At 38.3% G+C, this 72,089-nt stretch overlaps 4 protein-coding genes across 4 annotated transcripts; 3 read left to right on the top strand and 1 right to left on the bottom strand.

The window, feature by feature from the left end:
- Positions 1–34,219: 34,219 nt before the first annotated feature.
- On the bottom strand, positions 34,220–38,491 carry LOC102779796 (alcohol dehydrogenase class-3-like). The gene is made up of 10 exons (XM_006804549.2): positions 38,410–38,491; positions 38,249–38,298; positions 37,938–38,039; positions 37,649–37,799; positions 37,470–37,557; positions 37,161–37,380; positions 36,166–36,426; positions 35,831–35,963; positions 35,096–35,234; positions 34,220–34,605 (listed from the first exon to the last, which is right to left on the bottom strand). The coding sequence occupies exons 2-10, from the start codon at positions 38,264–38,266 to the stop codon at positions 34,572–34,574; spliced, it is 1,146 nt and encodes a 381-aa protein (XP_006804612.1). The 5' UTR covers positions 38,267–38,298; positions 38,410–38,491; the 3' UTR covers positions 34,220–34,571.
- A 7-nt stretch (positions 38,492–38,498) lies between these two features.
- On the top strand, positions 38,499–44,253 carry gar1 (GAR1 homolog, ribonucleoprotein). Its single transcript, XM_006804548.3, has 7 exons — positions 38,499–38,598; positions 38,899–39,096; positions 42,319–42,473; positions 42,581–42,640; positions 42,719–42,845; positions 43,612–43,713; positions 43,820–44,253. Exons 2-7 carry the CDS (start codon positions 38,913–38,915, stop codon positions 43,828–43,830), a joined length of 639 nt encoding a protein of 212 aa, XP_006804611.2. The 5' UTR covers positions 38,499–38,598; positions 38,899–38,912; the 3' UTR covers positions 43,831–44,253.
- Positions 44,254–46,758: 2,505 nt separating this feature from the next.
- LOC102779218 (alcohol dehydrogenase class-3) lies at positions 46,759–51,532 on the top strand. Its single transcript, XM_006804547.2, has 9 exons — positions 46,759–46,820; positions 47,331–47,432; positions 49,047–49,188; positions 49,286–49,373; positions 49,555–49,774; positions 50,197–50,457; positions 50,554–50,689; positions 51,066–51,204; positions 51,334–51,532. Exons 1-9 carry the CDS (start codon positions 46,803–46,805, stop codon positions 51,356–51,358), a joined length of 1,131 nt encoding a protein of 376 aa, XP_006804610.1. The 5' UTR covers positions 46,759–46,802; the 3' UTR covers positions 51,359–51,532.
- Positions 51,533–53,401: 1,869 nt separating this feature from the next.
- eif4ea (eukaryotic translation initiation factor 4ea) lies at positions 53,402–57,376 on the top strand. The gene is made up of 7 exons (XM_006804546.3): positions 53,402–53,497; positions 54,291–54,394; positions 54,678–54,773; positions 55,448–55,511; positions 55,960–56,073; positions 56,337–56,476; positions 56,737–57,376. Exons 1-7 carry the CDS (start codon positions 53,402–53,404, stop codon positions 56,849–56,851), a joined length of 729 nt encoding a protein of 242 aa, XP_006804609.3. The 3' UTR covers positions 56,852–57,376.
- Positions 57,377–72,089: the final 14,713 nt, after the last annotated feature.

Below are 72,089 nucleotides of genomic sequence, written 5' to 3'. Positions count from 1 at the left end.
CCTACAAACGTCACTGCTGTTTAGTTTTCTGTCTTCATTTATGTTGGAAGTGATATCAGAGCTGTACGTTTTAATTTGTTTCCAAAACCCCACAGTCAGGAGATGCTATATTGTATTTAGATAGAAGCTAGCGAGCTAACTTCCTGTTAACTTCCTGCTAACTTCTAACTCTGTTAAATGTCATAAATTCCGTTTTCATGGATGCCTGGATGTTAAACTCAATTGTTACACCTGGTAGAGCAGAACGCTGATCATTTTATTAAAGATGAAAGACTTTAGACAGCTTTTCAACTCTCTGTAATGCCATAGTGATCGTTTGGTATATGGACCTGCAGCGGAGTTTAGGCCCAGACACGGCTAGTGACGTCAGACTTAACGACCGGATACCCACATGTGTGGACAAACAAGAAAAAGAAAGACAGTGTATATACCTCTTGTCAACACAACACACAAACAATGTTGTCCATGTATTGTAATCACTGTGATCCATCTGGGTCATTTATTCTATCCATAAAACACTATGCGTATTTTTTTCCAGTGTGTTCATGAAAACCATAATCTTTATCTTTACCCTGGAAGATACTGATTTTAACCCACACACATATTTCTGATTTTTCTTTCAACAAAAAAAATCACATTTAAAATAAAAAAACAAATACCACTTAGACCAGGGATGGCCAACTACAGGCCTCGAGAGCTGGTGTCCTGCAGGTTTTAGATCTCACCCTGGGTCAACACACCTGAATCAAATGATTAGTTCATTACCAGGCCTCTGGAGAACTTCAAGAAATGTTGAGGTAATTTAGCCATTATATCAGCTGTGATGAATCAAGGACACATCTAAAACCTCCAGGACACCGGCTCTCGAGGCCTGGAGTTGGCCACCCCTGACTTAGACTGATGTGGCTGAGCAGTATTTCATGTCAGTTGAACTATACAAGAAATCTATATATCTTGCAACTGAGATAATTTCAACATCTATTTGGCATTGTTAATTTTTATGGTTGCAATGTTTTAAAAACTCAGATAATGTTGTGAGACCGTCACAGAGTTTAATATTGGATGATTGTCAAAAATGCAAACACCACAAACGAGTTAGGAAACAGCTTCCTTTGCTGAGTTCCTTGTAGAGATAGGAAACGAGAATCCGTCTTGTTCCCAGTATTCCTGTTCCTTGGAATTGTTAGTCAGCTTGTCTATCAGTCTCACTTATCAGTTCCAGTTGCACTTCAGCTAATTTCAGTTTGTGTATCAGAAGAGGAAAATATTAGAGCAGTCTACATCATGGATATGAACACTACTTTTATTTTTATTGCACAAAAGGACAAGACCACTGCATTCAGGACTTCAACTTCATTTTGCAGCTAACACAACTTTGGCTATTTAGAAGCATGTTACCAGTAAGCTTGCCAGACAGCTGCTAACGATAAGTTAGCCACAGTTAACGCTAATACTAATGCTAAACTAGCGAAGAACCCAAAGTGATGTTAAAGCTGATTGAATGCTGACCCCAGCCCAACAGCCAGACACTGAACTTTAACAGGTAATAGACTGATGAGGAGTCAGGCTGCTGCCTCCGTTTTTACTTGTTCATGTTTCTACAGTAGAATCACTTTCAAAGAGTCTTTGTGCTGGTTTTCATCTTTGCTTTGCACTCTCGTCTTTGTGTTCATACCTAAATGCTAAGAGAAAGATCATATGTGTGTCCTCATTAGGATAAGGATTTGTTTTGGTATGTGGGCTCCAGCTATTTTACAGAGTAACATTAAGGCAATTTAACAAGCAGTATAAAGAATGACTTTTTCCTAGGAGTAATTGAATAATGTACTGCATTACTTTTAAGAAAAATGTTCTATGTAATATGTGTAATAATTACTTTTTTTTGCAACAACTCCAACACTGATCACAACAAACAGGGAAAATACCTCCGACATACAAAAACATTTGATCTACAGCATGCAATTAACTTGCACAAATATAATGTCTTTGATATGCTTTTTAGTGGTAGTGGTCTCTCTCAAAGCGGAGCCAATGATAATGAACTGAATCATAATATCAATAATCAGAATCACTAGATTCCTTTTAATTCCCATCCCTAGTTCCTTGTGACTAAATGGAGAACCAAGCATTTTGTTTTGTAGTGTTTACTTATTTGTGACGTTTTTTGTGAGGGTTTTTCTGTCTTAGCTAAAAGGCTTATAAGTTTTCCTGCTTTGTCTAACACTTACAAGAACCAGTACACTATCTGTTCTTTTTACCAACAATCATCTTCAGAGGTGTGCTGGGGGGAACTTCTGTCCTAGCCACCTTCCAGACCTGTTGTGTGCTCAGTGGTGTGAGTGTCAGGGCTTTTGCTATCTTGCAGATGCCAGGCCTTCCTAAGAGGGCTTCTTGGGGCAATCCCAGTTACAAGCTCTGGTGTTAACCTGCTGGAGGACTCTTATCAGCTACATGTCATGTTCACATTTTCCCTGCAGGTCCACCAACCCTCTCACTGTCATCTCAACACTTCCCTAAGCTCCACCCTTGAAGGCCACTTTTATCTGGAGCTCTAAAGTGGCAAACATATTTGTCCAGAGCTTTCCCACAGTCTAGGCTTTTTGAAAATGGACAAAGCAGCAGCACAGTAAAACAGAACAAGAGTCAGTATGTCCACACGGAGCCCCCTGTTTTTACAGAGTCCATTTCAGATTAAATAATTATACTATGGTTGTAGTTACATCATCTAAATTGTCACTCCTTTCATTAATTTTATTATGATAAAAGAAACGGCTTGCAAACATTTTACACTTGCGTAAGATCTGTTATAGTGAACAGGCTGTTAGCTTGTTTTAAATGCAGTTATATTTTAGTAGCAATTATATCTTAAATGTATCATATTTTTCAACAAATAACATCTTTTTGGGTGTGAAAATATCATTTTGATATGTGTACTGTAAAAAAATGTTTCACAAAAGTCCTTTTTTAGTGCCACACCAGAAACAAGTTCATGATTCAGCAACGCAGATTAGTGTCCAGGGACTTTCCTGATTATACTTGATGGACATTGACAAAGTGGGATTCTAACTCCCCTGTTGACAGCCACAAACCATGATCCCCACCTACAGCAGCCTACTGAATTTGTTCATTATAGGGAACAATGAAAAAGAAGAACAGGTACAAGAAAACAAAACAAAGCATGAAAGAAAAAACAGTTTAAAGTTTTATTGCTCGTGTGCACTTCAACTTTCTGAAACTTTCATTTTTGTTGATGGGGGAGTTGGCTTAGTTTGACTTCATTTGGCTTTGACTTCTGTCAAGCCTTTTATGTTCTTACTGTGGATTTTGGGTCACTGTCAGGGAGACTGGAAGAGAATGTGAAGGAAATTCAAATGTGGCTCTGCGAAAGGTAGAGGAGAATACTGATTGGCCGGTTTACCATTTGGGGAAACACAGCTGTGTCCTGAGCACTGGAGTTCAACCCAGCCTCTGGTGCCTAAGGAAACAATGTGAGTATATACTTTTTTATCCATGTTAAGACCATAATTCATAAGTAACTGGTTGTTTTTCTTCCCACTTGCTAAATTTTAATTTTGCACTGTAATTTTGTATAGTACTACAGGGATACTTTGGTATTGATATAAAAATATTTAGAGTGATTTTAGTGCAATAGTGTCCTTCTCTATTTGTCAATATTTAATGTAATTGGATAAAGCCTTTAGTTGGCCATTGATTGGGCACCCATCGCTGCCTTAAGTTGGCACATTTTCCCCCCTTGGGGATTAAAATCTGTCAACGGACCCCACTGCTCCACATGCACACTCATACGCTTCACATACACTGCAGTAGCATCTCAAATCTCTAGTTCTTAGAGTGCTCTGTATGATAGTGACTGGGCAAGCTTGGGGCTTGATTAGTGCAGTTAGCCCTTCTAAGGCTCTGGCTGTTTACAGTGGATTACAGGGAGGGAGGCAGGGGTTAAGTCTACCCAGGCACAATGCCCCCCCACCTGCCTCCACCCCACACCCCTACGGGAGCCACTGCAGCAGGGCTGGCAGCTCGTCTGGGCTCCGCATCGCAAGGCCAGGCTGACAGGTAGTGGGATTTGGCAGAGCACTTTGCATGAGAGCCAACAAGAAAAACTGAACATGGCGGATTAGCTCGGGATTATGTTGTCAGAGTTAGCCTTGATGGACAAACTGCAGAGGAATAAATTGCAATCTGTTTGAGGAGAGCGCTGCCACGCAAACAGGAGAGGCGTGGGCTTGTTTCACAGCCTGTCCAAAATGACAGGGAGGGAAGAAAATCATTAATAATTTATAAACAAAGTCCACTGCCATTACTGACATCTTCCAACTCTGGCTGGATGAGACGTCTGGTTGTCTAACCTCTAACATCAGGAGCTGGTTCATGTTAAATCTTAAAACCAAAAGTGACACGGGCACGTATGAAGATAACAAAAGGTCATACCGAGACAGGCTTCTAAGATGAACTGGCTACCACTGTGATTTGAATACTATCATTGTTTCTGATAAGGCAGTATGTGAGCAGCAGGCAGGGAGATGCACATTTACCCAATGCAGTCTGCAAGTTTAATATTCATTAGCTTACTATGACAGGTTCTGCCACCTGCCGTCTTAGAACAAAGTTTTGTCCAAGTAGCTTTCACGAAACCAGAAAAAGCTACTTGAAGCAAGCCCATTATTTACTTTCTCATCAGTTAATTATAAATGCATTTAGATCAATTTGATGGGTGGGTTCGGCATGCAGTCAAATATGGTCAAAGGCGACTTTTAGAGTGTTGTTTCTGAACTGGACAGTTCTGCCAATTGTTGCTTTATTATTTTATTTATTAATTGCATTCAGCGTTCCTTGGAGAAAAGAAATTTTAAGCATTTGTGAGATTTTCATGTCATATAAGACTTACAATGACACTAAATAGCAGCGCCATCTGGAAATTAAATTGTGTCTTGTTTCACATAATACCGGTAAACGTAACAAGATATAAAAAAAGAAGGAAAAGTGACTTTTTAATTGTTAGTGTTTCATGAGAAGACAAGACCAAACTTTGCAGTTGAGGAGGTAATGAGATGATAAATGAGAAACTATCGAAATATGAATTTTTTAAAAGTCCAAAATTTCCACTAAAAGAGTAATCGCACAACGATGGCTTTATTTAATTTCTTTTTGTTTTCATCTCACACTGGAGAAGCTCTTTGCTGGGGAATTGAATTAGCTCAATTTGACGCTGTGCAGCACCCTTTTTGTGATGAGGACTGACTGGCATGGTAAAATGTATTAATGAGCTTTATTGTATTCCACTCTTCCCTACATCATTAGGAATGCATGTCTGTATGTTAAACATATGAATATGCATCGGCATAGAGCATTTGCTCTCAGAGTTAGCAGTGAGCCAGTGTTGTGCCTTGAATAATAATCTAGCCGGGAAAGGAAATTTCTTTGCCTTTGCTTCCTAATTGAAAAAAAAGATAATATCAACAATTTTTTATTTTTTATTCTTAATGTCAAATTACATTTTGATTAAGCAAACTGATAACTGTGTATGTACTAATGTTTGCTCATATGATAAAAGTACATTTTACGTTTCATGTCGAGATTTAGCTTCATTCGTTTAACCAAACTGTATATTTGTGATCACGCTGTATCGTGCATTAGCAAACAAGTAGAGTGAATTACAATCTTTCACTGTGTTAATGGGAAATATAGCAAGTAACAATGTAACAAGTTAAACAGCGACATGTATTAGAGATGTTTCATTCCTGTCTGTTTTACTAAAAACATCCAGTCCAGCTTTCCTACACACACAGTCAGCCTGAGGGTGAATCTAAGGTCAGCAGAGATCACTGGATAAAGGTTAACAAATTACCACTATGCCTCTCACACACTTGATTGATGTCGAGGGGGGGGGGGGGGGGGGAGATGTGTGTATAGAAGTTAGGTCAAGATAAGGTAAGTTTAAAGCAATGCCATAAAATGTGCTTTACAGAATACTTGAGGCAAAAATAAACAAAAACAAGTAAAACTGAAAAAAGGCCAAACTTTTATCAAAACTGCATATATATATATATATATATATATATATATATATATATACATATAACTGTATATTTGTTATCACGCGATATCGTGCAATACGTTAGCAAACAAGTAGAGTGAATTACAATCTTTCACTGTGTTCATGGGAAATATAGCAAGTAACAATGTAACAAGTTAAACAGCGATATGTATTAGAGATGTTTCATTCCTGTCTGTTTTACTAAAAACATCCAGTCCAGCTTTCCTGAGCAGTGGTATGTGCTCACTCGACTAATCGATGGCAAATCATAACTCGCACATGGAAAGAGGCAGATTTCTTTGGTCAAAACTGTATTTGATTGATCCACTTGGAATGCTTTTATATCTACTCTGTGTTCCAATTTCTTTTCCAACTGTGCTCTCATCATATTTGACCCATATATGATGTGTGGACATCTGTACACATCAGGCAGCATGTCATAGGAATGGATGACATGAAGCAGTAAAGTGAGGGAGGAGCCAAAGTTACTAATTTACTGACAGGACAATTAGAAAGGACTAATCTCCTATCTGAGCGAACTATTCCAGATAGGATGGGCATGCAGCAGGGTGACGAACTCTCCAGGGATCTGAAGGTGGGGGTCTGTTACCCAGCGGGGCACCACGGGAGTGTTTGTGTTGACTGATCTATCAGGGTAAAGGTGAAATTCGGATGCATCAGACTTTCTGCTGTCACAACTGAGCTGTTGTTTTGCTTATTGTGCTCATTGTGACTCAAGCAATTAGACAAGATTTTGCTCCAAAAATAGCAACAGTCCTGAAAATCAGTCCAGATTTAAAATCCAGGAAGTTAAGACCCAGACATCGAAATAGTTTCCAAGATCGTCATAAACCATTTCCAAAAGGAGACTAAAACAAAAGTAGCAAGTTAATCACACAGTATATGCTGCTCATCTTTTCCCAATCCCCATTGTAAATACATAGATTAGCTACATCTGCACATGCAGTTTCTGACCTGCGCTGACTTTATTCCTTGAACATTACAGATTTCATTTTCCTTTTCTTTCCTTTTTTTTTCTTCCCTTTGATTTTCAAACATTATTATCTTTGCTCTCAAGTGCAAGAAGGGTAAACAGTAGCGGTGGAGAGTCATATGTCTCTTTAAATAAACCGTATTGTCTGATGATGTTTTAATGGGCAAACCTCGATCCCCTGGGCAGTGACCCTTCTGACTGTGTTTCTGCTATGTACTCTGCACAGGGTGCTGAGATGTAATTACTGTGTACATACCAGGCTTTTCTCTGGTTACTACACTGCAAAAAATATCCAACTCCTTTACTATTGCATTTTCACTTGTTTCAGGAAATTCCATTAAACCTTTAGACGCTTCATAACAACTTCTGGAATAAATCCAGAAAGATTCAAATTGGAGATAATATGAAAAACCCCTACTCACTCGCAGGTCGGTTTCTTCATTTTCTCCCATACATCATATTTTAGTTACTCACAACTGAAGTTTTGATCACATCATTTATCATAACCATAACTGGATCCAAGAAAGCAGTGTTAGGATTCCTCCACTGTGTAATGCACTCAACAGATGTTAAAATAAATCAAAAGTAGCGTGGTAGGAATAATAACAAACAAGATTATAGATAGATATATATAGATAGCCATGGAATATGAGCTTTGCAGTGTTGTGAAAGAACTTCCATCCAAATGGTACAAAAAGAGCTTGTGTAGTTTTGCAGTGTTTGTGTGATATATAGGATGTGTTCCAGTAGGCATGCCACAATAGCAAAACACATGCACCAGATGCTGTTGTGGAAAACTTTTTAAGCATCTTCAAACCCATTAGTTTGGATTTGTTTTGTTTATTTATTGAATTATGTCATTATTATCTGGCTATCTGCATTTAATGTGCGTCACTTTTTAATTTTTATTGTGAAGCACTATATGAAAGATGCTATTTAGTGTGAATAAACAAATATATGACCTACTTTATACCTACTCCATATGTCCAAGTTTGTTGTGCATCATGTCCAATCACTCTGGGACAATTCGGATTTTGACGTTAAATAGTTGAATCATATTTTTCAAGGAAATTCTTTTTTGTAGTGTCTGCCTTTACAAAATGTTCCTCCCACCTTTACCCCCTGAAGTCCCTTTCCAGTCAAAACAGACAGGGTGTCCACAGAACAGGCAACACATAATTTTGGCTGCTATTTTAGTGATGTTTTCTTGGGAAGAAGCAGAAACATGTGCAAGACTGAGGGCATGACAAAGAGGATGGGAAACTTGAATGAAGGAATGAGCAAGAGAGCAAACAATGAGACAAAGTACCTCAACTCATATGTGAACTATTCCCACATTTTCCTTTTTCAACTAGAACTAATGAATTTTTGCAGACACAGGAAATGCTTTGGGAATAGGTAAAATTTCATCAAACACCGGATGTGTGCTTTTGATTAGTCATTCAGACCAAAGCTAACTTTCATAAGACAATATTATAAGAGTGCTCGAGAAAATAGCTAATGAGCAGCTAAGCTAACTTTATCTTGTTCCAAAGCATACAGTCATCTAATTTTTTCAGCACTGAGACCTAATTGGATTGTGAAGAAGTGAATCAGACAAAGAACATTTGTCTTTCACAATTATCAGGAATTCATATCTTGCGCAAATTTGCTGGCTTGCATTAACATTCGATTAAATTAAGTATTGATGAGTAGCAGAAACCATTGTCACTCCAGTCTTCCAACCCTTAACACTCAAGAGATTATTCGAAATTTTCATATTACAGAAAACTTCAAAAATCCAATGAATTCAGGTCATCTTGTTACTTTTATCGGTAATTCACCAGCTTTTTTGGCCTCTTGCCTCCCAGCGCCTGTCTTCTATTAGAGCTCAGTGACCACCTATTGACTCAGTGTACAGAGGAAGCAATACAGTGACGTGGTGGACAGTCTAGCATAATTCACGAGCCGACACTGAGGAAGCAGCCTGATGAAGACGTAAAGTAATATCCCAGCAGCACATGAGGTCAGCGATCCCCCTTTTACAAGCAGCGGGGAAAGAGGTTCGAGCATCGGTCACGAGACAGGGCTGGGTCCTTTTGTTTCAACAAGAGTTCATCAGTTCAGATAATATAACAGGGTGAGGTGGCTGCTGCAGGCCATTTCTAATGTAATTAGATAATATCACATGCATGCACTAAAATCTGCAGACACAAACAATGTTCGAAAGAGAGTTACGTCATTCAATCCATGTGAACTATTTTCCTTTTTTTTAATTATAACATAAAAGCAAAATTGCTCCATTTTGAAAGGAAAAGAGTTGCTAATCTGAGATTGGATGTTTCATTTATTTATTATTTTTTTACCTTTTTCTGATTCTTTTTTTTTATTTTTTGCAAATAGCACTATAAGAAAAATACCAGCATGTCTCTCTTTTTAAATTATTTAATGATTATATATCTGTTGTCACCGTGATATTTTGTCTAGGTGCAAAATAAAGAAAAAAACACAGTATAAATAACGCTGTCTAGTCTGTACTGACATTGTCCACGCCAGGCCACCAGTTAACCTCAGATGGATGGAAATCGCCCACATATAAGGTGATGTGAGGTGAATCACCATAACTTTGGTATTAGTCCCGTAATGCAAGCTGACGGTGGGGATTTCAGAAGCAGAGGAGGCAAGGCCAGAGGGTGGGCCTGGGGTCCAAAGGGTTTGTGATCATGGGTCTTCTGTGAATCATGCAGCCTAGCGTGCGATCGGCACACTGCCCTCCTCTTGACTCCCTCATAAGCTCTGTTACAATAACACACTTGCCTTCACTCTGGTCCTACCCCCTCCTCCCACCGCCACTAATACTCCACTTCCCTGAAAAACACGAGTGGAAGAAAAAAAAGAAACAGCCACGTACCTAAAGTTTCAAGATAAAAGCTTGATGGTATTTATTTCGGCCGCTGGCTGCCCTCTGAATTCCATACTGTTGTTAGCATAACTGTGATGACAAAGATAATCTTTGTTATTATTATTATTATTCCCCACTTTAATTAATTTCACCCTGGGGCTGAGGATGGTAATGAAGAGCAGACATTGACTGCTTCAGCACCACTTGACTTCCTTAACACTGAAAGCCCAACCAAGTATAAGTCAAGGTTAACAGTGCCACCTACAGTAGAGAGAAAAGTCCATCATGTGCTCTGAAGGAACAACCGTGGACAGATATGAAGTATCAGCTATCCTGTACTGAAAGGATTTTACCCATTTTAATTTAGGCTGGATTCAGGGAAAGTGGGCCTCTTTATTGCAAATAAATTGTTTAAACATGTTTAAAGGTTTTAGACCCTTAAACTGTGACAGGCCTCCCCTTTAGACATGAGTTGTAGGCTGAGAGGGACAAGTTGACAGCCTGTGGCTGTATATGTAGTAGTTTAAGTTAATTATACTAAATTTCAGTCAATTCTACTAATTTATACTATAAGTAACTACTTGTCAGTAGTTTAAAACATTTTAATAAAAAAAAACCTCTAACAAAAAGTATATTTGATGTTGAACCCTGAAAACTGGGAACTAAATACACACACAAAAAGATGTTGTGACTTGAGGCTAAATAAATAAAGCTAAACTGAACACACAGAGCTGTATGATGAGCTTTAATGTTGATTTAGAATGTAACATATACAATATGTAATTGTAACATGTATGTAAGTTCACAGAATGAATCATTCATAATCAACGAATAAGATTTGCATTCTGTCCGTCTCTCACAGCTTTACCCTAATTTTTTGACCAATATTGAATAAAAAATGCTTAATGCCAAAAATGCTACAACTGACACAGAGATTAATCTGAAACAAGTGCTGAGAACAACAAGAAAAGCATGACATTATGCATTCTTGTTTTTGATTATGGTCAGTGATGGCTTTGGTTTTTATTAGCTTTTTTATGTTTACTGTAGTTGTTCAATTTGTAGTTTGTAAAAGAATTGTGTTTTTAATCATCTGAACTGCCTGCACTTTCATGTCATCAAGCAAATATAAAATTGCTTCTCTTTAAATTTCCCTACAGTCGCGATAACGTTGCAAAGATCTAAAAAAGACTGTGGTCCAAGTGTCTCATAAGACAAATTCATCTTGATAGAGAAACCCACTCTAAGTCATTGCCTACTTTGTTACAATTAATTATTTCACAGCTGACTAATTTAGTTCATCAGTTTAAGGGACTACCCGCAGGAATCCAGAGATTTAACCATTTGCCTTGGCAAGAGAAAGACAAAAAAGAGGCAGAAGACGAACCATTGATGTTTATCCTCAGCCTTATCACTGCTGGCGATAGGCTTGTAAATATTATCCTATTCTCTTTAATCCACTGCACGACGTCGTGCTCACCCACTTACCGGAAGCTCCGACATTTACCTCGGGATTTGCCAGGGCTTGGGTTAGAGTGGCTGTGAGTGGGAAAGTGCTAATCTACAAGGCCGATTCCGGATTAGTCTGGTGAGCCAGGTGACCTGAGGCCCTGAGATCTTATTGGTCACAGGAGATGCAAGCCTGTGGTCCATGGTCGGGGGGTGAACGGCTAAAGGAAAACTAAGAAAATGAGAAAGGGATCTCACTGACTCTAAAGTCTCTTTTTTTCCCCCTTTTCTCTCACTCTTCTTTTCTCTCTCCTTGTCTCTCTTCTGCACTCTTTCTTGCTTACTCTGTCTCTCAAGGAGCCTTGATGAGAATTCCACTAATCAGCTGAGGATTAACAGGGACTCAGACAACACTACAACTAATTCCCCCTTCACCGCCACTGGGGCAGCATGAGGCCTCACAGAACACTGCTGTACATCAGCACACTAGCACAGAATAAATCATTATGCATGAATATGAATTTTTCTGCTAGGCTCAGATATAATAGATATTCACCTGTTGATTTCAACATTGCTTTAAACACAAGCCTGGATTATGTTCAGCCACATCATTTTAGAAGAAAAAAACTGTTGAATTGTCAGTGCGTTTAATAATACATTAATTAGCTGTTAAAATAACTAAACAATATAGAAAGTTATGTTTTATTGCTTAATAAACAACATTATATTTTTTGTCATTTATTTTTGTTTCATTTTTGGGAAAATGCATTTCACATTTCTGGCCATTTTTTTATCCACATAGCATTTTAAAAATTTGAAATGAGGATAATTAACTGCAATTTTAGAAGTAGTAGTTCCTTCCTTAAATCTGTGCAGCTGCGCTTTTGTTGAGCACAAATATGATGAAATATTCAATAAAAATTTAACAAAGGAAAGTAAAAAAAGAAAAACGTTACTACATATATGACTCATCTTGTCTAAAATACCAAAATTGGCAATAATGTGTTGTATAAACATAGCACAGCTCGATGTTTTAACCGTAATGTTTTCTGATATCGTTCATATTTGGTGGTGGGGGTCTCTCTAAGACAAGTGTGTGAGCCTGCATGACTGCTTTGAGGGTAATCCTGTAGGCTTGGATAGGAACACGATGGTCAGCTTGGGTTTTTCAAAGTGACACTGGCATCAGGAGCTCATTCATTTTAATGTCAAGACTCATTCACTTGCTAGGTCATGCAGGCCCACCCACAAAGCAATTCTCATTACAAAAAAAATGAAAATCAAAAGTGTAAAGTTTCACACCATAGATATGGTACATATTTTATCACGATATTTTGAATTTGCTTAATTTTAGTAATGCAAACTGCAATTTGACCAGTCCAGAGTCCATGATAATAAATTAGAGGTAATTCGGTTGCATTTTCAGTCTGGTTAAGTACATTTTTGCAGCAGTTCCATGCTATCGCAGAGACAGGTTGGCTTCTCAGCCTCCCACAGTTTTGCAGTAATGAGGGAGCTGTCTTACCCAAACAAACAGGCTCTCTGGAGATGTACCTCAACTACCTCCTTAATCCAGGAAGTCTCCTTATCTCCCCACAAATGGCCCCGTAGTGAGCCACAGCACACTACAGTGTCATTCATCAGTTAAACCCCAGAGCGATGAGCAGGTACGATTGCTTGATGTTCGGAAAGTGAAAAGTGACAGTTCTGAATATGATAGCATAAATCGGGGCTTCACCAGTAGTTTTGTCAATATCGCCTCAGTTTATTTGTCACTATATTGAATCCTTACCGAATGATGTGCTGTTATACTTCACTGGCAGACTATTAACGATCATCATCAGTCTACCTGGTGTGATGGTGCTGTTGTGTTCTTTCTTTTCAAAACATCACATCTTGGGCAATGAAATTCATTTCAGGTTTTGCAGGTCTAATTCAGTTTAGTTAAAAAAAAAATTAAATGAATAATAAATTAAATCAGTACATCCCTTTGTTCAGATTTTCTTAATGTTAAATGAAGAAAAATACAACAACTGTTGGACTGGATTGATTTGTTGAACATATCAAGAAAAGCAGTATTTTTTAATAAAGGGCCTGTAGATACTAGAACATCATGAGCTTTACTGAAACACACAATATAGCTTCGCCTCACTCACTCTCATGCAATTATTTTCTTTGCTGGTTTTGAAAATAAATTAAACAAACAAACAAAAAAGGAAAAGAAAGGAAAGAAAGATCAGATTTCTGTAAGACTGCACAGAATATAACTTCTATCTTGATATATATGATCAGAGACTTGAAAATATGTTGAGACTAAAAAATATGTTGAGACTTAAAATGGTCTACAGCCCTTAAAAAGTTAAATGTTCAAATTTTGCAAAGTTTATGACATCTGATAGAAATACACTGAAAGGGCTTGTAAAAAGAAAAAGGAGGGCCTGGAGGTGTTGACACGGAGGAAAAGGGGGCACAAAAACAGAGGAGGGAGGACTGGAAGCAGAGTAAAGTAATTTGTGGAGGAGTGGTGATACTTGGCGCCACTCATTAGACAGCTTCATAAAGAGTTAAAAGCTTTGCTTCTTGGACTGAATACACTCCCACACCAAGCTTAATGGACCATGTCAGAAACAGAGCTCTCAAATAACAAAAAAAAAGGAACTTAAAAATGTATATCTATACATAAATATGCAGTATTTTAAGAAGCATTAAGAATTTAAGAAAACAATAACATAGGGAACTAAACTGACAAATTACAATTGATTGCAAATAAATATGGATGAATATGGCATGATGGTTTGGTAAGATTATAATTTCATATATTTATTCAGAAATGACACAAAATTAAAAAAAAAAAAATTAGTTACAATTTTTTAAGTTAAACTGCTTTTCTGTTACCAATAACAACACAGTTAAACAATTAAATGCTGAAAATAAGTAAAATATAAATAGACTAAAAATATAAAATTGGTTATGATTTTGTTAATTTTAATTCACTATAATGTCCCCAGGTTTGCTCTTTGTAATTTAGATGATTAAAAATTTTTGTTTTCTTTTAACAGCTGTCAAATTTACCTAGAAAGTTAAATCAATGTAATACGAGACTGACTGTTAGTACTGTAAGTAAGTATTAGGTTTAAGTCTAATCAGTCTTTTTGCTCTTGGTTTGCTAACAAGACTTTAAGCTTGCTTTGTTATTTTGTCATGTATTTACTATATCTGCTGTATAATTTGTAAATCTTCTCATTTAATAAATTGTGCGGTTCTCTCTTATGGTTGAATTGTTGTCTGTGTTAATATGTGTATGCGCTAAATAGCCGAGCAGTTTCCCATTAATATCAATTACTCTGAGGCAGGTTTTGAGCTAGTTGCCACTTGCCAGTTGCCAGAGCTTTCATCCAGCAGTGTTGATCGTTAATACTGATGTGTACATTTTTCCAACTAAAGCTCTTATAAAGAGCTAAGACCATAAGACGGTGTTTGCGAGTTTAGCGACTACGCCAACAAGGCAACAAGGAGCTGGAGAGAATTGGAAACCGAGTACGCAGCCGGTTCAGAAAGCTGAAAACAGCTGTGTTTTTACAACCGCTGAAATACAACGCTGGAAAGGATTTTTTTTTTTTTCTCAGCTACCCATACTGCACCTGCCATTTCCATCACAGCCATGTGGTCACAAAGGGAGCAGTATATCTGTCAACAGGATCAAGTCCTCAATAGACCCCGCAAGCCACTCAATCCTTCAAGACACCCCCTCCACAGGCCTCAACAAAGCCTCAAAACCCCTCAACCTGGCCATGTTGGCCAAATTCATTCAGGATATCCTCCAGTTTTCTACAAGGAAGATACCTCCATCACCTGTCGAACTTGTCCAAACTACCTGGGGAGCTGTTTATTACCATTCCAGAGACCAGGTCGGAAGTTAGCAACCTGTTTCTGAGCTTACTTTGCACAATTTTGCACACCGAAAATGTCTGTATTAGCAACATTATTTAGTGTCGGAAGTACAAGGACATGGGAAAATAAAAACTCACTAACCCTCATAAAGACACCTGTCATCGTGGCTCAGCTCTGAACTCTCCATAAGCATTAAATAGTATGGGTCCTGAGTTATCCCCACATCTAACCCAAGCGGTAGTGTGGGGTAGGCACCCTCTAAGGTAAAGCCCAAAAGACGAAGAAAACGGGGATACTGGTTCAACCTGCCGGGGATTAGGAAGGGGTCACGGTGGATTGGCTGGGTGTTCCTCTCCCACCGAGGAGGGAAAACAAATATTAATCACCTCTAGCACTTCACACACAAAGGGCCCCAAGGCACAAGGGCAGGAGGGCTAGCTGAGAAGAAGACACAGGCCCCGACAACTAATGAAACTCCCTCCTTAGTGGCTTTGCCATGGTGGGTCTTGATCTCAAGACACCGTGGAGTGTAGAGTATGTGTGTTTGCAATGTTTGGAGGCAAATGTAGTTGTCCTTCTACATGCATGTGATTACTGTTATTACTGAGTTATTAACATAAAGGTAATAACTCAGTATTAAGTGCATGTTTGCATCTATGACCTGTATATGTTTTACATATTCCGTGTACTTAGAAAAGTAACAGAGTGATCAAGACAGAGAAGGGAAATGAGCGTGTGTGATAACATAGATAGCAGAAAATGTGTGTTTGTTTACTCTGTTCCTACTTGGCAACACGTTCCTCTTCCTCCCACACCTCCCAAAACTCCCCCGTCCTTCGTCCACAAGGCATCTCACAAGTGGTAACGACGAACCCCACCTGGCATACTGGTGATGGTGCCATCTGGTTGTGGCCAAAGCTCGCCATCGGGCCCACAGTCAGTACCCACAAGCCAGTGTGGTGTTGTTTAATGAGCGCATATGAGCAAACATTTGACTGCCAGGTGGCGTTGCAGCCACGCCATGCAGACCAGGCGCGGTTCTGCCATTGCCGTTCAAACCCGGGGGCATCAAAGAGGGGCCTTGGATTTCTAAAGTAACTAAGACATAATCCACCCCCTTATTGGTCCCATTCATATTGAAATACATGATCAGAGGAGCTGCAGAGGCCTTAATCTTGCCAATGAGCGGTCCGGCACAGCTGCAGGGATAAAGTCAGAGTATGAGACTGCCAGTATATTAGAAAAACTCAGGCCTCGCTGATTGGATTAGGGGAGACGAAGAAGGGGGGGGTGTCTCGGGGGTGAGGAAATGTCATCTTCCAGCGTTATGTGTGGCGTGGTGGTCTCAGTGTTGGCGACCGAGGATCAGGAGGTGGGGCAGACACACTTTGTCCCAGGGTTCAGTGACCCACAAAATAGAAATTGAAGGGGGTGAGATGAAGAATAACGACAAAATGGAAAGCAAAGGCAAAGGCTGAGTGTGTGTAGTCAGGCCTTGATAGCACAACCCAGCCACCCAGCGTGAGCTCGTCTGGTATTAAGTTGTAGCATGGCAGTTTTGAGGAGGAAAAGAAAAAGAGAGTCAGAAAGAGGGAGAGGACTAAACCGGGCATTAGCTGTCGACTTAAAGGTTTGTTCTGGTTCCTCTGGTAGGAAGAGCCGCCCCGTTTAAGTGTGATTGAGCATGGCTTAGATGGGGATCAATGGTTATCCTCTTGACTGTTTTGTTTTGAGGTTTCTTTTCTGTATTTACTGTGAGGAAAAGGAGAAGCCATTTTGTTTCACAGAGCACGAGCCAAATATTTCCATAGTTGTATGTCTGGCACTGGCATTGTGATTTATTCATTTAAACTGGCAAATACTTCTCAAACACACGCTTCACTATTCATTACTGTTGCACACTTAACTCCTCCTTGATTATCAACCTAAACATTGACTATAAAAACTGTGGACACTCATTTTTTTCCTGGTGGTATTTTGAGAGTGCTTGTATATCACTTGAGGATTCTGCTCCAGTTTATTTCTTGTTATTTGGTGAGAGTGGGCATTTGACCCTTGCCCTGTTCTGCAATCTCCTATGTAGAGATGGCTTTAATGTTTATCTAAAATAACACGCTGTATAGGCTCAGGTTTCTTTGCTTTTCTCTCTCTCACTCTCTTTTTTTCAGGTGCTAAAATCTCCTGAAATCTTTGATACAAACTTACAAAAGTGGTCATTCTTACCCTATTTTCTAAAATATAAAATATTAATTTGTTAATTATTCTCTCTTAAGCTTTTGGCTTGGTAAGCCTGCACAGGTTTTTATGTTCTTCTGTATTAAGCACATTTATTTATCTGGTAATAAAATATGCTATTGACATCGTCATTGCCATTAAGCAACATATTTACCGTGCCTTTTTCAGACTTCACAATTTAAATTCTAAGACCTGCCTGCAAGCTATAATGTTTGTCATTTAAATGTAAAGGATATAACATTATCAATATACATTCAGGGTTTAAAGCGCATTTAAAGCACACTTTGTATACATGTAATATACAAAATATAAGCTATAAGACAAACATACACAAAGACTCTACAGGATATATGCAAAAAAAAAAAAATCTTATGTAATATTTATTTTCTGCCAGGACATTTATTGCTGTGGGTGATTAGACTGATTCAGCATCATTATCTCCTTCAGACACACAGTTGGGAGCAAAAGCATAGAGTAACACGGCCTATATGCACTGGGCTGACGATGGATTTTTGGCTCATGGTACACCTGCCCAAGATATTTACACTGGATTGACACTTAGCCTGCACTTAGGAAAGTATTGCAGAGAATTGCATGACTCTATTTCACATAAATTATTATTCTAATTTGAAGATTTGAACAATTTCACGATATGATCGAATAATAATGTTTCCTAACCCGATTGCAAAATAGTGCCAAATACATTTCTACAGAGAGAGAGATTTCAGGTTTAGGTCTTTTAATAAATAAAAATAAAATAAAATGTTGCACTACTTTATACATAAGGGGGTCTCAATGCTTTCTGAACCCCTCTGAAATTGAATTCATATAAATCAAAGTGTACTTGCGCAAATCATTTCTTATTAGCGGACCATATATTATTTAAAATCCACCAGCAATTATTATTGGATATATGTGTGCCTCGACAGACATATATATGCACAAACATGCGCATGTGCATAACCAGACACACAGGTGGGACATCTAATCTCAGTCATTCTTTGAGTTTGTAGACAGCAGACTTTCGTGGAATCCCTTTGCAAATTTAACCAGCCACACTGGAAAAACTTTACCACTTCGTGTTTTCACTGTGAGAATACTACGCCAAGCACATTTCTCCATAACATGTTAAAGATAAACTTTATATCCAGGACAACATTTTAATCTGAGAGACGTATACACAAATAGCAGCTTTCAATTAAGGTTCGTTGTATTTTAAGATTGAGTTTAGATTCATTTTGAATCGTTCTCTAAACTGGAAGGTTGAAGTTTAAACTCTCATTTCCTTAAATTAGATCCACATTGACTCCAGTGGGGCTGCTCTGTAGATGACCACTGATGTTTTTAATGATACTGTCCTGCCCCAATACATATCTACTATATCTATTATATCTACTATCTACTGAATATTTTCCTACATTATTACTGAACAGTATTAAATATATAGAATATGACATTGTTGTCATATTATATAGTATAATGCACAATAGACATGAGAGGTGTGCAGTGCAAATCAGAATTACAGATTAGTACAAATGTTTGACAAAACTTACATTTAGATACTTTAATTTAATTTTAATAATTTAGATATTTAGATACATACATTTAGAACAAATTTAACATTTACCTATCAAATACAGGTATAAATCATACATTTCTCAAAACGATGACATATTTCAGTATTAATTCCTTTATATGTGCATTTTTTTCCTTTTTAAACTGTATTTATTCCATTTTGCTTAATTAAAATAATTCACCGTGAATTACGTAATTCACTGTTATTTCTATTAAATACATGGATGCACCCAGGATATTTACTTAAGCACTACATTGCTGCATGCTCTCTCAAAGAAGAGTTGATCATTGTATTTTATATTACTATAATGTTCTCTCTGGAGGTTTGGAACCTTAAAAAAAACTTGTCTACCTCCGTTATCTATCATATGATCTCATACATCTGCAGATGTACCGTTGGTCACTCGAGTCAAAAAACAAATGCCTGCTTTGGTCCCTGTGGGCTAAATGAGCTAGCTCAACAATGCTATTGTTCCTTAGAGGGATCTACAGATGATTAAGTACCCTGTTGAGAGAGTGGAGCTGGTGCCAAACAAATACTAAAATGTCCACAGCAACAATGGTTGGTCCAGTGCCAGAGATAATTATCCACTCTGTGGATTCACACACCAATGGCGGCAGAGCTGCCAAAGTGCTCGCCTGACATTGAGCATTTAGGGTTCGGTGCCTTACCCGAGAACACAAAGGGACCAGGGATCAAACTGCTAAACTACTCCTTATAATTAGGAGACAACCTGCTCTAAATACAAACTTCTTACCAAGTGTGAAATTATTTTACTTATTTCATTTATGTAGCATTAAAGTTCAGTCTTGTTTATGATAACACAGTGAAACACAATGATGTGATTCGGTTCATTAAAAGATTCTTAAACATAAAGATAGAAGTAATTAATTGACTGGCATTTTTTTGTTTTTTGTTTGGGGTTTTTTATAAGTAGTTAGCTGTCTTTTGGTATGACACACCACAAGTATACTGCTTCAAAAACTGAGTGTAAAGAACATGTTAATAGCCATTAATATACTTGTCTTATTTATAACTGCATGTATATTTCCCTTCTAACGATTGCAATGGTGCCTATTCCTGCTGCTCAGGATAACAGTCTGTGCCAGTATGACAGACGGCAGCACGTAGCCCATGTGCGCCGTGGGAATTGACAGTTTGTGTCAGCTGTGTCTTCTACCTGTCGTCAATAAGCTGCCACTAACTCTCTTCCTCTTTCCCTGAGCAGGCTTGTTTTCCGTCCACTTGTATCTAAAGGCTCCTTGCTGGGTGACATACCTCTGTAATGCCAAGGAGCTCCAGAGCTATTTATCTCCATCTCTGCACCTTTTGGAATTAGTAACATCGCATTTCAATAGTGATTCCTCAATCAACAGTGGAGTGCTTGGACATCTGGCTGCAGCTGTGATACTTGTATATTCTTACATGTTGAAATAGCAGCAAGTAAATGAGGGAGTTGGTGAGTGATTGAGTGAGTGTTGAATTTGTCAGGGAAGCACCATGTTTAGTCAGTGGTAAGACCTTCAGGCATACGAACTACAAACTACTACAGGAATGCAATATCAAATCTCCAAACAACCATGGTTTGTGAACTTGTAAATTAGTGAAGCTGAGATTGATCGAGGATGTACTGTCTAAATAACCTTAACAATGAGCTGGCTGTTAGATTGTCCTATGTCAGAATTTTACCTGTACTTTGGGACGTGTACAAATAAAATATTCTCAATAAACTGCAATAGTCAATTTGCCAGCATTGATTTTTGTTCTACAGCAGCAGAAAAACGCTGGTATGCCTCAGCCTGTGAGTGCTGACAATTTGATCTAACTAATTTCCAAATATTTGTTTGTCTCCAAGAAGTTTCAGAGTTGACCACGCTTATCCTTTGGCAATAACATGCAAAAACTGCAGCGATAAAATGCATTATCATTCACCGTTAATTATTAAAGGAAGCTGCAGAGTTGGACCGGTTGTATTTTTAAGTAATATTCTGTGAACTGCATCTTTAATAAACTCCAAAATTAATGGAACTGTTTTATTACAGTTTGAAAAAATGTCCACCAACATCAGAGTGGCTAATTTTCATGCAACAAATGTGTGTTTCATCACAGTAAAATATGGTCCACCTAGTATAGCAGACATGACCACAAGATCAACCTGCAAACTGAGTTTGAATGTGGGTATCAAAATTTACATTGTAACCAAAGTACTTTGGTTACAATGTAAAACATTCAATTTAATGGAATCTGGTCAAAGAAAATGTATCTAATTAGTATACATTCAGTGAGCATATGAGTTATTATTATTTTTAAATAAATCAACCTTTTATTTTATACATATCAGTCGCATTTTACTCAAACATTTTTAGTGTCAAACTTACTGATTCATGTTTATGAGGGCAAAAATAATTTATTTGAGTGCTGGTCGCTTTCAGCCACTATGCGGCTTAGAGCTCAGTGACCCTGTCTGTAACTTTATGAAGTCTGCCACTTTATGCCTGAATTGCTGTGGTTTCTAAGCACTTCCACTTTGCAATAATACCAATTAAAGTTGAAATATCTAGGATGAAAGAAATTTCACAAGCTGTTTGTTGCAACAGTGGCATCCTACTACAATCCCACACGTGAAATTCAATGAGCTCTTTGGATCAACCCATCCTTTCACAAATGTTTGTGAATAGCTAGGTGCTTGATTTTATACACATTGTACATTGTCCACAGTGTATTTGTAACTCCCCTTATGATGTATCTTGATCTGGTGGTATATTTCAATCAGCTTTGAATCCATCATGAAACAAATATTGCTTTACTCTGCTATGTATGGTAACCAGTAATTTACCTGAAGCCTGCTTCTCAGCTGCTGGTTAAACATTTAAACTGTGTGTCAAAAAAGTAATATAAAATCTCTAAATTGCCTGGTTTTGTCACTGTAGCTTCAGAATGATGATAAATTAAACTGAATTCTTCATTGTCTGTGGGCTCAAAAGTCAACTCCATATGACAGGAACACTGAAAGAGCTCAATTTTAAGTCTAGGCCCTCAGATTATACTAATTATACGCAATAACAGACTCAGTTCTTTGAAGGTTAAGCCTCATTAACTTCTCCGTGTAGGCACATGTAGCAGTAAAAGATCATCGGAAAACCCCTGGAAGAGTGTCAACATGTACAAATTTGGCTGTATCTACAAGTGGTATGTATTGTAAGTATTTCAGCATGCTGTACTTTCTGTAAAATATTCTGACTTCATGTTTTTTCCTTTTTGTAAGCAGTTTTGTTAAAACCACTACTGTTTTCTAGACCAAATTAAAACGATTTGTGCATGTATTGTTTATCCAAGATCCATTCATTCACCTGACAGTTGTTGTTGATCTACTTATCAACTTCAGCTTAGTAAATTGTGTGATTTTTAATGCAATTTTGTTAGGCCTTTTTTGTAAATGAAAAAAGACAAAAAAGGTAATCTACTTGGTTTAACCTGAAACAAAGTTGAAACACACAACCCTAAATCCATCTGCTTCCTCGGTGCTGGTACAAAATTCATCTCGAAAACAAACACCTGTTTCAGAGATGCTCGCTCCCTCAGTTTTAAGCTTTATTATTGGAGAACAAACACGGTGTTTAATCGTTCATATTAGACATGATTTTGATAAACCCAAGATTTTAATGTATCTCAGTGCACTCGCTCAAAGGTCACTGCCTTCCACCTAACAGAGGAGTCATATAGTAAGAGAATGGGCCCTGTAAAGGAGACAAGAGATTTACTGTGTCTTCCTCATATCCATGCTTCGCTGCCATAACATTTTATGATGTATTTTCAGCAATACTTTTTAAACACATCTATCCCATAAGGCAGAGACATAATTCACTTATGGCTATAGCTGAGTCATAGCCTTTCAAAGCCTGATCTAAACCTGATTTAGTCCATACAGAACAGATTTAAACTGGTATATTATTATGTTATGTATACCATTGTTATGGTACTATAATGTTATTGTTGATAGTCGCATCATAACTGCACTATACAAGTCAGTGTCAATTAAAACTCATATATTATATGCTAATTTTATTTCCATAATTCACTTATTATAAATGGGAAAATACTTTTGGTAGCTTCTGTGGATATTTTGCTATTATTGTTATGGTTATATTTAACTTATGACTTATTATTTTTGATTTTTATTTAGATTTATTTATTTAAGTAGACATATGTTGTGTTGCAAGGAAAATTAGCTAAAACTATTTATATTATACATGCAGAAGAAGAACATTCCCCACATTTTCCCACACTTAAGGTCATGAAAGTGTCTTGAAAAGATGATTATCGAAAAGAAAAAATGCTTACATATAGATTTAGCGAGGTGTCTTAACTTTGAAAGAAACCACTGCTACTTTTACCCACTTCTAAATGTACATGAAACTCCCATTAAATGTGATAGAATAAAAAACTTTATTAGATAATTACAATTTATTGTTACTTAAAATGAATCAGAACATTTCCATATAAGGATGTAAGATAAACCACATTCATGTCTGATGCAGACAAGCAAATGCATGCAATATTTAGTTTCAGAAATGTTACACCGTAAAGAGTTTTGGCAGTGAGGCTGCTCTAATTAAGCTTAGATGTTTTGGTTCATAGTTCAAACTCACCCGTTTTTATTTGGAGAGCAGTAAGGGTTCAAACTTGTCCTCTGAGTGATGTGATTGGAGGACACTAAATCCTTGTTCTGTTAAGGCTCAAAGAAATATTGCAGATGAGAGAAAATATCTTGGCAAAAAGCATCAGTCAGAGATGCTCATGGGAAATTATTGTTTTTAAGTTAATAAGTTGTTTTACTCTTAGCTGAGTGAAAGGGGATTTTAGGGATTCGAATCAAAACAAACAAAATGTCCAAATGAACTAAAGTGCAAAGGAAGAATCCTTGGAAGGAAATCAGTTCTACACATGGTATGAGCAAAATAAAGTCCAGATGTAGTGAGCCGATTTTCTGCTTCAGCTGTGTTTATAGGCATGCAATAACTAACACAAACACACACACAAACTCTCAAAATGGCTTGTCAGGAATAAAAAATGATGAAGGAGGCCACAATTTCTTCATACTAATCAAGATAAATAACCTCTACTGTAGCAAATTGAACTCGCTCCATTTAATGCTTCTCTAATTTCTTATCTCAGCTGAGACACGGCATTAATACAAATTGTGAACACGGAGGTTTGGACCATATTTAAAAGCTTGATTGCAGCCACATGATTAATGGATTAATGTTGTAGAGTTGACAGATAGGAGCAGCTGTCATTTTAGCACCTTCACAGTCCATTTTAACTGAGTCTTGTGCTCTTTTAGTATATTTACAATATAAAAAACATGTATAATAGCAATATAAAAACTTTCAGTAAATGTGCTACATTTCATCCGGTGGGCATAATAAAGTTTTATGTGTAATATGTATATATTTTTTCTACCTTATACACAAAAGACAGATTTTTCATTATATTATTAAATATATGTTTTCCTTTTCAATAATTAAATTTATAATTACAGTTAACAATGAACTCCTTTGCATGATGTCCCTCAGTTAGGGGATGTACTTTTCTCTCACCAACTACTGTTGCAACGTTGCTCCCCCTAGTGGACGTCCTTCTCTGCTGAATGAACAAGAAAACCGAAATTGTAAACAACTTATTCCACACAAGCAAGACTAGTCATATTTCTTGATATCCCTGTTGATGATGTTGTTGAATTTACTTTGAACATGTCTGCAAAGCTACAGGTTTCAACTTGGGCAACAAAAATTAATCACAAGAGACAAATCTCTCCCTTAATATCTCCAAATATTGAGCACATCTCAAAGAGCAATGCTGTAACTGATCATTAGGCAACACTCTCGCTCCCTTTGAAAACAGCCCAGTTAGCAAACAGAATGCTGATCCCTCTGTCACTGTGCTCTTCAACCATTAAACCGCCTTTCTTTATGAGTCCAGAGATGAGGTTTAGGTGCTAACAGAGCAGGACGCAGAAGGAGCAAGGGCCATAAAATCACTTGGCTTCCCATATCTCCATAAAGTCATATTTTTCATGCTTCACACAAAGTTATGTTCTATTTGCCCAGAAATGAGATATACCAACTCATAGAGATAGACTGTTAACTTCATTAACCATGAAATTGGATGCTTTTTTCATGTCTTTTAGGTGTTCTGTACTTTTTGAACTGTATTATGTGATACTGGCATTTAAAACACATTTTGAAAACTTAAAGAAGGCGTAATTAATCATTTTGATTAATCTAAATGTTCTAAAACAAACATTTTATGGCGATTGTGGGTGTTCCAAGAGCCCATGCAATAGTCTAACTTGTCAGGGCAGGGCAGAGCTCTGGGGTGGGCAAATCTACCTCCAGTACCCTGGGGATGTGGGATTACCCTGGGCCATTTGGCTGTTTCCAAACAGGTGAGGAGTCAGGTTAGACAAGACGGACTTTGTTGGGGTGTCCAGGACTTAGTGGATATTACTTTAAAAGCAACTTGGTGGGTGTTCCCTTTGCTATCTCCCTGCCTCTCTGGGTTGTTTGTTTGTCAGTCATTAGAGATGGAGCATTTTGTGTGGGTAGTAGGTCTTAATCCAAGTGGTAGTGATTATAGGGGCAGTCAATAGAAGCTAATTGTGTGCACTGCAGAGTTAATAACACAAACATAATCAGTCAGCTTTTAAACGATGAAGTAATCTTGTATTGTGCTGAAGGACTTTCCTTGCTGATTGCTAATGAATTACATAGTATAAAAACTGCTTCTGCACCTTCTGTTAAAATATAATAATTTCTATGTACAAATGCAATGACTTTTGACTAGGGTGCGCATTCAAAGTCTTTAAATTGAATTGTTACTCGACCACATTGTCAAGCATAAACCCTACCTTGACTGGGGGCTTTGTGTGCCTTAATAAAGTCCTAATAACTGGGAAGCATTGTTTATTTTCTGTTACACTGGCCCTGGGGCCAAACAAATTTAAACCCACTGGCACTGTGGCTTTACCTCAAAGCCTCACATATCCGCTAAATACCATTGGAGATCTGAGACTTTTCCTCGACCGTCCCTTTCACTAATGTTTCTGGTGACCTGACTAGGCCTCCCTGGCACTAGTTTCATTCCCTAATAGTGGATCAGCTATGCTTTTTCCGTTAAACATAATAGAGTTCATTCTGCAGGGAGATTTGTTATTGGTTGCCGAGACGCCGCGCCGCTGATTCTTTCACTTGTTATCATTTGTTGCTTTACATGTAATGTTTGCAAATTTAGGATTTGTAGCTTGTTTTGCTGTTACTTTTAGTATCCTGGTTAAGAGCAGACATTTAATGCTGAGAAATACAAGAGGAATATCTCTGAAATATCAATGTAAAGCTAGCGTTCTGTCAAAATAGAAATACATAAGCGCTTGAATAATAGACAAAGAATATTTTGATTAACAAGCTAAATTCAAGTAAACATGGCAATCTGGTCTTTTTTTGTTGTACTAACTCTTTAAAAAGTTCTGTGTATTTGCAGTGGCAAACAAATGTTTTAAAAAGATTTGATAGTATTAGCTTGGAGTATTTATAATGTGGATGTGTGGATCTGGGTTTTTGTAGATAAGCACATCACCACCTAGTGGAGCTTATTGTTTTTACAGCTACAGCAGATGCATTTCTGTCTGAAATAAAAGGCAGCCAATAGAATGAATGAAAAAAGAAAACCGCTAAATCGTTTTTGTAGAAAATATCAGGCCATGTATGTCACTTTATTACATCTCTGTATGTTGGGCATTTCAATGTAGATCTAAACATCCCATCCTATAATCACTGACTGTCACTGATATCCATATCAAGGCCAGATTTTCCACGTTTGCTCAGAGAACATCCCTTTCAAGCAAATGTGTTTGCTCTTACACTCAAGACATGTGAGCTGAGGAATGAAATATCAAACAGGACAACTGTTTAATGGGATGCACGCATGCTCGCGCAGCCACACGGGCGCACACGCACACACACACACACAGTTATGCATGCAAAAACAAAGCAAATGAATCTCTGAGCGTACACTTGCAGACACTTCATACCTCAGTGTCCTTAATGATAATTAGTCCTCTATGATGCCCACCGAGTGATCAATGACTGTTCTGTGGGTTTTGCATGAATAATTTGTAAAGGAGAGAGTATGACAAAGAGATTGAGAGAAGCAGTAGCTGTGTCCTGTTGTGTTCTGGGACAGGGGAAGGCTAGATTACCCATGTGCCAGGGGAATCTAATGCAATTACGAGTGTTTGCTTACACCATGTGTCCTCTTCCGTCTGCGCAGCGGCATCGGGACTGCACCCGCCGCCATCCTCCCATTCAGCTCTCTTGTTTGTTTTCAGTATTTACGCCACCACAATTCCCTGCTCCTTCACCACCCCCTCCTCATTTGCCCCTGTTTTCAATATCACTAATTAAAGTAAACCAATAAGGTTGGGGGAGGGCAGAAAATAAGATTTGTTTGAAGACCAGATTGAACTCTACCGGCAACTCAGAAGTCAAAAGAGACATTGTGGGGGTTGTTGTTGGTGGTGTGTGTGTTTTGCTGGCAAAATATACATTATTTATAATGCAAGAAAGGAAGCCACAAAGGGAGAAAGGAGGTTTGTTTAAGAGATTAACATTGGCCTGCTTATTAGCTTTAGCACTCATTCCCAGTCATTTGCCTGTTCTCCCATGCCATCCACAAAGATGGAGCCAGATTATTGATTAAAATCACCTTTTACATTTTAGTCTTAATTTGAGTCTCTAATAATGCTTCGCATTAACGTATCTGTGCGTAGAGCAGTAGAGGTAGGAGATTCAAATGTTGCCCATTGTACTATATCAAGCAGCGGAGCTCTGGCTTGGCTGTCGATACCGTGGGACACGGATGACTTAAATATTTTGTGTATTAGCTCCAAGGATGATATTAAGTTAATCTGTCTATGCTCCCGTTTGTTCTTTGAGATTTAAGAAATATAAGCAAACACGAAGCACACAGAGACTCCAGCTAAGACGAGGGCCGATTGAGAGACTTTTGGTAAAGAGAGGGAGCCGATCGCAGCGAACTGTTGGCTTTCTCAGTGTGAGGCTGTAAGAACACTGTCCATGTTCAAACCTCCGCGGTTAGGATTACATATTTGATGGTTAATCCTTTGCTTAAGTTTAAATCTGTGTGTCTTGCTGACAGCAAAGTTGACCTTACAATGTGAACCTTCTTAAAAACTAACTTCCCAGAGGCATGCAAGATTTAATTCAAGATCACAAGGAAGAGATCACATTTAGCAATATGCAGTGAAAAACTGCGTCTACATGCAAGTCTGTGTTTTCAGTAGCAAGTCTTTACTTGCTAGCCTATTAATGAGGAAGAAAAAAACTTGCTGCAAGACCTACAGTATTAGTCTGTAACCCCTTCATTGAACAGCATTATTATCATGCCACCTTTTGTTGATCTACATATTTTATATATTTTTTTACATTATTTACATTTGATCTTTTACATTGTATATAATCTATTGATTTTATTGTTTATTTTAATATTTTAATATTTGTGTACAGCGCTTTGTGATTGTCTGTCTGTGAAAAGCGCTTAATAAATAAAGTTTACTTACTTACTTACTATACATTTTGTTCCTGTTGCCCACATGCTAGAGTACTCTTACAGAAACTCTCGATATTAAAAAAAACTCCATAAATCAATCAATTTATTCCTGCTAAACTGCAACCATTGATAGGTGATACAACTAACATTGTTCATCTCACTAAAGTGCATTACGCAAGCTTTGGGTCGTGGCGTTCATCTGAATGTTACATGGCCATATAATTTACAATATAATAAAATAATATTGTATCTGCTTTTGAACACCATTTCTTACTGTCTTAAATTTATTATTCAAATATTGGCTGTGCCCTGCTTCATTACTGCTATAATATAAAGTATAATACAAAAAAATAAATGTTAAACTCTGTTAAGTGTCGAGGCATTCGTTTCCGGTTGCTTTAGCACTACATACATGCAGTTTTAGATGGATTTATCTAAAACTGCTGAATCTGTTTGTCAGCTATGCAGACAACCAAAGTGCCTTTATAATTTAGACCTCCAGGTATGTACATATTTAAATACACGTATATGTGAATTCAGCATTACTCAGTTGAATTGCTGCTGCCCACGTGTAATTGAAACTGTGGGATGGTTGAGTATGAGTAATCTAACCCACCCACCTCTAATGGATCATTTCAGGTTTCTTTTCTGTTCACCACAATTACTATCCAAAGAAAAGTGTATCAACTGTGTGTGTTTTTTGGGATTGGCCCAGTCTTTTTGTGGACAGGCAGTAAAAAAAAGGAAGCGTGATCCGGGTGCCTCAATTTGGAACAATGGTGAGTTGTTGTGAGGAAAAGTGGAAAAACAGAATGATGTACTTCACCGTGGTGGTAGAGCAAGGTTAACTATGGCCGACCGCACTCATCTTGACTTTTCTTGTCTTACCACAACCTTGAAACTCCTATGAAGCAATGTTCAACTTGGGAGCCATCAGAGCCAGAATATTTTTCAAGGCCAAAAACAACAAGTGCTTGTCTACCACTAAAGTCAATTTATTTCACGTGATTTTTTTATCCTAATATTTTATCTCATCATATTCTTGGGAAAAGGTGAACAAAGTTCTTTTAAATAAACTGCAATAAATTGTATAAAAATGTAACTCATATTGACCATTTTAAATTGTTCCATGTAGATACGCAACCACTCATTTCATATCAATTATGTTCTTACAGTCACATAAATAAAACGTTCACAAACCCTCCCAGGAATTACCTCAGCCACATGAGGCTGTGGGAAACAGGGGAGAGGTAAACTGAGCAGGTTTGGAAGAAAGGTAAATCTCCAAGTACTTTCTTCATGCTTGTGAACTTCTCCGGGATTACCGGGTAAACACACAGGGTCTCAGAGAAATATTTCCCCTACCTCCATGCCATAACCACATCAAAATACTCTGTTGACTCAAAGTTAGCATACTAAAACAAAGAATAAGTGGCAGATGGGATAGGGCTGTGTTCAAGTCTGTCATGGATAAGTCCTGTCAAGCCCACAGGGTCAGAAGTTATTCCACTGTTTTTGGGGCACTACATTTAAGTCAAGTGACAGTGAGTCACGGGTAAGAGCATGAACACAAATTATGATTCTCTACTTTTGCCATGGTATCTAATTAATATATAATAAAAAATGTATCCTCAGAGTCTTTAATACTAGGTCATAAGAGCTATAAAAAGCTAGACTCAAACTAGAGTATGACTCCTTCCCATGCCTGTTGGTGATGTGCTGGGTGACCACTAAGGGAGAGACTAAACAAAGGAGTGCCATGATAGCACCTTAGAGCTAATCTCTCAATTACTACTTTACTGCTGCTGTCAGACAAAACACAACAAAAGCTTAGACCTGTCACGCATGTATCTCTGTATGTGTGTGTTTGTGTGTCTCTTTGGTAATAGCCATGTGTGGTCTGCCTAATCCTGCTCTTTGTTGCAACTTAACTATTAAACAGTGTCACAGGTTATAAAACACAAACATATGGTCATGCATGGCTCATTAAGGGGTGCATGATAAAGTCCTTATTAGGGTTAAAGGTTTTGTATAACACTGAGAAATGTAACTGTAGATTTTAATATTGTACGAGGAGCACAGAAAAATGTAATAGTCTCATATATACTTTTGTTAGCCACGTCATATGTCTTTTGCTTTTAGAGTGCTGTTGCATGGAAAACATTACTATAACAACACTAGTATCTGAATCCATTTCAGTCACTTTATAATGCCAAATGCACTGTTATCAAGTCTTCAACACATGGCAGCCATAATTTCTAAAAATAAATGATAATACCTAGATAAAGTAGGCTTTTCACTTAAAAAACAACACACAGTGCCGTGCCAGATATGTTACTGCACAGTTCACTAATGCAGCAGAAAACCAGTTGTCCTTCCACTACACTAAGTCCCACATTGTGCTGTCCTCCAGTGAATCTGAGTATATTCCACTGACACAGAAGCTAAAGCTAACCGTGTCAGTGAAAGACCGGGAATGTCACAGGCAATGCCTGGCATTAGCCGTATAATGGCCAGGATTTGCTGATAAAACAGGGGCCTCACACTGGCAGTCTTTAGTGACTTAAGTGGGCCGTTCTTCCATAGCCTTGAGGCTATACAGTATATCTACTTGGTCTCAGGTTTAGTTCTCACAGATATGGATATTGTAATTTCTTGACTGATCAATTTTAGTTTAGTTTAGTTACTTTTTTGATTTTCCAGTGACACGAAACAAGTGTGCAAGAGGTTTATGAGAACACAGTGATATCAGTATCGTATAGAACTGAAGCCCTGCAATGCTGTTGCACTGCAAAAAGAACATATAAAGACTAATTAAAAGTAGTTAACACTGAATATTCAGGCCCCTCTTCTGTGGAACCAGCTTCCAGTTTGGATTCAGGAGACAGACACTATCTCTACTTTTAAGATTACGCTTCAAACTTTCCTTTTTGCTAAAGCATATAGTTAGGGCTGGACCAGGTGACCCTGAATCCTCCCTTAGTTATGCTGCAATAGATGTAGGCTGCCGGGGATTCCCATGATGCATTGAGTTTTTCCTTTCCAGTCACCTTTCTCGCTCACTATGTATTAATAGACGTCTCCGCATTGAATCATATCTGTTATTAATCTCTGTCTCTCTTCCACAGCATGTCTTTGTCCTGTTTTTCTTCTCTCGCCCCAACCGGTCGCAGCAGATGGCCCCACCCCTCCCTGAGCCTGGTTCTGCTGGAGGTTTCTTCCTGTTAAAAGGGAGTTTTTCCTTCCCACTGTCGCCAAAGTGCTGCTCATAGGGGGTCATATGATTGTTGAGTTTTTCTCTGTATCTATGAAGCGCCTTGAGGCGACTTTTGTTGTGATTTGGCGCTATATAAATAAAATTGAATTGAATTGAATATTTGCAACACTGCGTTTGCCACTGAAACACATCAAAATATATTGTGCGTAGAATGGATATAATACAGAATGCTTGCTTCTGTATGTTCACTATATACATCATCAATGTCCTTAAGAATTGAAAAAATGGAAAAGTGAAACACTTCTAGAAAATGTATTTGCCATAGATTAAAATATCTCAACATTTTGTCAGACTTAATTGTTAGCCAGTGAAAAACAAATTAACCTGTCACTTTTCTTGTTTGATATGAATTCTCACTGTGTGACTGAAGCAGCCATAATGTGAAACGGGAACAAAAAACAGATAAAGCCAAATATAAATTAGATGTGTATTAAATTATTATAGAACATCTAGTAAAAGAATAAATATTACTAACAGTAGATACATTGCGTTGCTGTGTAATTGTGTAACCATGTTGCTGAAACTGACCCTTTTTTTTCGTCTTTAATTGTTTTAGTTTTGTTATTTATTTATTCTCCTTAATGTGGCAGAGAAAGAAAAATATTAAAAATTAAAATTAAAATAAACTTTTTTAAAGTAATGTCTTTTACTTTTTGAATATACATAAATGTAATCATAAAAATTCATGCAGCTTAATTCCAGGTCGCAGGAATGTGAAAATGATGGGGTGAAACAGCTAAACATCGGCTGCTGCTTTCAGCGAATCTCATCGAGTCAATGCCACTCCACAAGACAAATAATATTCAACCGAGTCCTTCTATTTCCATTACTAATTCTTTTATGTTCAGAGAAACTTTTTCCATATCACATGAAATAACAAACAAAGACCAATATAGCATATTCTTTTTTTGTTAAAAATAGACCTTTGTTAAAATAGACTGTTTTCTACCTACTATTCTCATATTCTTAGCATATATAATGTGCCATCATCCTGTCACACAGGAATATAGCTTAATAAATAAGAGGAAATCCCTTGATCCCACTCTAAATGTTGTGAAAAGGCAAGGCAGCATGTTTTGATTTTTTTCCAGACATACCTTTATTTGTGCCATGGCATTTACCTCAAGTATCGTGTCTAAAAGTCTCAGGAAAGTAATGATACCAAGAGAAAACGAAAAAAAAATCAACAGAGGGGGGAAAAAAACATGTAAATATCAGGGTTGGTATCTCTTATCACTATTCAACTCCATGCTTCTTCATGCTAAAAGATTGTATCCAAGAAATATCTGCAGAAAAGCTGTACAGATGAGTGAAAAATATGGACAGTTAAGGCTTTTCAAATGCATACAGTGCTGAGGTTGTAATTCAGATAACATGTCCTCCCTGTGTCTGGTGCACAATGCTGCGACAATTCCAGAGGTTGCACGGATCAAAAACAAAGAGGGGGAAAAAAGAGGTAGGAGACTTATGGTCGTCACTTTGGATAGTTTTCCCATGGATGAGGCAGATATTTGGACACATGTCCGCAAGAAAGCCTTATAAATCTGTGAGCATGTCCAACATTTATAGATGACAGTGCCCAGTCACATAACCACCTGTCAAAACTTGTCTTCCTATTTCTTTTGATCTTCCCCTCTTATCTCCTTCTACTGCAGCATTGCGTGCATTATTATGTGTCCTATTTCTCGACAACATTCTTTACTTTGAGGCTTTTTTAGTAACAGAAGGTGACCTAAATTGTATAATCTGTGATTGATAGCATACAGGCAGAGGAGAAGGAAAGGAAGGAAGAGCACCAATTTATTTTCCATTTTAAATAAAGATGGAAAAGTGAGGTAAGTGCCAAGGGTATTCATCTGATCTGAATGGAACTTCAATAAAACAAATTCCTTCGGCAGCTATTTCAGCTCTTCACTGGGAGGCATTCCCCAAACAACCTTTTGTCTTCTGTCCTGACAGCCCACAACTGTTATTCTAGCCCTTCTCTGTGACTCCCATTTAAATCAATATATAATATTACCAAGGACGAAATTTGGTAAGCCTGACCACATGAAGCAGATGCTTCTTCATGGTTTATGACAGATTCAGCTACTTGGTTCCTGTGTCTTTTAGAGCACGTTCTATACAAGGGTATTTAATTACAACTATTGCTGTACATTGATATCTGGATTAGAATGACCATCGTTGCAGCTTCCAAGCATGACAAAAAGAATTTGCCCTGATGTTCCTGCAGATGCTGTATATTTATAAATTACAACCAATTTACAAAAACAAGAAGTAAACATTTCTGTGTGATGGATCATGATAAACAAAAACAATAATCTCAGAAATCCACATGAATAAATGATTCTTTACACACTGAAAACCTGTTTTTATTGAGATGATGCCTTTAGTGGACCTAAACATCAAAGCTTTTACACGACTGCCATCTAGTGGCAGATGGTGGCATGTCATTTCCTACAAAGCCGAGCATGGAAAATATTGTAATTGTCAAACTAACACAAAAATGACAAAAACAATGCAAAATGTTATAAAAGTGACAGAATACTTCATTTTATGAGCAGACATTAAAGGTTTATCCTTTGTTTAAGAATCTTGAAGGCTGATGACAGTGCGGATGCTAAGAAAATAAAAAGAAGAAGAAGAATTAATATCGAAGTTTCAATTCCCAACAGAACCAAAACATCCAGCCTACAATAGAATTGCAATGTTTATACAATTAATCAATCCAGTGGACATTACTACAAACATTATCAATTTTTTTAAGCCACGAGTCACTGTTCTAGCTTAATTAATGTGAATATTTGGATGTTTTAAGGTCTCAAGGTAATCAAATACTTAATCAATAGAAATATTAAGGACACACTATACCAAATAGTATTTAAATTTTAATGTCCTGGGAAATAAGTTTCTGAAATTATTTCTAAAGATCAATCAAATTGAATCTAGTGATTTGTTTAATCAAACAGAACATGTTAGACAGACGTTAAAGATTTGAAAATACTTTTCTTACATACACAATTTTGTCCCTATATAGCAAATCAGCCCCAATATTTATGGCTAAGTAGACTTTTTCGTTGTTGTTTATGTACACATATGAAAGGTCTCACCTTTTACCACTTTTTAAAAGGCCAAAGGCCTTGTTGATTTGAACCAGCGGGAGCTTCTCCGTAATAAACTCATCCAGTTTCAACTTGCGATTCATGTAGTCATCCACCAGTTTAGGCACATCCTTCACACTCTTCCACCCTTTAGAAAAAGTTAACAAGCTCAACTTGTAAACATGTTTTCATGTAATATGAATTGCATTGTTGTAAGACCGTAGGATATACCTAACTGTCTGTCCTCACTGAACTTCTTCTTATATACGTTTTGAACTCAGGAACCAAAAACTGATGGGTATTTTGACAGAAATTTAGACGATTCATCGATTTATGAATTTATTAACTGAGCACAACTCAAGACTTTTTACAGATTCTATTTTTTGGGTTATTCTTTGGGTTATTAAATTGTACTTCAATAATATTTAGGTTCAGGAATGTTGATCATGTTGATTTTAATGCTTTACCTAAAAAAAATTACAAAATAAAATTCTAATGCCAAAGCATTTGTAATATAATTTTTAACACATTTTAAATATTAATAATCCAATAGTAAGGTTTTTTATCCCAATTTAACATTACATTTTGCACTGAAGGGCAACATTAGGGACAGTTTTTCAGGATGATACTCAATTTTATGTTCATCACTCAATTCCACAATTAAACCAGTTACCATAAACCTGTTGATGCGTTATGAAATGCTGTTAGATAATCTAATATGTATGGTAATTTTTTTTACTTCACCTCCAAAATAAGTGCCCTTTAAGGTACGTCCCATGAGAAGCTTTTCAACTGAAATGCTCATTACTTCTGTCTCTGTCCATCCAGCAATGACGCAAGTACCCCAGGCATCTCTTGTGGACTCAAATGCAGCATTCTAGGGTGACAGAAGCAGTTGCTTAGCTAATTATCATTTTGTATTTGTATCATTATATGACTGTTTCACTTGTGTCACTTTTTGCAAAAGAGATCAAATCTAGGTTAACAAGGAAGACATTGTACAGTGTATTCCAATTATAGTCACAAGACTTAATTTGCCTTGACACAATCGCATGCCAAATTTCAAATGAGGCACCCACCATGATAGCTGGACTTCCAACACACTCCAGCCCATAGTCCACACCTCCACCCGTCTTCTCCACCACAACCTCTTGGATAGGCTTGCTGTAATCTCTTGGGTTTATACAGTCTGTCGCTCCAAACTGTCGGGCTTTCTCAAACTTGTTAGGGTTGATGTCAACCCCGATGATCCTTCTCGCCATGGCAACCTTGCAACCCATGACGGCAGCCAGCCCGACGGCTCCGAGCCCAAAAACGGCACACGAGGAATCTTTTTCAACCTGAATGCACAAAAGTTGGAAGCCAGTCAGCTAACAATTCTTAAAGATCATTTCAGCATTTTCACAGATATTTTTTACAGTAAATATAACATTTAGAGTACATTCCTTTAAACGCATACATGACATATTATCAGGTCTGTGAATCTTGATTAAAATTATGTCTAAATAAATAACGCATGCAAGGATTTCCACTCATTTTTAGTTGGTTACTTTTTAGTAAATGAGTACAAAAGTGTCCTGATTTTGTCATTTTATTTATGTTAATGTGTGTGGACCTACTTTTGGCTGCTCCCTTATTCACAAAGGGTCACCTCAGTGACTTTGGCAATTTTTAAAGCAGATTTCTTTCCACATGCAACCAAAACAGGAACATGTATTTCACATGTTATACAAATGTGTAAACCATTGCACTATGGGACTACTTTGCATTATTTGAATTTGTGTAAAGTAACAAATTAAAGTAGTTGACATATACATCTTATCCTGAAAACTTAGAGGCACTCGTGTCATTTCTGCCATCTAGTGTTGATATTAAATGACTACAGTCTTGCAGCATATTGTAAGACAGAAAACTTCCAAATACAAAAATCACTAATTTGTCTTTTTTTTTTGGTTAAAATATGCTTGGCTGTTTATATATTGTCGTGTTTATCAATATATCTTTTCAAAATTGTTGCTTCATCACATCTGTTCTAAGAGTATTAGTTTGAACCTTCAGAGTTCAGTTTTCTAACCTTGCCTGCATTAATAGCAGCTCCATAACCAGTGGAAACACCACATCCAAGCAGACAGACTTTGTCTAGCGGTGCATCGCTTCTTATCTTTGCAACCGAGGTGTCGGGGACCACAGTGTATTGAGAGAAAGAACTGACTCCAAGGAACTGGTAAACCTGCTGTCCCTTGCAAGATATCCTGCTAGTCCCATCAGCCAAAACTCCAGCTTGCATATTTGTCCTAAAAACCACAAAGAACAGTATTTACGTGAACACATTTTAAGTAATAGAGTAAACGTGGTTGTCTCAAAAATGGGGGAATAAAATCACCAGTTTTTCTTGCAATGATTTGTTTTTGGACTTAGACAGCGTTCACATTCCCCACAGTATGGCAGAAAAAGAGGAATAACTTTGTCCCCTGCAAAAACAACAAAACAATTGTGTAAGTCTGAGAAGAAAAAAAAGAGAAATAAGACAAATGTCATCTGACTGGCTGTGGCACACTTTACCCGGGGAGAATCTGGTGACTTCCGGGCCAGTGCTCTCCACTATGCCAGCTGCCTCGTGACCAAGTACTAAAGGGAATGGTCTGAATTTCATCCCTTTTCCAGTCTCAAACAGGTATTCCCAGTCTGTGTGGCACACACCTGTGGCAACAACCTGTACAAACCAAATGATGTGACAGTTTCAGGAAGTGGAAGTGTCTGTGGTTAACAGTCACACTAACAGGAAATAAGATTAATCATATGCAAATCATATCTATTGTCATATTGCTGGCAAATTTGAGCTGTGCCCAACCTTAATTCGGACTTCATGAGCTTTAGGTGGTGCCACCTCCACTTCTTCAATACAAAGAGGCTTCCCGGGCTCCCACGCAACAGCTGCCTTGCATGTGATCACCTAAAGGGGAAAAAAACCCAAAACAAAACAAACAGGTTTCAAGGATGAGTGACTGTGTTTGGGCGTTGTTACAGATGGAAACAAAAAATGAACACTCTCCATGACAGAAAACATTCGAATGAAAAGCAGAACCCCCAAAAGCAACAGTAGCTGTTTATAAGACAAACAGTAAAAAAGAAAAAAAAGCTTAAAAACAACTTTTTTCTTACCTTTCCAACTGTTGCCATTGTTGACAGATGCTGTCTTCATATAAAACAGCCTGTATTTAAACAAAATAATTTAAATAAAGGAATAATTAAATCTGCACGTATCACCAAAACAGCTGCGAGTTACATTATATCAACATTTGAGTGGGTAAGGTTGAACTGACCGAGTCAAACAGCAGACAGGTCGCACCCTCTTCTAATTCTAGTTTTTCTACAATGGTTTAGCTCTGTTAGCGCATTTACGACACTTTCCGAGACCGCCCGGTGCCTTTACGGCACGTTACGGTCACACGTGTTGTAGTCGCATGGAATTTCGGCACAGCGGTCTGGAGTGTAGCCGCTTGGTCAAATTTGTGAGTAATTTTCTTTGTTTGTGCAAAAACTGTGTTGCGCACTTTTTCGATGTGTATGTTTTTTAAACGACTACGTATCGTGTTGGTTTATGTTAGAAAACACCGATGAATTTTCGTACTTTGAATGACTGAGTTATGCTAACGTGAGCTAACGACTTCAGCTAGCATAAGAAAGAGCTTCCAAGTCGGCATAGTTTGCCTGAATCATGGGCAGGCTAATTCATTCATAAGTGTTTAGCTTCAAGCATGAACTCACGTGAGCTGTGTCGTCTTTGTGTTTTCATAATTTCTTATTTACAGAGCATTTGAGGAAAATGTCGTTCAGAGGAGGAGGACGAGGTGGTGGAAGAGGTGGAGGTTTCAACCGAGGTGGTGGAGGATTTGGACGAGGTGGAGGAGGATACGGTGGAGGCAGAGGTGGTGGAGGATTTGGACGGGGTGGTGGAAGAGGGGGTTTCAACAGACAGCAAGACTATGGACCTCCTGAATATGTTGTTGGTAAGCCCAGTTCTAACAAAACGCTAAACCGAGTGCTTCTTTATACACGTGTGAAGCTAAACTTTACCACAGCTTCGTGTGAGTTCTCAGCCATTGAGATGCAAGTAAACAGTCTTGATGTTGCCAAAACACTGACTCTGTAATATTACCCTCACACAGTTATGGAGAAATGGTGTGGAAGAGTAGGCTGTGAGAATTTTGTCATCATCAAAGATGGCGACTATCCAAGGATGTGGAAAACAAGACATGTCCTGTTGCCTGTCTTCTGTCTCTTCTTTTCTATGTTTGGTGAAAAGTCACCAGGAACTAGTCTGTGCAGTCACAAAAACAAACAACAAGAACAGGCAGGCATGCAGATGTCCACACACACCATCTTGCTTGAATCTATGTAAAGCCCATTTAACTTATGTAAGATGATATTATCAAGCCAGCATTTACTGTGTTAATTACTTTGGCCACGTTCACACTGCAGGTCTTAATGCTCAATTCCGATTTTTTGATCAAATCCGATTTTTTTTGTCTGCTCGTTCACACTACAAATAAAATGCGACAGCAAAAGCGCTCTAGTGTGAACGCTCAAAGCGGCCCGCATGCGCAAAAGAAGACTTTAAACACAACGCGCTCTGTTTAGACCCAGAGCAAACAGTATTGTTTGACAGATGGCCGTTAATATAAAGACTTCGGACTTTACGTTTCGCCAATTTTTGCTTTAAGTTATTTTGTTATTTACATAATAATGTAAATAACCTAATAATGATCCTTATTGCTGTTTTAGAGGAGCGGTGCTTCAAAGGATAGCTGCAGATTTCTGTCAGAATCTGCAGATTATACAGTACAAAGAAAATGTTCCCGTTTCTCCAATGTTGTCTTCACAACAGTTTCACTGACATCTACACCGGATGGCCAGGAAGCGTTCGTGATGTCTTCTCGGGCGCTTCTCCGGCGCTGATAATTGGCTTCTGTCTTGTGTCGGTGACGTAAAAGATGGATTTAATGCGACATGACCGTTCAAACAGCAGTCGCTTTCTAAAACATCGGATATGTATCGGATTCAGTACCACATACGAAAGTGACCCAGATCGGATTTGAAAATATCGGATTTGCGCCGTTCACACTGTCATAGCATGATCGGATATGGGTCGCATAGGGTCAAAAAAAAACGGATTTGATGCCCTTTCGCCTGCAGTGTGAACGTAGCCTTTGTGGTAGAGTCCTGGCAGTTTACATGCGGTGCCAGTCACCATAGAAACAAACAAAATACCAGAAAGGTTTTTTCCCCCTTCTGGGGTACCACTCTTTGCTTTGTCATTTTTATATTTGTTCCTCTAGTTTTTCAACATCTTTGTACATTACCCTAGTGTCCACTCCAAAAGTTTTGGCAATCTCCGTCTAGGAATTTGCTGCTAATTGTGAGTCTGTATTATGGTTTCTATTCCTTTAACAGATCCTTAAATTGTTATTCTGTCATTGAGAAATTCTAGCACTGCATCAAAAAAGTAGCCAGAAATGCATAGGAGAAATCAACGGTATTCAAGTGGCCATTCACGGTTGTAGTGGGCAGCGTTGATGTGACATGTAATTAAGTTTCTGGGGAGGTGCATGTCAGTTTATGAGGGTAGGTTGCATTATAGTGTTTCTCAGTGTCTGCGGCTATGTACATTTCCCACTGAAGCATACATTTTCAGTCAGTGTTAGCAGGCAACTCTAAAACAACGGTGGACCTTTGGGTGTGTGTGAATGGTGAACTTCAGTAAATATTCTATGTGACGAGAGTATGAAATTAATACACCGTGTGTCACCTACATGAGGCATTCAAGATCCAGTTCATGTTAATTAACTTTAACTACATGTTTCCAAGTTGTCCCAAAAACATCAGACAACTATTGTATTTGCAAAGATGTTATATAATATTAGTAATAGTAGTGGTGATAGTAGTAGTAACAATAGTAATAATAATATGAGCAATATGTAAGTGTTTAAATGCAAACTACATTACAGACAAAAGTAGGGCTGCACGATTTTGCATAAAATGAGAATCACGATTTTTTTGCTTAGAATTGAGATCACGATTCTCTCACGATTTTCTTTTCCAGTATAAATATTTATTGCACTTATTAACTGCACATCAACTTCGTAACAGTTGAGACTGAACATAAAAGCAATAAATAAACATAAAAACAACAAATGTCTCACGTTTTGTCGTTGCCGCAAAATGTTGTACTGCTTGAAATTCCGTCTCCACCGTTGCTCGACACTGCGTGTATAGAGCAGGTAGTGCAACAATAGAAAAATAGTTGCGGGACGGCACTGTGTAGCGTTTGTCTAGGGTGTTGATCGTTTTCCTAAATCTCTCGTTTTGCACAGTGTTGATGGAGCCATATCTTTGGTCAGGTGATAAGTAATAGCCTCCGTAATTTCTTTGTGCCTGCGGGAGTTCGACGGGTATAGGGAAGCGCTGTATAAGGTTCCCGTTATTGATGTTTGGGTGGTTGACCGGGACGGATTTTCTCCTGTCACTTTCTCGTCATCCCTGACGTGCTCTCCGTTGTTTTTTCCGTAGCTTCTGTATCACATGTTATAAGGCTCCGGCCATTTGTTGAGCAGGAAGAGTGAGCGCTTGTTTTCATGCAGATTACGTCCCGGATCAAAATGCGGTACAATCGTTGTCGTCTTTTTTTAATTTATTTTTTTAAATCGTTGTCATTTGGAAATGAGATCGCACATAAGTATGAATCAAGATCGCGATTTTCTAACGATTAATCGTGCAGCCCTAGACAAAAGGTCAATCTTTTATATATTTAATGATCATCCCACAAAATGTGAATATAACATGCTGTACCAGGAGTTGGGGTGCTATGGAATATATTTTGAAGTCCACATTGTAATATTGTTAAAGATGTATCTGTGTTTCTACTCATTGGGCTGTTCAAAAACAGATTATTTTCCAACTTATTTGAACTTTGTTTTTATATGTTTATATTCTAGTGCCTCAAAGTCTCTGTTTTAGCATATATTCTGGGTCACTTCCTTTAACCCCCATTTATTTCCTTGGCCTCCAAAGAATTTCAGACTTACAGAAACCTTGTGCTGGATGCCCATAAAGGGAACTGCAGAGCAGTCAAGCATATGCTGATGTATTATAACCAGACAGAAATTTAAATTGGTTGTCAGTCATGGTATTGCACGTCTTAAACCTTAACTGTGTTTCATTGTCTTTCACAGCAGTGGGAGAGTTCATGCATCCATGTGAAGATGACATTGTCTGCAAGTGCACAACAGAGGAAAACAAGGTTCCCTATTTCAATGCCCCAGTGTACTTGGAAAACAAGGAGCAGATTGGAAAAGTGGATGAGATATTTGGCCAGCTCAGAGACTTTGTATCCTTTCTATGGTCTTTGTTTTTCTCTAAACCTTTGATTGAACCGGTGTAACCGCTGTTTGACATTGTCAGTGTTCTTGTTGCTTCCTTAACCCACCTTTGCAGTATTTCTCAGTAAAACTTTCTGAAAATATGAAGGCATCTTCATTCAAGAAACTACAAAAGGTACCAAAAATGTCTCACTAAACTTTTCTAGTGACTAATTTAATACCTTAGATTTCTAACCAAAATGTTGTCTTTTAGTTTTATATAGATCCAATGAAGCTACTACCACTGCAGAGATTCCTCCCGAGGCCACCAGGAGAAAAGGGGCCTCCAAGAGGAGGCAGAGGTGGGGGTAGAGGTGGAGGAAGGGGTGGTGGTCGTGGAGGTAAGATGGCATTCTCATTTTAATTTAATCTTCTGGCTAATGTGGGATTATAATATTATTTTATGCCATGTTAGACCCCTAATTAAAGATTGTGAATTATTATGTAGTTTTAGTTTGCATTATTCTCCTGAATTAGAAGGTGATAACTATTACATTTGGTAAACTGATTTGCATTATATTAGACTGCTGATTTATTGTGAATGAATGATATTGTTTTATGATGCATTATACTGCTGAGTTAGGAGAAATACTGTTCACAGAAAGTCATCGCCTTATTTGTCTGGTTAGAAGAGAACAGAGCATACTGCCCCATCTCAGCAGGAGCAGATAAACAGGGAGCCAAGGTCGTAGCTTAGGCGCTGTGTGACAGAAAGAATGTGAATGTTTAGGCTTTTATGATTAGGTGGGGGCCACTAGAGGCTATAAGAGTTTGATCAATGCACCATTTTGAGATCTGATGCTGTCTGCTGTATGGTGTCCATCTCCCACATGTGTGTTCATTAAATCATCGTTTGACTCAACCCGGCCGGACCAGTGTTGTTATTTTGGTTTTCCTCGTGCATCCATCCCCAATATTTGAATCCGTGACACTAAGTGTTTAGAATATATAACAAAACTGACATTTGTTTTTGTTTTTCTTTGGGAATTATGCTCAGTTTTTGCTCAGTATTTACTTTTGTCGATTGAAAATGGAAAAAGCCTAATGCATATTTAGAGTGTGGCATGCAAGAGTAGTTTAATTAATTTTACTTTCTTTTTGTCTCAGGTGGTTTTCGAGGAGGCAGAGGTGGAGGTGGCCGTGGTGGAGGAGGAGGCCGTGGTGGAGGAGGCTTCAGAGGAAGAGGAGGTGGTGGACGTGGATTCAGAGGTTGGCAGGTTTTCTATCGTCTTACAATGTTTTGGTTATTTTCCCTGATGTGACACATGTTTTGTTTATTATGTCTGAACTTTGTTGATCTTTTGTTTTCTTATAGGTGGGAGATGATCTGACTGATGGTTCATTGTGACCATCACATCCTTGTGGTCACTCTCGCAGCTAAAAGGTTATGATCTGTGTCAGATCCTGGCCTGTTGGACTCGTATGAAGATTGTCTCTATTTGTAGAGTTGATTTTCCTGTTCTATTTTAATTTGTTTTTATTTTTTACCAGTTTTAGAAGATTGCTGGATCTTCAAGATTTGTATCTAAAATGTATTCTTGTAGCTGGAACCTTTTTGAGTCATTTGTGGGGATTATTGTATATTTGTGAGAAGATGACAGGCGTTTGAACATATTCACAAACCTCCGTGTCCAAATGTCTTCATGTGCAGGATGTCAGACTTGTTTTCAGCTGAAAATATTGGTAGTTTGTAATATAAAGAGTTACCATTGCAATCAAATGCCTCAATTAAAAAAAGGTGCTTTGTAATTGTGTGGCTGTTTCTTTATCATTCAGCAGTTTTATCCACATAGAAATTAAAAGAAAAGAAACAACAACAAAAAAAAGGCACAACTATGTTTTTACTTGCGTTGGACATCTCCTTGCTTATAAGTCACCTAAAAAATATACTCTTTTTAACTCAAGTTACAAACCAGTGGAGGTTATGTTTCAAAACCCCTTTAAAACAAGGCCGAGAGGATCCTTGTGCTCATACTGGGTTCCTTGTAATGGCAAGAAGACGTATCTCTTGTCCTGCATGAGCAGGACTGGATGACTTGGGGACAGTTTTGTCAGTGTTCTTTTTATAAGACTGAAGTGAGCAACTCATAAGAGGAAGTGATCGTTGTTCTTCTTTTGACTTGTTTTGAATGCACTGAGTGACAAAAACAAATGTGTCTTATTCATTGATGTGTTATGGGCTTCGTCTGTGGTTTCTGTTTGGCGTGCTTTTAAAAAGAAAATATACATAAAACGATGCAGGTGACGGTTTCAGGAGATCGAGGCTGGACCATCTGGCTTGTCCATACTTGCGCAGCACATTGAGGTAGTGCACTTTTATAAATATCTGTGTGTCCCACTGGATGAGAAGTTCTACTGGTCACTGAACACTGATGCTCTCTACACGAAGGCGCAGAGCCAGCTCTTCTTCCTGTGGAGGCTGAGGTTCTCTATTGTGTGTGTGATGAGATTATCACAGTGGTGGCCAGTGCTCTCTCTTATGCTACTGTGTACAGACAAAACACCAAGTGGCTGGACCAGCTGGTGGGAAAGCCAACTCTGTGCTTGGCAGGAGGCTGGACACTTAAGACTGTGGTTGTGAGGGATACATTGAACAAAATGAAAGCTATAATGGACAACAGCAGACACCCTCTCCACAGACTCCTGACTGGGCAGAGGAGCAGCAGTGGCATACAGCTCCTCTCACTGTGCTGCAGATCTGAGCGGTTCAGGAGGCCCTTTGTCCTCACTGCTAGTTTAACTGGAGGTTTTTTTAACTGGTGAAAGAAGTTTTCTTAGTTGTTTTTTTCCCCACACTGTAGTAGGATCCTTCTACAATAACTGAAAGTCACATTTTTATATCTTTCTTATATGAGTCTGGCATGTTACAAAAGCCAACTCAGCTTGTTCAGTGTGAATCTTGTTTCCTGTATCTGGGCACAGTGTGTTGATCTATTTCTCAGACTAAACCCTGAGAGTTTCTCAGTGTAACACAGAGTAACAGCTGGACAGCATTCAATCAACCCTGGGTTCTGGATGAATCCAACCTAAATAACCAAGCCTAAAAAGGACTAAAAGCAATTCTAATAAATAATTTTTTTTAAAGGTGAAAAATGAATAATAAAGGTGCTAAATTGAAAACGACACCAATGAAGTAATTATTCATATAGTGCAGAAACAAATGGTTTGTGACTCTGACTTTTAGATTTATAATGAGGCTTAAAAGCAGATTTGGACGAGTGTGCTGTACTTTGAAACAAGCTTCAACGTATCAAAGATATAATTTCCTTATCCAGCTTTTTTTTATCCTAACATCATAAATATTATTTACACGAAGGAGGTGCTGCTGGCAGTATCTCACCAATCAGAAACAAAGACAAGACTACTGGAAGTAGAGTGACTGATTTTAAAAAAGGAAACTCTGATATTAGGAAACTATGACGAGGTTAAACACAGAATACAGACTGAAAACACCAGAGTGTGTACGGTATGTGAGGAAATGTCAAACGTTGTGTATTTAGAGCCTGGTAAGGAGGTCAGCTGTGTAAGGTTGGTATTTAGGCATTGTATTTTTTTTTTAATATTTGTATGACAGGTCTATCATAAGTGATAAGTGATGAATTTGATAGCTTATAATTGTTATTCCAAATTAAATTTTAGATGTGTGTGAAACAGTATTTCAGCTGCATGCCTGGTGCTGCTTAACTGCCACAAGTGAGTGAAAATGAAATATAAAAACAGAATTCAAAACACAAAATTGCATTGTAATCCTGCTCACTCTTTAAAGACACCTGAAGCATGTTTGGTCAAGAACATCATTTGTTATTGATGTTGACTGGCGCCGTTAACAATTGTCTAGTTTAACATGAAGTATTAAGATGTTCAAGTTCAGGGTTAGTACTTATTCCAACTGTACAAATATATCAGTAAATTTTTAAAGATAAACATAACATATTCTCCAGCATCCAAAAAGCAAAAGTCCCCACTGTCAATGATGACATTCAGCAATGACTGAAGTTATTTCTGAAAAGTGTTTAAAAAATAAAAGATTGCAGCCTACATGTTTTCATTTATTAATTTGTTTTATTCACAAGTATTTTTTTTAAATAATTTTTAAAATTATTATCATTAGTAGTGACAGAAGTAGTACCAGCAGCGTGCAACTATTTGAAATTCTTAAGCGCCCTTTTTTGTCCTATTTTCTTCAATGCCCCCAAATGCGTCATGCGTACGCTAGGCGTTCTCGTATCTGATTGGTCCGAAGGTTAACTCCTTTACGGCTGCTCAGTGGCCCGTCTTCTTCTCTAGAAACAACGAGCATGGAGACAGCTGGTAAAGTGAGTACTGTTCACAAAAACTGTGTAAGAAATATATGAAAAACAAACAAACAAACAAAGTTTCCGTTTGTGCATTAGTCGTAAAGTTGCCTTAAAGTTCAAGTTTATCGTAAACCTGGCAAGTTCTGTAAGCTAGCATGCACGCATTAATTTGCTCTGAATGAAGTACAAAGAATCACTGTTCGATTACTTAACAGGGATCTTTGGTGGGTCAGCGGCAAACGGTTTTTTGCAAGTAGCTGCAGCACTTAAAAGCCATAGTGATAATAGTGATGGCATGGTTTAAAAAGCATCAAGACCGACGGCGCTATTGGGGGTTATGTAGGCTGAATACTATTAAAGCAAACATTATCAGGAAGAATCTTAGAAAAGCATAATCTTTGACAGAGTGCAAAGGCCAACTACGCTGGGTGCAACTAGCTAGATCTGCCACAGGGACTGTAAAGCTGGAGCCAACCCACAGCTGCAGCTACTCACTTGACATGGAAAAATACTGTCCTTTTCCTTCAGGTAATCAAGTGCAAGGCAGCTGTTGCCTGGGAGCCAGGGAAACCTCTTACTATTGAAGAGGTGGAGGTAGCCCCACCTAAGGCCCATGAAGTTCGCATTAAGGTAACTCAGATCATCAGACTCGTTCATAAATCTAAAGCCTGACTTGACTGCAACTGAATAAAAACACAAAACAAAACTATGTTCATTTTAGATTCATTCAGTATTTGTGTATTCTTTTAAGATATGTTGCTATAGTCATGTGATAAATAGCTTTCATAGGACTCTAGGCAATCATTTGAAAAACTACCTTTACTATTCCCATAGGAATTAAGAGGGTAAATAGCAGCCAGGTGCTGCTAATCAAATGCACTTAATTAAAGGATCATCAGCAAGTGTAGCTTCCTCTATTAAAGCAGATTTTTTTTGGCAGTTTGCTTGTCTGAAGTATTTATACAGTGCTAGAAGTTTCACAGGAGTGAATGCACCAGCATATTCACCCCAAGGTCAGGCTACATCTCAGGCTCTACAGGCCTCCGTTAGCGTGTTAAATATGAAAGCTGATGAAGGTACAAAAGAAGCTGGACAACTGTTGCTGTGATTTGGCGCTGTATAAATAAAATTGAATTGAAATATGAAAGTAGACTTGTCACCTCATTACTGAAAAACTTTTGACAGGATGGAGAACATTTAAAAATTACTGCCAAACCTTTTAAAATTAACGGGCATTTTTTTAAATAAAATAAAGATGAGAACAATACTAGTCCTTGTAAGTGTAAGTGTATTCACCTACATCTATAATTAGTTCCTGTGCTTCTGGTTACCATGTTTTTGCTGTTGATCAAATAGAGGTAGGCTTCCACTGTTTCAGGGTAGCTGCTGACAGACCTCAGCTTCATTCTGAGACTTAAAAAAAAATATAGCATTAACACTGCCTATTAACATTACCGATGGGCAGGACTGACATTTGCTGCCTAACTCCCACATTAACCTTATCATTTTATTAGCTGCTACCTGAATAATAACAGGCTGCTAATGTGGCTATCGGGTAATTGCCAATTGTAAAACGGCCATTATTAAATATATTACATTTATATTCATATTTCAATGCTGTTTAAATAGGAGCCTCAAAAAATTCCTCAAAAAGACCTGGGTGTTTGGCTTTAAGAAACCTTAAGTATCTGAGTATCAATTTCTTTAGGAGAAAGCCTCTTCTCCCTACAAGGAACATAGCAGAACAGCTTATGTTGTATCTGAATAAAGCACAAGATGTCTGGAACAATTTGCTTTTGAAGAGGTGATAACAGAGTGAAGATGTTAGGTCACAATGCACAACACCTCGTACCAGCTGTCAAGCATGGTAGAGGGGTGATAATTTGGACATGGCGTTTCAGAATGGGTGAAAAGAAAAGAATGAAGCTGTTGCAATCACTGAAAGTCTAGACCGCATCCTTAAGAGAGCTGTGCATAAACAAGGAAGAGTCCTATGAAAGTGTTATTTGATAAGCAGAAAAATAAACAATTTGTTTTTGCTCTTTATTCTTTCAATCCCATCAACCCCAGGCTTTTGGTTGTAAGGTTTGAAACTACATGTTAAATTAGTCAGTGTTTTTTTTTTCATAAATAAGGTTTAAGTTCAATTCAACATAATGTTTTAAATGAAGTAGTACTAATATTATACTCTTCCATCCGGCAGCCATGCCTGACGTGAACTTTAAGTGACACCGTGTCTTTCAGATCTTTGCTACAGGCGTGTGTCATACAGATGCCTACACGCTGAGTGGCAGCGACCCCGAGGGGCTTTTCCCTGTCATCTTGGGACACGAGGGTGCTGGAACAGTTGAAAGTGTTGGCGAAGGTGTTACCAAGTTCAAGCCAGGTAAACAACTGCCAAACAAAACATTAAAACTTCTTGGTATACTTATGAATACATATTTGTTGCATGTGGGTTGTTTTTGTCTTGTTCTTTTTCTAAGGTGACACTGTCATCCCGTTGTATGTGCCTCAGTGTGGTGAATGCAAATTCTGCAAAAACCCCAAGACTAACCTTTGCCAGAAAATTAGGTAATGTATGAAGGTCTATTTACGTAACCTTGAGGTGCTGAAGTCTACTTTAGTGATAACAATTTCATTAAAGAAAGATGCCCCACCACAGGGCAACAAAAGCTCAGTCGGAACCTATTATGTTTTCTTTGCACCTTTCATCATGCTAATTTGCACATTTCCTTCCCCCTTCACCCTGCAGAGTAACCCAGGGTCAGGGTCTGCTTCCTGATAAGACATCACGCTTTACTTGCAAGGGAAAGCAAGTGTATCACTTCATGGGGACCAGCACCTTTTCTGAGTACACTGTAGTGGCTGACATCTCTCTGGCCAAGGTGAACGAGAAGGCTCCGCTGGATAAAGTGTGCCTTCTCGGATGTGGCATTTCTACGGGATATGGTGCTGCTCTTAATACTGCCAAGGTGGGAATGACATGACGCTGCTCATCTGCAAAGACATCGTGCAAAACATTAGATATCATTGGAATATTTACAATCTTTTTACATGTTTTTTGTAGAGTAATAAGAAAATAGTTGATAGATTCTTTTTTCTTAATTTGCAGTTTCACACAAATAGTTTTTGATGTGCTAGCAGGTCCTTCAGTTTTAAATTATGTATTCAGGTCTTTACAGAAAGAATAATATAGGAGGCAACAGTTAAGATCCATGTTTCAATTATTGTGCGTTTTTTAAACACACACACACTTAAAAAAGATGAGAACAGCAATACGTAAGCCAAATCTATTTTAGAGTTCATACTTGGATTATTGTGTTTATATGGTTATTTATCATGTAGGCGCAACACTTAAACTTTCACATTTGTATTCTACCTCCTGCTCACTCAGGTTGAACCTGGTTCCACGTGTGCTGTGTTTGGCCTTGGAGCTGTGGGCTTGGCCGTTGTAATGGGCTGCAAGGCTGCTGGAGCAACCAGGATCATCGGTGTGGACATCAACCCTGATAAGTTTGAAAAAGGCAAGGAGTTTGGAGCCACTGAATTTGTAAACCCAAAGGACCACAGCAAGCCAATCCAGGAGGTTCTGGTGGAGATGACTGATGGGGGTGTGGACTACTCATTTGAGTGCATTGGAAATGTGCAAATTATGGTGAGACTCAGGCCCAGTATTTTAGCACTGTGGTGTAACTTTGTAAGTAGGTAAAAAAACATTTATTTATTGTTGTTTGGGTTTTTTGTGTGTCAGAGAGCTGCTCTGGAGGCATGCCACAAAGGTTGGGGTGAAAGTGTCATCATTGGTGTAGCTGGAGCTGGACAGGAGATCTCCACCAGACCATTCCAGCTGGTGACAGGTCGCGTGTGGAGAGGCACAGCCTTTGGAGGTAACGGCCTGAGTTAAAGAATTTATTTTAAAGTGCTTAATATTGTCTGGCTGCAGCTTTCTCCTTTATTTTGCATATTTTTTTATAAGCATAACCAGATAGGACACATTGTTTTGCAATGAAAACATAATCTATAATGGTATTTTATGAGCCTTATTGTTGTTGGCTAATGTGAAAACTGGAATGCATATGCTGTTTTTAAACCCATAGATTCAGCATGTTAAGTTTTGTAGCTTCTTTTAGTTGTATTAAGACATATTATTTATCTATTTTATCTGGGTAATTGGTGCTTTGCCTCAACAATTTCAGTAAACTGGTTCTGTCATGCCTTACTGATGTTCGCAGTTGTAAAACTGGTTTTGTTGTTCACCCTCAGGGTGGAAGAGTGTGGAGAGTGTTCCTAAACTGGTGGAAGATTACATGAGTAAGAAGCTGAAGGTGGATGAGTTTGTAACCCACACACTGCCCTTTGAGAAGATCAATGAGGGATTTGACCTCATGCATGCTGGAAAGAGGTGTGGAAAAAGAGTGCACATTAGAATTCAATTTATAGAAGTGGCTTTGTAGTGACTGTATTTTGTTGTTGAACTGCAGTGCCTTGCATCCTTAGCCTAACTTTCTTTTTTCCCCCCTTCTCATTGCAGTATCCGCACAGTGTTGACTTTCTGAAGTGCCTGAAAGAAAAATCCTTCACATCCAGCCTTTAAAGAGTCTCCTGCCATAGTTAAAGCACTTGTTTCTCAGCACTTGTTTTGATAGCGTACTTTTGACTGTTAGATGTTTTTACTAACAGTAAGATATGTTTGACTGATCCATTTCAATTAAAACCTCTGTAAAACCAAAGGTTTCTGCTTTTCTGTTGGTTGTTGGCTGCTCATGTGTCTTTCAGTGACATTTAGTTGGTTAATATCAAGATGGCAATACTAAATCATTAATTTACATAAAGGCATCAATATTTGTTATATTTTGGAAGCACCTGTTAGATAATACCACAGTGAAATCAATAATTAAGAATGCTGCTTACATACTGCAATATGGTCTCACAGGTCACTCACACATATTTCCAGTTTTTGTGTATCATACAATTGACGTCATACTTTTTCTTATAAAGGTACAAAATAAATGAAAATTGCCTTTGCGATATTCTAATGTGATATGTCTGTGAAGGTTCTCAGTCATCCAGGTCATCGTAGTCAAAGGAGCTTGCAAGGAAAAGCGTCTGGACTTCTTTAAGTTACTTGAAGATGTTTCACCTCTCATCCGAGAGGCTTCTTCAGTTCTAAGGTCAAATGGTGGAGAGTCCCAGATATAAACCTGGTGGGAGTGTCCCCCCACAGTTTTCTCCAAGCATGACATCCCGGTGTACTTCAGACCCAGCAACACACTCAGACAAAAACTGGTTCCCCCGAAAGACAAAACGCCAAAACACAGACTTAACAATGTGGTGTATGCCGTACAGTGCAGCGAGGAATGCCCAGACCTCTACATTGGAGAGACCAAACAGCCACTTCACAAGCGCATGGCACAACACAGAAGAGCCACCTCCACAGGACAAGATTCAGCTGTCCATCTGCATCTTAAGGATAAAGGACACTCTTTCGAGGATGCCAATGTTCACATTTTGGACAGAGAGGACAGATGGTTTGAAAGAGGAGTGAAAGAAGCCATCTATGTCCACTGTGAGCGACCATCTTTGAACAGAGGCGGTGGTTTACGGCACCAACTGTCTGCCATCTATAATCCAGTTTTGAGATCCCTTCCCAGACGCCTTAACGCCCACTCACACCCTGGGCCATCTGACCTCAGGAATTCGCATGATAAGGTGGGGCCAGGTTTCACAATGAACTCACCCGAAACTCTGGCTGATTGGGACCCACACCCAGTTTCACACCTTGGCTCAGGCGAATAGAGGATCATCAGGGGGTCCTTTTGTCCCTCTGTGGGGGGACACTCCCACCAGGTTTATATCTGGGACTCTCCACCATTTGACCTTAGAACTGAAGAAGCTTCTCGGATGAGAGGTGAAACGTCTTCAAGTAACTTAAAGAAGTCCAGACGCTTTTCTTTGCAAGCTCCTTTGACATTCTAATGTGATGTGCATCAGGGTCTGTATAAACTGACAGGCTGTTTGGGTCAGAGGCACGCATAGTCCAATAGTAACACACTGGCTTCACAATTACAAATACAAGAACAAATACATTTATATATATGTATGTATGTATATATATATATATGTGTGTATGTGTATATATATGTATGTGTATATATATATATGTATGTATATATATATATACATATATATATATATATATATACATATATGTATATATATATATATATATATATGTATGTATATGTGTATATATGTATATGTATATGTGTGTATATGTGTATATATATATATATGTATATGTTGATTTTCCTAAATGCAACAACACATTTTGGGAATAATTGTCCATATCAAACTGTTATTTAGAAAAACATCGACAAGTTCCCACTGCTACAGTGAAATATTCAGTCTTAACCATAAGACGATTCTCAGTTTTCGCGCAATGTACATAATTATTATGAACACAGTTTATTCAGCGCGTTCGTATCACTTCAGAGTTTATTTCCACTAACCACTGTCCACGCTATAAACCTGAAGGAGGATGACGTTTTTCCCCCTCACACGTTGAACCAATATTTAATTTTGTACGCATTTGCTTGCGCATGCGTGTTGTGCTTACCATACGACCCAATCCGAGCTATTTTAACACACGGCGAAAAACTCAAAGTGATTTCCAGAAGATGGCGACCGCACTGGTGGTGAGTCCCTCTGCTAGAATAGGTTATCGAAGCCCGATATATGCGGTTCTTTATCTTTCAAACAGCACGTTTATGGAGTATTTAATTAACCAGCGGTAAAAGACAACTAGGCGACAGTTTAGTCTAAATAATCGAGAGTCTGAGAAATCTTGTAAACTTTACCTCTGACAGGTAACAGAACTCGCTAGCAAAGCAACTTAGCATAGTAAATTATAGCCAGTTGTTTTTAAAATCTTAATATCAGCAATACTGCTTGTAAGAGCATTTAAAGTAACTGTTTTTAAAGTATCGTTTACGCCGGGTTAGCACTGCGTTGACTGGGTCTATGCCCCGGTCGGTGCCCTGGGTTGAACTCAGATACTTGTATGAATGAGAGGACACCGGTAACGACTCTCGTGGGTTCCAGCTAACGTTAGCTGGAAACCAAATGTTGGTCAGTGTGGGGAAATGTGTTTAAGAATGAGCTAGACATCTTCTCTATAATGCTTTTTAAAGTGGCAAACGATAATAAATGCTACCCTTTGAGAAAACCTATTTCTTTTCTCAAGTTTGCTACAAGTCTGTAGATTCAAGCCATTTTACGTCAGCATGGTTCCACGGGGAGGTGGAGCACTTAACAGGGCTAAAGAGGCCCTAAACATGTAGACACGACAGCATAATGTTTTCACAGGCATGGGTTGAAACGATAAAATATCGTAAGACGTTAAATTACTAAACCTCTCAGGCACAGTGTGCACACACTTGTTTATAATCATTAAAATACCAAAACAACTTGCACTTCTTTTTCTTCTAGGCGTCAAATTCCGTTCCTGCAAATGGTGAAACTGAGAAATGTGAAACAGCTGTTCAGAAGGTTGTGAATCCTGAAACGTACATCAAACATCCACTACAAAACAGGTAAGCATTTATCCATGTCTCTTTTCTTGTAGAAGTATAAATCGATACAGCTTATAACATTCATGTATCATTCTACCTTATGTGTAACAGTTGCAAAAATACTGAAGACAATTAAACTGTTATATTCCAGTAGTGTGAGTCTCCCTCTTAAATGAATTTTGCTCTTGTTATATAGTATGTTTGAGGTGGTAAAAGTTTGCAAATTTTTCTTCACTACCAACCTGACAAATGTAGACAGTATGCGGTCATACTCTGTAGTAAGACGTTTGTTTGTTTTTCCCAGGTGGGCTCTTTGGTTTTTCAAGAATGACAAAAGCAAAACGTGGCAAGCCAACCTTCGTCTCATCTCCAAATTTGACACTGTGGAGGACTTCTGGGCGTACGTTTTTGATACTTGTTGAGTTCATGCCACTCAGTATCATAGACTTAAATGCAAAGCTAGAATTATAGTATGGATGGGTTTCTGTTTGATTTATTTATTTATTTTATTTTTTTGAGAGAAAATGTTTATGATAATTCCTGTTTGTGTGTTTCAATGAAATTCAAATTGGCCTATTCGTTGAGGAGAGATTGCATGTATTCATATGCTATGCTCATTATACTAAGCTTGGAAAAAAGCATGCCCATCCTTAAACTATAGATCCTATAGTGTAGTCTCTGGGCCAATGGTGACCCTTACAAGTTATGAACCACTGTAAATTTTATTTGTCGCAGAGTTAACGCCTTATTGTGATGACATCTCTCTCCTTGAGAGAAAGTAAAAAGTATTTCCTGTGTTGTCTTCTCTTCCAGGCATCACAACAGACTAAACCTTCCTAACACTGCCAAATCCAGCTTGTCACAAAATATGAGCCTCACAGTTGAAAAAACAAAATAGACTCTCTACAACTTAACTAACAGTGTTTGATGTTTATGTTTGTCCTGTGCAGCCTTCAGTCATATGCTGAGTCTATGAAATAGGAATTTTTTTGTGTGTGTTGGTGCCAAGACGAGCTGTGGGTTGCTGGTGATGCGTGAAATTAATTTTCTTTAAAAAAATGCTTTCTTTCTTAGATTATACAATCACATTCAGCTGTCAAGTAACTTGATGTCTGGCTGCGACTACTCTTTATTTAAGGTAAGAAGTGCTTTTCTGTCCCTTTCAGTACTTGCAGTATCCCCATGTAAAATGACATTTTTCTGGTATTTCCTATTCTCTGGTTCACAAAAGTTGTTTTAGTAAACACTATCGAATAATCAGAATGGAAAGGAGCATCTTCTGCATTAGGCTGACAAATGGCATAGTCCGTGTGCATAGACTGGTTTATTTCAGCTTTTCATTTTATTGAAATGCTTTATCCAGTATTTCAACAGATAAACCTTCCAAAATTTAAAATCCCACAATAGAGTATGTTGTTTTGGTTTGGGGTTTGTTTTTTGTTTTTTTGTCTTTTTCCTCTCCCCGCTGTCATAGATGAGGATAGTTGTGAGCATACAAGTGTCTCAGACTTTAGTTAATGTATTAATTTCTTGATGACTTGTATGCAACAGTGATGTATATGGTGTGGGCTTGTGTTTGAATACAGGATGGGATTGAGCCCATGTGGGAAGATGAAAGGAACCGGCGAGGCGGCCGCTGGCTGATAACTCTGTCCAAGCAGCAACGTAAAGCAGACCTGGATCGGTTCTGGTTGGAGACGGTATGTTGCGCCCTCTTGTATTATTGGTTGCTCTAACAGAGTCATCATTCTTCTCATCTATTGGCCTTGTACAGTGTGTATGTTTTGACACATGGCAATAGGAATGTACAGTGTAGATAAAAGGATGAATTCCATGTAGCAGTCCTACAACTGTGACAAGCCAGTGAATGCTTAGTACACAACTTTCCAGGTACTAACTGCATTTAAAACAAAAACATGTGTCCACAATAACAAATCTTTTAAAAATTCATATTTTCCTGCAGCTCCTGTGTCTTGTTGGAGAAGCTTTTGACGACTACAGTGACGATGTTTGTGGAGCTGTCATTAATGTTAGAGCCAAAGGTGATAAGATGGCTATATGGACTACAGACTATGAAAATAAAGAGGCCATCACACACATAGGGTAAGTTGAAAATGCCACAATTATAGATGAGGAAAAAAAATCTGAGCACATTAGATGCTGTTGTGCAAGTTTTTGTTCTTTTTCTTTTTCTGTCTAGAAGTATGATTCAGAATGATGTGTAGTATCATATAGTATTAGTCTTGGAGTAAGAAGCCTGTTACAGAAAGATGTAACAAAAGTGTTTTTTTTGTTTGTTTTTTTTTTTTAAATGACTGAGTTTGTCTTATAGCTACTATGTAAAATGTCTTTGCTTTTTTTAGGCGTGTGTATAAAGAGAGGCTAGGCGTTCCATCAAAAGTGATCATTGGTTACCAGTCACATGCAGACACGGCCACAAAGAGTGGCTCAACAACCAAGAACAAGTTTGTTGCCTGAGGATCCAAGGATTATCAACCAAGCCTTCCTGTGTTTCCAAATAGTTTTTTTTTTTTTTTTTTTTTTTTTTTTAAATTGAATGTAACTTCGATCCTTTGAAAAACACTGAGGGAAAGGGGATAAAATTGCTTTTTTTTTTTTTTTTCTTTCACATGTTTGGGACACTTAAGGTGACTGTGTGATGAAGATGCCTTTTTTTCCCCATTTGGTTCTGAATACTTTGGTAAAGGTTGATTTGGTGTATTTTTAGCTATTTTTGTTAAAGTACTCAACATTAAAGGCATATGAAATAAAAACATGCAGTTTAATAAACTGGTACTGTACTCCTGTAGCAAATTTACAGTAACAGCATAGGGATTTAAAATGTTTACATTGGAATTAAAATTAAACAAATCCAAGTAATGCGTTGACTTCAGAGGCTACTCACTGTAGAAGCAAGGCAATACTGACACCGTTGCCGTTGACCCACTTTGGGTGTCACTAAAGTCATGGTTTTTTTGTTTTTTGTTTTTTTGAAACGCCACCCAAGCATGTTGTGCAATATATATATATATATATATATTTGTAATTTTCTTTCTTTTTTTGGGGGGGGGGGGGGAGGTGGGGGCGGGTTCATGTGAGTGTCTAAAGAGTTAAAACTTCACATCTCTGTAATGACATCAACATCAATGTTCCATGATAGATCAAATTTATTTTCTTTGGCCAAAGCATGTGTTCGGTGCATGTGTTTTCCAAAACATGCGTGTTATCCAGCATCTGTTTCTTGAACTGAACAGCCAGGCTGTTCACTTTCTTTGCACGGTATTTGTTTCTAGAACATGGTTAAGCTTTGTTAAACAATGCAAACAGTTATTTCCATTCCACATTTTTGTGACAAAATGAATATTGTTGGATGAAACAGTGCCTTTAATGTAAATCCCTGCCTGATATTATTGAAATGTACAGAGCGGCAATGTAAATAAACTTGTACAGTGGCTTTTTTTTCTGTTTTTTGTCAACATGGTGTGCTATGAACTTGTCAGAAAATGTTTTAAAGCCTCTATCAAAGCACGCAACAGTGGGCTAGAAGAAGTTACTTTTTTTTTCTGCATTGCAAATGTCTATTATGAAAGAAACTGAGATTTCAGGGGGAAAAAAAAAGGTTTGATTCTTGTGTCCAAACTTAACTTTTCTGCTTCATGACGTTCTTTTTTTTTTTTTTTTTTTTTTTGGCTTGGCGTTCATTTATTGAGGAAATTTGCTTTATTTATTTATTTTTTTAGAGACACACTGCTAAAATGCTTTCAGCCTTAAATAGTGTTTTATGAGGGTTCTTTTTAATCCTATGATACCCTGTTCACCATTTAAATAAAATAAAATAGAAATCACATAACTTTTCTGAGATCCTCAGATTCAGTATCCTAGCATTAGGATAAGACATTGTAAAAACAAGGTTTGATATTTTGTTCTTCAATAATTAAAGGTTTACACGAAGCAGCTGTAAGTAATGATCATCATAAAGCTGCCCCTGTTTCTTGAGCATTGTAGGGTTTGTGTTCCAATTTTGTTTGCTGACTTTATAACTACAGTATATTGAGTTAGATTAAGCGGTTTCAGTGGGAACCGCTGCATCACTAATTTATGGTCCGTGCCTTTATTAGGCTGCACAAATTGCAGTTTAAGGGGGTTTTAAGTAATCTATGACATCAATTGACTGTTACTTTTAGAGCAACAGCAGCTAAGCCCCTCCTGTCCATTTGAAATAAGCATGCTTGTAATTGACACAATCCATCTGGTCACTTTTTCACACGTGACAACTTGGAGGAAATTAGAAGAGAGCTACAGGAAAGTCTCTTGAGGTTATAAGAAAAAGCTTTAGCTCATCAAAAGTATTCCTGGTTGAAAGCTTTGGAGCATTTTCATTTTGCTCCCTGGTAGATATTCAAAACATTTGTTGATGTTGAACACTTGGAGATAATTGAACACATTAAATCTCTCTGCTTTAATGCAGACCAGAGTGAATTGTAAATGTTCTGCAGTTACATGGCACTTTTAAATGTTAGCCGTGTTCTACAAAGCCCTTGACATTATGCTTCTTTTCCACTCATTCACATGCTTACGCCAATAGTAACAGAGCTGCCACGAGTGCTGCTCACCACTGGGAGAAACTGCAGGATCGTGGTCTTGCTCAGTGGTACTTGAGCACATGAAAGGGGCAGGGTATCAAACTGCTAACACTGCAATTAGTGGTTAGCTTGTTCTACAGCCTTTATATTTCATATATTTGCAATGCAGACAAAATACACATGGCCCCATAAATCACAGAGTCTAACCTCATACCTCAACCTTTGGATGGTGTCACCTTGGACTCTACTGCTACTCCAGTACTGCCATTTTGGACCAGGTTATGTCCTTTAGCTTACACACTAAACAAACTACTACTACTACTGCTTTCCCCGAGTCTGTGCAGGGCTGACAAAATATTGTTTGTATTTGACTGACACTGAAAAAACTAGTGCATGGATTTGCTTCCAGGGTGGACACACAGAGTAATTTCATACTGTCAAGTTGTCCTAAAAACTCCTTGCAGCAAGAGTTCTGACAAGGCACTCAAAAAATAGATATCTCTTCTCCAGTATTAGCCTCAGTGGCTTCAATTTTAATCCAGAATGGAATTTAAAATCATCTTCACATGCAAAGTGCTGAATGATTAGGCCCCGTCATATCTTAAAGAGTTCATATTACCTCATTATCCCCATTTGGGAGACAGACACCCTCTCTACTTTTAAGATTAGACTTAAAACGTCCCTTTTTGATAAAGCTTATAATTAGGGTTGGAACCTGATTAATTTCTTGTGATGTTACAGGCTCAAGCTTCTGGCGGACCTCCTATGATACACGGAGCAGTTCTCCACGTCCCTCTTTTCATGTCCTATTTGTTTTCATACCACATCAACTTTTGTCTGCTCTCTTCCTTAGCTAACTATAGCCATAGCCTAGTCACCTGACGTTCCCCTCACCCTCCAACCAGTTGCACTAGATGTCTGCTACTCCTTGAGTCGGCTTCTACCTGAAGTTTCTTCTTTAAAGGAAGTTCTTTCTCCCGACTGTTGCCAAGCCATTGCAATTTATTTCCAATATATTAAACTATTGTAAACTGCATTCTTATACTCATGGCAAGCTGTGAGTGCCATGATAAGCTCTGGTTTTATTGTGTAGTTTTGAAAGAAAACGGTGGATTGGTTGAAGATCTTGTCATAAAACATTGAGTCAAAAGTTTTATAGGTGACTATGCATTAGTTTAAATGATATCCAACTGCATTTCCCTGTCTTGGATAGATTCAGATAGCAATGTCAGCCTTTGCAACTATACCAAAAGATTGCTCAATTTACTAATATCCCACTCTTTAATGTAATGCTGCAGTTATCATAAGTGCTAATCAATATAACTGCCTGTATAACTATTTTATGGCCAGTTATGTCAGGTCATATAAATGCATTTTTAGATACACTAAATGGAGCTTATGCGTATGTTCAATAAAAAGAATCTGTATTCATTCATCTGCCTGGATTCCTGGGTGTTCAGGCTGCTAATCTATTCTTTACATCACTTCCGCTTCCCCACACTGTCAGACTTGTTGTCTGATCCAATCAATTTCTTGCCCACCTTCTGCAAGTCAATCCACCTCTTTTCTGTGTGCTTTAAATCTCAGTGCTCTTCTGTCATTCTGCAATACTCTCATTAATGCAACCCACCTAGAGATCTTCCTTCACCTGCTTCATCTTCGACATCACCAGCATTTTGACTCCGGCAGTCCTGTCCTATTTCCTCCCATTATTAGACTCCACTCTGCAATGTAGCTTCATCAGGTTTTAATCTCAGAATAGTTTATTACTCAAACTTTGTATATCAATGAACCATTTTGACTTCCTCCAAACGATTCCTTCTTCTCAGATGCTGTTCTTGTATTACTGATCAGTGAGATCATTTCCCTTTTTATTATATAAAGGTGTGTCTTTAGAGGTGAATAAATACTGAGTTTACCACACTCAGTGTTTGCTCCCCGGGCGCTGCATTGGTGGCTGCCCACTGCTTCACTGGGTGAATGGGTTAAATGCAGAGGAGCAATTTCCCTATGGGGACTAACACATACACATTACATTACATCAGTGTCACTGCCTCTGACTTAGTGCCAGCAGGGATAGGATGGATGGATGGATGGGATTTAATTGTCTCTTTGGATAGGCAAAACTATGATACAGCATCCAATAAAATCTCAAATAAGATATATTTCTTTATTTTATCAAACATGTCACATTGTTTTTAACTTATTATTACATATCTGTTGTCACCGGGATGTCTGCCTTTCCTTTATTTTAATAATAAAGCAAATAAGATGCCTGACGCTGCGTTATGATCATCTGTTAGCATATTTAGTACGAGTTTATGCAACCTGCTTTTCTTCATATGCCTTTTTAGCTGATTAGCACCTCTTGTGCTCCTCTTGTTTGCACAGCTGACACCTGAGGTCTGTGGATTTCATGTCTCTGATGCTTTGACAGATGGAATTGCTAATCTGATCTGACACCTAAAATTGACAGTCACAACATTAATGTGCTTCCCATGAAAATCAGGTGCAAATTAAACAGGAGTAAAGTATATTTCCCTTCTTTTTTTTTTGATTTGTATTTTTAAATTTTGAAGATCCTGTTATGATTCTTACAAAATGCTGGAAATATTATTCATGTCATTCAAGAATCTATCTATCTATCTATCTATCTATCTATCTATCTATCTATCTATCTATCTATCTATCTATCTATCTATCTATCTATCTATCTATCTATCTATCTCATTGTTGCTATGAGTGTAATTAATGATGAGCAGTTATGTTGCCATGTGAGTAAGGCAGAAAGGTTCTTTTCGTTTACTAAACTGTCCACCAGGAGGCAGTATAGCTACACACTTGACTTCAGCTTTCACTCTTGAATCCCCCATAAATGTTTTGGTAGATGAAATTGGGATTCCACTGAGTCTCTGTTGCACACACCAGGGAAAGAAGATATCTGTAAATAGCAGCTGGGTGCCTTATTTATTTATATATCCCCCCCCAAGAAACCCCAACTCCCCCTGCCCCCCACCCCTTAGTTGCTTTAGGCGACTGTCAGCCTCCTGTTCACCAGCCCACCTCATATGCACAAGTGCAGCTATAAACACAGTGACATGACACCACATTGGATGAAGCTGCAGCATAAAAGGTTGCAGATAGTTCCTTGCATCTGCAGGAGGTGCTGATTCCCTCTGTGTTTCATGACAGATGTGTCACTGAACTACTCGTTCACTGTACCTCACCAGCGGCTGCTTTTGAGGACTCTGAGCTAGTCTCAGTAGGTAGGTTATTATCCATGGTGCTACTGACAGAGTCCTAGAGTCAATAATAATCTTGTCATCTTTCTGTGTGAACCAGAGGGAGGGATCCACTCATTTGCCAAGTAGTATATAGAGGGCTTCGTATCACGCAGACACATATAAGTGTGCACAATTGCACACAAATGCACAAGCCCTAGAGTTCTGACTGCATAAGACTCAGGTCCTGTGCTTTCAGATCACACTCACATGCAGGCTGCTTGGTGTTTCTGTCTTAGAAGTAGTACACGAGAGACATATATTAAGCCCCTGGTGTTGATAAAAAAGGGAAATATTTGAGTTGACTGCAGTACATTATAAGTATTTATGTCTCCTTCATGTATTTTTTTGCATATATGACACACATGCATTTTAATATTAGACAAAGTAAGTAAGTACAAACTAATTACAAATGCAGTTTTTAAATGATTATTTAATTTATTAAAGGAAGACAAAATCCAAACCTAATATTAATGTGGAAAATTAATTACCCCGTAAACCTGATAATAGGTTGTGCCACCCTTGGCAGCAAGAACTACGATCAAGCATTTAGAATAACTGGCCACAGTTGTTGTGGTAGAATTGTGACCCACTCTTCTTTGGATAGTTGTTTTAAGTTGTTGTTTTGCTCAAGCAACTGGAGCATTTTGAGCATGAAAAAATTAAAAAATCCAGAAGAGGATAAATGCATTTTCAGGACACTTTATACGTCAAAATATAAAGTTTGCCACATAAAAAAAGTGTTAATATTATCATTTCACATTACACACATTACGTCACACGAAGGTAAATGTATATGTGTCTGTTTGCTATACCTGTGAACAGTGCTTCTACATTCTGTTTTTCATCCATTGCCCTTAATTAATTCAGAATAAACGTTTTTTAAAGCAGTAATATGAATAATTTCTATATATCTTAAATTGTTGCAAAGAGAAAGGCTGTGGGGCTAACACCAGCACAAACTTTCGCTCACAACTGCTTCAAACAGAACTGTTTCCAAGTACAGAGACGCTATTTTACTACCCAAACACAAATCAACTTGTGGAAGTACAACCAGGATTATTCCAATGATCCATTTTCATTCAAATACTGATCGTTGTACCACTTGATTGTTTTCAAAGCAAAAATGTCTGCCACAGTAGTTTCATTATTCTTCGTGTAACAACAGTACATCAGCAGCTGATCACAGAGTCTGAATATTTTTAGACGTAACCCTAATGCGTTAGAACAAGGGGAAAAAAATGTCACGTTCTGTCACATATTTTTCAGCCTTTTCTGTGAACAGACTGCAAAATGGCTAACACTAATGTTAATAATAACCTGCCTGTACCCTTCAGCAGAAGGATAGATCATGTGTATCTGTGCCTGCAAAATGGCATTACTCAATGAAGCGAACAGCCACAGTAAGCTAATTTATTTAGCAGTTCACTGACTTGCAGTGCTAGAATACAGTATGATTGTCCTTAGCAGCTACAGTTGATGTAATCTGCATGCAGACAATAGCTTATATGCCAATACGCAAAGCAAACAAAGTGAACGTTGGCTTTTTATGAATTTCTTGAAGTGACGTGAAAATCCATCGAATTACTTGAACAATGGAAATATACTAAAAATGGTAAAAAAAATAAAATAAAATGGAGATGGCAAAACATTTACAATGCAACACAATGTAATGTGAAGTAAATATATTACTGATCTGAAACTATGCACCCTCATGACTTCCTTCTGGATCCACAAAAATCCAAATAAATATTTAAGGCTTTACCATCATTCTTATACCCCATACCTGAAATTATAAATGAACAATTCCTTTTTTGGTTCGAGGACTAGTTCTGTTACCACTGCTTTACCAGGCGTTGTTGTATTGATTTAAATTGCATTCGTGCCCTGAACAAAAAAGCAGCACCAGAATCAGCAGGCTGCTGACAAACATCATGCCGCAGAGAAATAAAGAGAAATAAAAATCACTTACTTGTGAAGAGTGAAGTGAAAAATACTATGACTCACCCTTGAAAACATCAGCAGTCAAAAAACATGGATTCTGACTAATCAAAGGCTCTTTTATTAAGCCTCTGAACCCTTTCTTAAACATTTGAATCATTTCAAAAGAACTGCAAATCATCCTTAATTTTAGGAATCAACTTTAATTTTCTATTCAGATCACCAAATCTGGTTCACCAGAACTTCTTTTTTTTTTAATCCATTCAGTTGGTTTTTGTCTTGCTTTGTATTTTCTTCTTGACACAAATTATAAACCGTGTTGAAATGTGATAGCACTGATTTTTGGATGTCTGCTGGAAAACTCTTTCACTGTGCAAAACCCAGTAATAAGCAGTAACACTACCTGATTAGAATCTCCGAGGGAAGGAATTAACCTATGTAAAATGGATAAAAAGTAGTTAGGGAAAATAATCCTCAGGTCTTTATTATACAGGAAAAGTAAACAAAGTCTTTTCCACATCATAAGCAATGCTCCCATCCATGCTGATTTGACCTTGAGCTAAACAACAAACTCCTACCTGCTTCGGGCAGTTTTATGCACTGACCCAGTTGGTGAAACAGTAATGTGTTTGTGTGTAACACAGCGGACAACTAGCTCTTTTTAAAAAAGCACTTATTCCCTTTCGTCAGCTTTTGTACATATATTCAGTTTGGCAGTTATTTAGCTAAATGAGCTTCAGCAGTAATCACTAGTGTCACAACTCCAGAATCAAATCTATGTTAAATGCGTTCCCCAAAGCTTTGGGTATCATCCGTCTCTTAGCTTCCTTCTGTGGACAGGTTTGGTTTTATGACCTACTTTTTCTTTCTTTCTTTATTTTTATCTGCAACACATTTACATCAGGTAATATCGTGGCAGGATGAGCTGCTGCTTCTTATGCAGAGTTTGATCCCGACTCTGCGGTCAGCTCATCGTGGCTAAATGGTGTTTCCCTGGCAACATATTCCCTATAAGAAATGCTGATGAACGCAGTGGAGTGAGTGGATTGGAGATCTGGGAAATCATTCACTGGTTGCAAGAGCTTGTGATGAGGATAACATATCACTCATATTTGGGACATAACTGAAACACTTTCAAAGCACTCATAGTGCCTGTTTAAAAAACAGGAACATATATAATATATATATTCCTTTGGACATGCTTCTGCCACTTATTTTCCGTGTAGTTCTTGTACCTGATGGTTTCAAAGCAATGTATGTTTGTTTGTTGAGCCACTGTCACAAAAACACATCACTTGTTCCCATTTCTTTAGCTGAATCTAGGAAAACCTAAAGTATAAATGCTATTTTTGCACCAACAGGGTGATTCCCAATAAACTTGGTATATCTCAGCATGGCGTACAATGATTTTGAGGAAACCGGAGGAGAAAAAAAGCAGTGGCAGGATTAACAAAAGAAAAACTATCAACAGCAAATGAACAGTATCTGAAAAACATTTCAAACAGTGCAGTGAAGGTGTGACACAGGAGCTGAGAGATGCATCTGGCCCTTGATCCATCTACTGTTCGCTGAAGCCTCATCAGAAATGGTCTCAGTGGAAAGGTGGCTGTCAAGAAGCGGTTCTTAGGGAAGAAAACAGGCAAAAGGGCTGAGATATGCCAAGTTACACAAGAACTGGACTGGAAATTAGATGCAAAAGGTCTTCTGAAGTGATGAATCCAAATTTGAAATTTGTTCAAATTGTGGTTAGTTTGTATGGAGGAGGTCAGGTGAGAGGTACATCAGTGAGAGCCTCCAGCCATCTGCACAGTGGTGGCTCTGTCATGGTTTGTATTTCAGTCAGTGGTGTTGGGGATCTTGTCAGGCAAAGAAAAGCTTTGGAATGTGCTTCAAGAAGCCCAGACAGCTATTCCCAAAGACTAATTAAAGGAATTACAAGAAAGCTAGGCAAAGCGAGTTCAGACTGTGTTGTAGAATAAAGGTGGTCATAACAAATATATGACTTTTAAGTTTATTAGAAGTGTACAACCTTTGTTTTTGCCTTATATGCTTGTACATATTTACTAGGGGTGCAACGATACTCGTATCCATATTGAACCGTTCGATACAGTGCTTTCGGTTCAGTACGCATATGTATCGATCAATACAAATTTTTAAATTAATTTTATCAACTTTTCTTCCGACGATGCTGTCTGTGTTGAGCGCTCAGTGGATCTGCGTTCGACTACTCCGCCTAGACCGCACTGTCGAGCGCAGATCCACTGAGCACAGCGCAAGCTAACAGACAGAAGCTAAGCTCGTTGCAACATGGCAAATTGAACCTCCCCCACCCTCATTCAGATCTGGCCTTTGGAACTATTTTGGTTTTCATGTGAAGTATGACCCTGAAGGTAAGCGCGTCATGGACAAAAGTAAAATAGTATGTTGGATGTGCCACGCAATGCTCAATTACATGGGTGGGAACTACTGCGTTAGCGCAGTTAGCTCGTTAACGTGTTGACGCCGTCCAGCCCCACGCACTGGGCGGTAGCTCGTTAACGGAGATTTGCCGTGTTGTGGCGTTAACGTCATTTCAGATTAACGCTGACAGCACTAGTGGGAACACAACGAATATGACTGCACATTTACTCCGACATCATCCTAGTGCAAAGACAAGTGGAAGCAGACAAAAACAACAAGCACGCATGCTACAAACTTTACCCGAGTCATTTAGACAGCCGTTAGCACATGATTCTCCTTATGGGGACCTGATATGTTTAATATGCTGCTGAGAATATAGCCCAGAAGAAGCGTATAGTAGAGCTTTTATTTTGGAAAGAGACATTTCTCTGTAATAAACTCTCTTTTCCAAAGATGAGGGATTTCTCAATCAGATAGATTTTTTTTTTTTATCCCTTTGTTGTTTCAGCAACATTAAATTTAAAAACTGTACGTTTGAGTTAAAATATATATTTATAATTTTAATAAATGACAAATTAAAAAAGCATGAACATTTTTTGTATCGAAAAAATATCGAACCGTGACACCAAAGTATCGAACCGAACCGTGAATTTTGTGTATCGTTGCACCCCTAATATTTACTGGTGGATATATAGAGCTGCACTTATTACCAATTTTCCTAGAACAGTTTAAAGACGGCTCCAAATTTTTGTACAGTGCTGGATATTTGGTCACGCTGTACTGACTCATCCTTTTCTGCTCGAAACATGTTAGGTTAAATCAGATGCTGATATGCCACTTCATTTGAGGCATTTGCTTTTTTGTGACGGATAACTGGGGCGTGATATTGTTTGCGAAACAAACAAAAACCCGCTCGCTCTCTTCTTCGGGACAAAGGTTAATGCAACAAATCTGGCATGGTCTATATTTGTAAGTATACAAAACTGCCTCTAATCCAAATCTCCAGCATTTAGGGAAGTGCCTGTGATTTCCAATGTGTGTACATCGATTTGTTAGCTGTGTAATCCTCGATTGTGACAATGGTCAGCGAGATTAGGGGCTAGAGCCACAGCGTCGGCCCTTTTAGGCGGGTAATGGGCAAAAAAGCGTGTTAATTGCCCTTGACTGTTGAAAGTAAATTAATTATTGATCGCTCTCTCGACTCCTCTTCTGTACTTACATACCCTTACAAATCCTTTTATCTCCGGCTCAGAGTAAGAACATTTCCTCTTTTCCCATCATTATGCAGGGTGGTGAGCAAGAGGACCACTAGCCTACCTCTTCAACCAAAGCCATCTTGAATTTTGTTCCCACTTGTAGTTGTGTAGCATGCTGAGCAGGCCTGTCAGAAAATCTCACCTCAAAAGACGCTTACCTTCTTCTCTGATCTCTTGCCACCTCTCTCACTCACACCTCCTCTCTCTTTTCCTCCTCCTCTCTAATTTTCTAATAGTGTCTCCTTCATGTTCTTGCTTCTTCCAGCTCACACGCACACATACTTACAGCCCACATACTACGCACATGTCCCCATATACCAGCAGTGGTTGCAAATAAATAAGCGAAAATGAATAAAAACCCGGTTTGAGGTCTAAAGGCAGCTTAAATTGATGACAGTGAACATAAAGGCGTGGAGGCAGTACAGACAACAGCATCATTATTCTACCTATTGATTTTCTCCGACTGCTACTAAAAGGAATAAGCCACCTTGGACTTGAAATGAGATATAAACAAAGGCCAACATGATACAGCTACATATTTTTTTTCTGCAGCAGTAGATGTGAAAGCCCACGCTTAGCTTTAGCTTGATAACAGTCTTGTGTGTTGTATCAGTATATATATGTATATATATATATATATATATATATATATATATATATATATATATATATACAAACCATACTTACTGCAGGTGTGCAGGTTCAGACTCTTCCTTTATCACATGTCTGAATGTGTGTTTGGGGATGCGTGAAAGATGCTGTTATAAAATATACCAATATTTTATCAGCGACCAAAATGCATCTCAAATGAAATCAGAGCAGCGTGACAGTGGAAGTAGCATAGTTAGATATTATGTGTCAAGATTTTCTGTATGGTCCTATACATCACTAAGTAGGTCATTTTAATGCTTTCGTTCGTTAATTATTTAAATAAAAACAAAAGCACAAAGGAAATAAGCATAAATTAAAATGTGGGTCTTAAGTGAAGGTCTCAAGGATCAAAGGAGTATTGTGAGATCTTAGCTGTGGCTAGAACAGGTTATCTTCTAGTTAAAAGTTGGTGGTTTAATCGCTGTTTCTCCAGTCTGTTTGCCAAAATATCCTTGGTGGTTTATCTTTAATACAGGAATTGTTACCCTGACTTTGTGTACCAATAGAACACTGTGAGACCTGGTCTGTTTCTCCTTGGTTTGGTCCTTGGTAAGTTAATTGTTAATTGGAGGAGGTGGTCTCGGAGGAGGTACGGTTTCAAATGAACACCAGAGTTCATTTAAATAAATGTAATCCGAACGAACTACCACCTGCACGTTACAACTTGGAACTAAAAGAACATTGTGTAGCTATGTAAGCTATCCTCCAACTCTCAATGTGGGAAGCTTATAGATCAGGGGTAGGCAACTCCAGGCCTCGAGTGCCGGTGTCCTGCAGGTTTTAGATTGCACTCTGGGTTAACACACCTGAATCAAATGATTAGTTCATTACCAGGCCTCTGGAGAACTTCAAGAAATGCTGAGGAGTCATGTAGCCCTTTAAATCAGCTGTGATGGATCATGGACACATCTAAAACCTCCAGGACACCGGCACTCGAGGCCTGGAGTTGCCTACCCCTGTTATAGATGTACAAAGGTCTGTGCGGGCTAGCAGCTAGCCCTAAAAATGAACTTAAATTCTCAATGATCTCCATTGGTCCAGAACAGAGTACTTTTTTTTCTGCATTTACTTTTGTTGCTCTGACCCCAGACACCTCTGGCCAATGAGTGGACTGAACAATCTCATGTGGTTTGTAATTATGCAGTTTGGCTTGCTTGGTGAAAACTTTCTTTCAAAACAAACCAAACCATGGAAAAAGCTACAAGTTTACAAACTTATCAACTGATCTGGACCAGGGTAAACAAAGTATAGGTGTGAAATACCTTAGAGGTATTGATTCTCTATGAAAGCAAATAACCAAATTTCCCTTAAACATCCATTAAAGGTGGCCTCTGCTGATTTCTTCAATTAAAAAAGCGGGGGGGGGGTGGCAGCTTACTGGGCTTACGCCCGGGTTGTTTTTTCAGAAGCCCGGGGGCTTTTGGAGTGTAATTTTTTTATAGCTAGATGCCTGGCTGACAACTGTATAAAACAAAAACTACACACAATATTCGAAGCACATAGTGCACACTGTGGGAATTTAGGACTGTGTGTAAATCCCCCCCTAATATTGGTATGATCCGAGCTCAGGCACTAAGCGACTGAGCGAGGGGGCGGGGCAGCTGCTGCCTTCGAGCGCGCTGTTGGAGAAACGCAGCGAGGCAGACAGAGGAGAACTGAAGTTTGACCAGGTACCAAAGCAAATCATTCGTACTGTACAAATAATGTAAATATGACGGTGAATCACAAAAGATTGATATCAAACTGATCACTTGACCCATATTACGTTAATCGTTCTTCAAGTGAATCAACAAATGGGGAAATGAAAAGCCGAACAACAACAATGCTGTTTCTTTAGAGAGTCTTAGCTTACATGTGTGTTTATTTCATATTTTCAGTTGTTTCCCTCCACGACTAAATAAGTCGGTTTCAGTAATGTACTGATACACAAGAATGGACATAAGGGTAGATGTTATTTTATATATTATGCTTTGTATGTTGTTCAGTATATTTCTATGCAAAACAGGAGGAATTTCAATAAACAGCAGTATAATCACAGTTTAAACCAGATATTTACACTTTATGGAAAACACAAGAACATTTTTTACTGTACAACATCAATTTAGAGTAAACTTGCTTTGTTTTGGATAAATATTGAAATATCTTTTGAATTAGTTATATCTCAGAATAAAGAGAGAGAGCTGTCTATGTTTTATCTCTTTCATCAAATTTAGGAGTACATACACACTAAGTTTATTGTTAATTAATAAGAAAACTGCAGACTTTTCCATTCTGAGCTGAAGAAGCTTCTGATTGGTTAGTAGAGTCCATGTGAGTAAATTGGTGGCACACCTGTGGATGCATATAAGGCAAAACAAAGAGCCTGTTTCTTTGAAATGGGAAAATCAAAAGATATCAACCAAAATACCTGGAAAAGAATTGTGGAGCTCCATAAGTGTGGCTCAATTTTGAATACAATTTGGTGCCATTTACAATTAAATACAGACAGTTTCTCTCTTTACTCTTAAAGTTAACAAATATGTTTTTTTATATTTATCAACCTAAAAAAAAAACCATTTAGTCTGATTTGATGTTACAATTAAAAAAAAGTGTTTTTATCTGAAGAGTGTGTAAATATCTGGTTTCAACTGTATATTTGATGATGTTGGTGTTTGGCTTGATTGTCAGCACAAAGAGGGAGAGAGAGGAACAGAGAGGGAGAGAGAGGAACAGAAAGGGAGAGAGAGGGGGAGAGAGAGGAACAGAGAGGGAGAGAGAGGAACAGAGAGGGAGAGAGAGGAACAGAAAGGGAGAGAGAGGGGGAGAGAGAGGAACAGAGAGGGAGAGAGAGGAACAGAGAGGAACAGAGAGGGAGAGAGAGGAACAGAGAGGAACAGAGAGGGAGAGAGAGGAACAGAGAGGGGGAGAGAGAGGAAGAGAGGGGGAAAGAGAGGAACAGAGAGGGAGAGAGGAGCAGAGAGGGAGAGAGAGGAACAGAGAGGAACAGAGAGGGGGAGAGAGAGGAACAGAGAGAGGGAGAGAGGAACAGAGAGAGGGAGAGAGAGGAACAGAGAGGGAGAGAGAGGAACAGAGAGAGGGAGAGAGAGGAACAGAGAGGGAGAGAGAGGAACAGAGAGAGGGACAGAGAGGAACAGAGGGGGAGAGAGAGGAACAGAGAGAGGGAGAGAGAGGAACAGAGAGGGAGAGAGAGGGGGAGAGAGAGGAACAGAGGGGGAGAGAGGAACAGAGAGAGGGAGAGAGAGGAACAGAGAGGAACAGAGAGGGGGAGAGAGAGGAACAGAGGGGGAGAGAGAGGAACAGAGAGAGGGAGAGAGAGGAACAGAGAGGGAGAGAGAGGAACAGAGAGGGAACAAGAGCAGGTGAGACACACATGTTAGTCAAATGGTTGTTTACCAAAAGTATCACCGTATCATAGGGACTCATGTATCTCGTACCTAGTGTTTCTTTTTAGGTTTGTTATTTTTCAAATTCTATATTTATTAAGTTTTGCAGGCTTGTTTGCACAACAAGGCTAAATAATTATATAAACTTATCTGAATCTAAATAGTGGACTTTGGTAGAATTAAAAAATAAGTGTAGTGCAGGTCTATGATGATTTTTAGTG

This window comes from Neolamprologus brichardi, chromosome 2, assembly GCF_056152115.1.
Source record: "Neolamprologus brichardi isolate AB-2024 chromosome 2, ASM5615211v1, whole genome shotgun sequence".
Classification (NCBI taxonomy): domain Eukaryota; kingdom Metazoa; phylum Chordata; class Actinopteri; order Cichliformes; family Cichlidae; genus Neolamprologus; species Neolamprologus brichardi.
Note: the sequence above shows the minus strand (reverse complement) of the source record. Positions and strands in the feature narration are given on the sequence as shown.

What these genes read in the sequence shown, in the direction of transcription:
- LOC102779796 (XM_006804549.2), bottom strand. An exon ending in AAAGGGCACTTATTTTGGAG is followed by an intron (nt 35,235 to 35,830) that starts GTGAAGTAAAAA and finishes CTTTTTCTAAAG; the next exon opens with GGTGGAAGAGTGTGAAGGAT. An exon ending in CTTTTAAAAAGTGGTAAAAG is followed by an intron (nt 34,606 to 35,095) that starts GTGAGACCTTTC and finishes TTATTTTCTTAG; the next exon opens with CATCCGCACTGTCATCAGCC.
- gar1 (XM_006804548.3), top strand. Translation starts at nt 38,913, where the DNA reads ATGTCGTTCAGAGGAGGAGGACGAGGTGGTGGAAGAGGTGGAGGTTTC. An exon ending in ACCTCCTGAATATGTTGTTG is followed by an intron (nt 39,097 to 42,318) that starts GTAAGCCCAGTT and finishes TGTCTTTCACAG; the next exon opens with CAGTGGGAGAGTTCATGCAT. An exon ending in TTGGCCAGCTCAGAGACTTT is followed by an intron (nt 42,474 to 42,580) that starts GTATCCTTTCTA and finishes CCACCTTTGCAG; the next exon opens with TATTTCTCAGTAAAACTTTC.
- LOC102779218 (XM_006804547.2), top strand. An exon ending in TTGGAAATGTGCAAATTATG is followed by an intron (nt 50,458 to 50,553) that starts GTGAGACTCAGG and finishes TTTGTGTGTCAG; the next exon opens with AGAGCTGCTCTGGAGGCATG. An exon ending in GAGAGGCACAGCCTTTGGAG is followed by an intron (nt 50,690 to 51,065) that starts GTAACGGCCTGA and finishes GTTCACCCTCAG; the next exon opens with GGTGGAAGAGTGTGGAGAGT.
- eif4ea (XM_006804546.3), top strand. Translation starts at nt 53,402, where the DNA reads ATGCGTGTTGTGCTTACCATACGACCCAATCCGAGCTATTTTAACACA. An exon ending in GCGACTACTCTTTATTTAAG is followed by an intron (nt 55,512 to 55,959) that starts GTAAGAAGTGCT and finishes GTTTGAATACAG; the next exon opens with GATGGGATTGAGCCCATGTG. An exon ending in GAGGCCATCACACACATAGG is followed by an intron (nt 56,477 to 56,736) that starts GTAAGTTGAAAA and finishes TGCTTTTTTTAG; the next exon opens with GCGTGTGTATAAAGAGAGGC.